Source organism: Wyeomyia smithii, unplaced genomic scaffold, assembly GCF_029784165.1.
Source record: "Wyeomyia smithii strain HCP4-BCI-WySm-NY-G18 unplaced genomic scaffold, ASM2978416v1 HiC_scaffold_8, whole genome shotgun sequence".
NCBI lineage: Eukaryota > Metazoa > Arthropoda > Insecta > Diptera > Culicidae > Wyeomyia > Wyeomyia smithii.
This window is the reverse complement of record NW_026599221.1, coordinates 1-56,686: the sequence shown is the minus strand read 5'-3', so window position 1 is coordinate 56,686 and position 56,686 is coordinate 1. Positions and strand designations below refer to the sequence as shown.

Here is a 56,686-nt window from a genome sequence, read left to right as displayed (position 1 = left end):
TAATCGCGACACTTTTGGAGGATCTCTGCCGCAGCGTTTGCAATTTGGTCCGTTGTCGATTGGGCGATGGGCATATCCACGAAACCGGCTTGATAACTTCCCACAACTACAAACCTTCGTGCTAGCGGCGAGAGACGGCCGGGATGATAATGAGATTTGGGAGAGCACTTTTTTGTAGGCTGCGTTGAGAATCGTGATCGCTCTCGCTCTCGCTCGGTAGTGGTAGTTGTCACATTCCAACTTGTCGCCCCCTTCTTGTTATATTGGGCATATTATATTACTCCCTCCTTCCTGTTCTGTAAAGCCAGATCCTTAAGCGGTAGCTGATGCAGACAGGAAGCCACAACCTATCCGGGCCCAGCTTGATAAGCTCCGCTGCGATGCCAGCCTTTGCAGCTCTGATTTGTTGTTCTTGAGCATCCACACAGCATCACTCTTATTATCGTGGTATGTAGTGCGGTATGTCTCCCTCATCCGCTGTGCTGACGAAGTCGTTCCTCCTACCGCCTTTGTCTTCGGCTTGGTCCTCTGCCTCTGGGCCATTGAAGTAGTGTTCATTGTAGTAGTTGCTGCTTCCACCTGTCGATATCACCTCACACGTTCATCCGTCAAGATTCTTCCATCTTTCATTTCATTTCACAGCTCCATCATCTGATTCATTTCAGCTCGCGGCACAAAGCCTGCGCCGGATGCGTTTTAGTTTCTCGTAGAATCTACGTGTTTCTTGTGAACGATACAGCTGCTCCATTTCCACACACTCCTTATTACGCTCTTCAAGCGCCGCTTTTTGTCCCTTTTCGACCGCTTTCTGGCCGCTTTTTGGCTTCGTTTTTTTAACTCTATATATAATCGATAACGCTCAATATGGATTCTACCGATGTTTATTTTCCTGTATAATTTCCGCATACATAATCCCATCTATATATTAAGTGTATGCTGCTAGAAATGGTTCGATTGAATGAATGTTTAATTATTTCTGTTCAATTTCTGCCTGATCCTGAATATATTTAACAATTCTAGAAGTGGTTCTATCAATATTTTTACTTCTGTTTAATTTCTGTAAGGATACTTTACTTTTACTTTTATGGCCGACAGATCGGTGAGATCGATCCTATGCCGAATCCAGAATACGTCTCTTTTTTTATTATCTTTATTAAAGAGGCTTTCAGCCACCAGGCTGGTTCACCTCTGAGAATACTTCTCTGCCTAATCGTATATATATAGTTAATGGCGCTCAAAATGGTTCTCTCGATGCATAAACACTGGGGAAAAGTGAGAAAAAAAGGTTCAAATACTTACTAATATTCACCACTAACTCCATCTAAATTCGCACTTTAGCAATAAATGTAAGGAAAAAGCCAGAATACTGCCACCTAGAATCGTCGGTGCATGTACAAGCTTAATAAGCTTCTCCGGTGCGCCATCTAAATTCACATAGGCAATCGAAAAAAGTTTTCACAGTGTTGCCACCTACCTTCGTTACCGCCACCTACCGTCGAGGAAGATTCGGGGGTGATTGTATCCGCTAAATTAACTAGACGCCACCTGCGCCACCTGTATACCGTCATGAGCAACTATTTCAGAGTCGCCACCTACATTCGAGGCGCCAAAGCTGTGTCGGTGCCGCCATCTGGTTTTAAAAATGGAAAGCTTCCAAGGGCGCCACCTATGTATCGATACGAACAACTACCTTAGTGGCGCCACCTACATTTGAAGCGCAAAAGCTGGTTCGGTACCGCCATCTAGTTTTGAAAATTGAAAGTTTCCACAGAGCGCCACCTATATGTCGACACGAACAACTATTGAAGTGGCGCCACCTACATGTAAAGTGTAAAAGCTGTATCGGTGCCGCCATCTAGTTTTGACAAATAAAAGTTCCCACAAAGCGCCACCTATATGTCGGCATGAGCAACTATTTTAGTGTCGCCATCTGCATTTAAAGTGTAGAAAGCTGTTTCGGTGTCGCCATCTAACGCAGAATGAAAAGTTTCTACAGTGTATCACCCTACCGGTGTTATCGTAATCTAACTTCGTAAAAGATTCGTAAAATACATAATCAAACTAGCGTTGGGTGAAACGATCGTACATTATTTATTTAAAAACAAAAATTTGCATTTTCAATAATTTGAAAGTCATACATCAATTACATGATTGTCTTCTACCTTCATCAAAATTGGGATTACCTTCTTCATCAAGTTGTTGCAGACGAAAAGTTTTTCCATTATTTTCATCCGAAAGTGCAAGAAAAAGTGTACCGGATCAAACGTTAAGGTGTAAAACAATAAAATGATAATAAAATTGAATAATCGAAATATGTGTTTTAGTTATTATTTTTGGTTAAATTTAAGGGACGTATTACAGAGACTTGTCAAAGCATTGGATTTTCGTTCGTACAGCGAATCTGTCTTAACCATTACCTTACAGCGAAGAATGAAGCTTACATTTACAGCAAGAAAGATGAACACTCTTCAGCTTTACGAATCGTATCGAGAAAATTCTGCAATGCTCTTTTCCGCGCAATTGATATATATTGATTGTAAAAATTCTATAAATGAAAAGCATTGCAAATTAATGGTCGATACAGGAGCAAATATAAGTTTATCGAATGTTGATGCAGTGAAAGATTGTAAAAAATTAACACTTTTGAATACTACTCTTACGTGGAATTACCAATGAATTCGTTACAACATTAGGTACAGTGACAGACTTTATACATTGTTCTTCTAGTAAATCTATTGAAATAAAATTCCATATTGTTGATAGTAATATTAGTTAATAAGATGTAGGCGGAAACATGGGTATTGATTTGTTGAACGCTCTAGAATGCGTGAACGATTTACAAAACAACTTTTTATTGTTTCACTGTAATGGTGAAAAATCCAAATGGTTGATCGAAGATTTATTTAATAAATATACTGATGGAGATATTCAAATGAGTAACAGCGAAGATGAATATGTGAATGAATACCCATCACAGAATGTACGGTGGTAGCGGTGATGGTTCTAATACCTGGCCAGTATTAGCATCTAACACTGTTTGTCAGCCTACCGAATATTTCCGCAATTCTAGTCAAGAAAGGGACCAAATAGTAGAAACTTATCCGCAAAAGTCTTCTGCTCATTTGCAACCGGATAAAATTGAACATACTAATCACAGTGTATCCCTCATTCCTGCAGGTGAAAAGATTTCTGTGAAAGTTTGTACGACTAATAAAGACAAAGGACATCTGAGTTTAATCATACCAGCTAGGTGTGAAAAAAAAAATCTTGTAGAATTGAAGCATGTAATTTAAAGGAGAAAATAGAATACACAAATTGGACCAGGGGTTTATATCGGCAGTACCGTCAGTGAAGTAAGAAATAATTTAATTACAATGTTCTTGATAAATACAAATGAACAGGAAGTAAATTTGAATGAAATTAAATATGAAAGCGAACCTTTAGAATTATAACTTACATTGCGGATTGAGACAAATATTGCGCCGGTAAGAGATAAATTAAGTAATGTAATAAAATTGGATAACAGTTTGGATATTGAAGAGAAAAAGAGCATACAAAAATAATTAAGTGAACATGGAAATATTTTCTTTATCGCAGACGATAAGTTGAGTCCTATGGATGAAATAAAACATGCGATAAATATGACTTCTGGTGAACTAATAAATGTAAAACAGTATAGATTACCTCAAACGTATCGAGAGGAAGTCAACAAGCAGTTTAATGAAATGATGAAAGATGGTATCATTGAGCCTGGTATATGTCCATATAACAGTCCTTCGTTAGTGGTTCCGAAAAAGAGTACTGATGGTAACAAAAGATTTAGAGTTGTAGTAGATTTTAGAAAATTTAATGAAAAACCAATCTTGATATACATCATTTACCAAATATAATTGATATAATTAAGCAATCACAAAATTCCGTGTATTTTTCAACTTTGGACATGGCATCAGGTTATCATAAAATTCTAATGAATATAGATGACAAAGATAGAACAAGTTGTAGTACATCATCTGGCAAATATCAATATGTTCGTATGCCTTTTGGGTTGATGAATGCATCTAGCACATTCATGCAACTCATGAACCCAATCTCTACTGGACTCCAATGAATACATTGGTTATATATTGTTTGAACATAACGAACAATTGAAAAGCCTGTTGGAAACTTTGCGAAAATTTAAATTCAAACTCCACTCGAATGAATGCAGTTTCCTAAGAAAAGAATTGAACTATATAAGTCACACGATTTCCGCGAATGGATTTCTGCCAAATACTGTTAATATTGAATCTTTTTCTGAATTTCCAGTATCTAAAAATATTGTTGAGTAAAGGTCATTTTTGGGAATTGCAAATTATTATCGTCAGTTTGTATCTAACTTCGCAAAGATACCATTACCTTCGCATAATTTGCAGAAAAAAGACGTTAAATTTGTATGGAATTCAAGATGTTGCGATGCATTCGATACTTTGAAAATGAAATTAGCCAAACCACCAGTTTTGCAACATCCTGATGATAGGAAAAAACAAAAAAAATAATTCATTAATAATTACAACAGACGCTTCAAAATAGGTGCAGTTTTGTCTCAGGGCGAAGATTTGGACTTACCAATAGCTTTCGCGAGTACAACATTCAGTAAAGCTGAAATAAATCATTCTACGATCGAAAAGGAATTATTGGCAATCATATTCGGCGTGAGAAAATTTAGGACACACGTTTTCGGTCGAACATTTGTTATTGGTACTGACGATAAGCCGTTACTATACCTTTTCAACCTCGGGGATCCATGTTCTAGGTTAATGAGATGGAGACTTGAACTCATGGAGTACGATAACGAAATGTGTTGCTAAGCGAAGTAGCAGATTGTTTAGGCAGGATACCATATCCGGATACTGGATAGACGCAGGAATTCATATTTCTAAAAGATCAGAAACAAATCTTTTGCAAGACATATCTGCCAACAACGCGATATAACAACGCGAAGTTCAATTAAAAGCAAACACTGGAGAAAACTTACCAAAGTGTTAACAGAAGTGACTGATGTCCTCAAAATGTTCTTGCTATGCAAGTTGACCAAAATTGGCAATACTACGAACAATACGAATGTAAATGTAAAAGATATGATAGATGATAATTTTGTCAATACTACAATAGACAAAAGTTTTCAACATCGTCCGAAGAAACTTTATAAAAGGTTCGAGGATGTTTTAGCAATATGTTTGAAGTTCGAAAATTACTAAACAGAACGTATTGAAACATTTTTTAATACTAAAACAAGTGAAATTCGTTTTCCAAGATAGTCGTTTCGTGTTGTTATTATTAAACGAGACGGAAGAAATTCTTCCCATGATTATGATGCCGATACTAGTTCCAAAGAAAATCAAGATGAGTTTTTATTTATTTGCCATTACAAAGCGCATTAGATTTTGATAATTTTCTGACAAAAAGAAGTTGTGAAAATTTTATTACATTTAAAAATCAATATGATGTTCACTTATTGCGATCACAAGTTTTTGACATTTTAGATTCAATTGAACATGCTCCCAAAAAACTATTGAAAGTGTTTTTTATTTTGTACAGAAGAGATAAAGTGAAAATTTAAATTTACTGCCTAGAATCCAAACAAATATTACTTGATAAAAAGCACTTATCAATTGTCAATAGCTGAAAGTTTCAATGCTTTTGTGGAAATTAAATCATTTTGTTTGAAAAATCATTTCAAGAAATGTGCAATTGACCACATCACAACCAATTCAATGAGTCATTCTTCAATGTTATCCAAATTAATGATGAAATATGATTTTGCAAATTGTCCAGTTACTGTTTAAATACACCAAGGTACACTAGAACGGTCAACCAATCATAACGAAATAAGAAGAGTTCTTCATGTTTATCACAAATCTTTGTTTGGTGCTCATAGAGAGATGCAAGTCGATATCGATGGCGAAACATGAAACGAGATATTAGACAATTTGTTAAGGATTCAAAAATCATCATTAGTTCCTATAATCCAGAATCTAATAGGGCGTTAGGGCGTTGTCATCGTACTCTCGAAAAATTGTTGAGAGCTGAAATTGAAAATAAACAAAACGATTGGTGTTAGTAACTCCTTTTGGTTGTTTTGCTTACACCGCTCTCAAGTACCAATTTCATTTCATACGAATTGATATTCGGTCAAGTATGTGCATTCCCGCAAGATTTAACCAAAGAACCTAATATTGTGTATGATTATGTTATGAATTTGAAACATACTCTTTGACAGACCCAAAGAGTGCTTAGAAAAAAAAATCACAAAAAATTAAAGAAGTTTCAAAAGTTTATTTTAATGGAAATATGAACCCAATAAATCTAACCATAGGTGACAATGTATTTTTGGAAAATATAACCACTGGTGCGGGTCAAAAACTAAAACCACTTAGAAAGGAACCATATGAAGTTGTAAATATTAGGTCTTCTGAAACAGTGACAATTTTAATTGGGGGAAAGAAACATAGAGCTCACAGAAGCAGATTGTTCAAATTATAAAACAATCCTATTCTTGTTTCATTCACTAGGTTGTGTTTCTTTTTTGTTTGTTTACCTATTTTCTTTTCAGAAGTAATCATGCTTAGATTCATACGGTGTAACTACCAGTAATCATGGGGCTGGAATACGAAATGACGCCTTCGGATGAGTCCGGATTTGTCACATGGCGGAAGACTTAATCTTTAAAAAATCATGCATGGAAGAAGAACTAAATTTTTCTAACCGGAGGCCTCAAATTGTATATAACTGCACGGAAATCATCGTGAATATGTTTTTACAAAGTTGGAAACAAGTAACAATGTAAACCGGTTCGATCGAATAGCAATAGCAGCAGCATGATGGAGAATGTTTCAGAGAAAGACAGAATTCCGTTTAATCCAACACGTCATCAGATTATTCTACTGAGCATGAGCATGAGCATGATTGACCGCCCGCGGTTGCTACTCCGTTATTGCCAGATCAGCTGTAATTACACAAAGAACCAACAGATGATGTTTGGGACCAACATGCATCCTCAATGTGTAAAAACAGGTGACCTAAATCTTTATATTAGGCAATACCAGCGCCGGCCGCATCCGAATGCAGGTCAAAGAAGGAGTTTGTATAGGAATATGTTGACATGATACTCGCTTTATTGGAAGCCGAGAACACCTCTGCACTTCCACGAGAAATCACTGGGATGTTGGATAAAGGGGAAGGTATACAGCAGGGTTCGTTTTGGTAAACGATGCGCTAATGTCGGGTTTTTCAGAACAAGTGCCGCGTCTAAAAGTTTATTACATCCGCCACGATATTCATAATGTGATTCGAACTTATTTAGTTTGACAATGTAACACCGCAACAATAAAACGTACGCGAGGATACAGGATTTTTTACTAAACCGAGACAACTTAAAATTACCGTATATCTCCTCGTGAGGTGATGCTCTTTATACCTAAAACAATTGCGCGTTGTTGATCCATCTGAAGATAATACGACCTCATGGAAGGTACCGACGCGGGGGTTGAAATGATATTTATCGACTCAACGAAATCTACTTCGATTTCCGATGTAATAATTTAGATGCAACGCGCGAGCAGTCTCCGACTTAACGTTGATGAAGATAAGAAAGATATGATGAAATATCTGGGTTCACTTCGCGAAATCACCACACGCCAGAAGTCCATATATCAGCGAAACTCGCACGGGCTGAATACGCGTTTACACCGAAGCGTTACGAGCAACCGCTTAAATCCCCCCGGCCGACACATACGCGCAGGAACTCGGCGTTTACGTCGATTATCTCTTAACAATGTACGCCTAATACGCCTAATAAATATGAAAATTGGCAATGTTCCATGCATCCAAAGCCTCAACAATTTAATAAAAGCAAATATACATATAAGCCTGAACATATTTTTAAATTTATTGACAAAGTGCCGAACTAGTCATAAATATAACAAATTATGTAAAACAACTGGTCAAAAGCTAGAACAATAAAAAAATCAAAGCATATGATTCCTGAGAAACACATACTCCAAACTCCACAAACCACACTAACACTTTGTGGACAAAAATAAAACTTGTTACTGAAACCCTGCGGAAAAAAAATACCGCGCACACAATTTCAACGATGAAATCAAAAGCTCTCTGTATCTGTTTTCTCACATAAAGTAAAACTAGAAACAAGCATCAAAATATCACTTTACAATACAGACAAGACAAAACGTATACTTAGCTTTCAGTTGCCAGAGAAAGTTTCTGAAGCCAAAAAAAAACTGATTCAAATTGGGCTCAGGATCGCCGGACACCGTTTCTGAAGTCCAGAATTGTCTTAAATTTAGTTCAGAATAGCTGCAAAACGTTTCTGAAGTCCAAAACGTTACCGAAGGCCAAAAATGCCAAACAATAGCGATCTCAAGCCAAGCTCAGAACCGCCGAATAATGTTTCTGAAGGCCAGGAAGGAAAATGATCCCCAATTCGAAGTCCAGAAACGCCGAAAATTGTTTCAGAATGCCAAAAAGGCCAGAACAAAAAGCGATCTCAAATTGAATACAGAAAATTAGAAGAGGCCAATAAAGAAAATGATACCAAAATAAGCTTAAAATCGCCGGAAACGTTTTTAAATACCAGAAAATGCTAATTTCAAATCTAGTCTAGTCTAGTCTACACTAACACAGCCAGTACTTGAAAGGATCCTGGAAAATGATATCCATCATTTGAAAAAATGATTTCCATACATTTTTCTTGTCAACGGCCAGGCCTACTGTGTAGCGCAATATAATACAATATAATCTAAGATCGGGGACAATCCGTACCAACCGATCCGTATGTAAGAAGTAATATACCTAATTCGTTGGGAGTGATAAAGCTAAGAAAGTACACTCCTTTGTTGACCAATCTCCTGGGATGGAACATAGGTATTTCCTCCTTATGTTCGGGTTTCAAAACCAAGGATATAGCGCCTTTACTCGCTTCAACTGTTACGGTTGGAACTTGAGTACTAACTCTAGTCCTAGCATTTTTGCTTATGGTTATAGCGCCATTACTCGCTCTCTGAAAGGAATATGAATTAATTCAAATCTCTGAAAGGAATATGAAACAAATTTGAGTTCCATTTATACTGAGAAACGGTTTATATCTCCTGTTTCTTTAACAAAATATCAAAAACATGGTAACATTCATGCATCCAAAGCCCAAATATTAGACAAAAGTGCATTAACACTATTTACAACATAAAATTCTTAATTTATCCTCGAAACGCTAAAGTAATCATGTCTCGTATTATATTTTTTAACTTGAATATATAACATATTTGTCAAAAACTCTGTCTGGGAGCAGAGTAATTATTCAAAAGCTAGAAAAGTCATAAAAAGGTATGGAGTTCAACATCAAGTTCGGCATTATATTGCACACAGATTCATCAACGCGAATGCACACAATTTCATACGATAAATATAATGTACATCTGTTTATTCTTCATTCTCTAATGCAAGAAAGCAAGTGAAAAAAACAGCAACTATGTGACCAAAAATAAAACGAAATTCGCCCGAACTTTCCATAACATCATAACAACTGACTCTCATCAATGACTCACCCAGGTACCGAAAATAAATTACTGCACTTTTCAAGATGAACTCGCGAAGATATCGAAGATCTAGGAAGGAACCCCAAGGAGTTATTTATTTGACCCTGCTTTCAGTCCTTTCCGAACACTGTGCTACGTCCACCTCCATCGCGTGGATCGTCCACCGAAGTTTGAAAAAACTCACACCAGAATAGAAGTATAAAAAAAAAAAACAACTTAGCTGTTCCAAGCACCGAGGCAGACCGATGTGTCTCCTTTACTTTCGGCCTCCCTAATCTCGTTACAGCGAGTATCCACCGGAGCTGGTCTTCTGTAATGCACAGCACTCCAATATCAAAACGATGCGTCAACTGCCAGCGATGAACAGCAACAAAAGATCTTGAGCACAGGTTGTTCGACTCCAGGGCAGCAACAACGGGATCAGTTAACCAATTCCTATGCGTGACTCCAGTTCGTATTCGTATGAGTAATTCCAGTTGTATAAATATTTGTTTTTTTCACAAAACAAAATCGAAACTCTGTAAATTGTGACACGAAAACTTTTCGCGTCCGTTCGCTTTCGTAGCTTACTGCGATCTCCAATCCACGTCATCAGATTATTCTACTAACGCGAAAAACTCGATAGGTTCTGCTTGAAAACAGCAATTGTTGGTCTAGTTTCCGGGAAAACAAACCGCACTCTATTACCGCAGCAGAGTTTTGCTAGAAGAAAAAAATATGACAAAATAAATTTGTTGGTCGTTCCAGAACTAATGATTGATAATGTGCTCAGAATCTGTCACGATAATGGGGGACATATAGGAAAAGAAAAAATAATTCATGAAAATAAAAACTTATGTCGGTTCAGCAGCATAAAATAAATATGTGAAATTTTTTTTCCAAATTGCCTAACTTGTATATTCTCAGCCCGACTTCTAACTGGGAAGAGGGTTTCCTTAAAATTATTGATAAATCACTATGAGCCATTACAAATGGGCCTACTTCAAATAGATTTAGATACATATCGGTTATAGTTGACGTTTTTACAAAATTTACGCAATTGCTCCCCGTTGAAACAACAACTTCAGAAGAAGTAATCAAACATCTTATAAATTATTATAATTTTTATAGCAAACCAGAGAGAATCTTTACTGATAGAGGAGCTTGTTTCGCATCTAAAAAGTTTAGTGATTTAGTAAAGAACATTACAATGAACCTGTAAAAAGAGCATCTAGAACACCTAGAGCGAATGGGCCAGCAAAACGAATAAAAAAACACTAACTCTTACGCTTGCAAAAGTGTCTAATGAGCCAGGTGTATGGGATGAACTGCTGCCAAACATTACATACATTTTAATAATACATATAACAGGTCAATTGCCAAGTGTTCCCCAGTGTATTATCATTTGGCACACAACAGAATAATTTGTTCAATGAAAATTCGAACATTGAATGTTTTGTTAGAAATAACCAAAGGGCTAGTGAAAATATAAATTTACAAGAAATTTACAAGACAGAGCACAGATACTTGATAGTGATGTTTGAGGATATCATAATATAATTACAACCGATAAAAAAGACTCGCAAATACACAACACTTGGAAGGAGATTTTGTGGTAATAAAAATAAATGACACAAATAAACTATCGGCAAAAGTTATTAAAGGACCGAATAAAATGAAGAAAGTATTGCCAAATGATAGGTACGTTATCACTGATATTAAAGGATTTCAGGTTTCTCATGTTTCATTTAATTCGGTTTATACAGCGCAAAATTAGAGAAAATGGATGCATAATGACATATCGGACAACGGGGAAGGAAGGAAAAGGTGAGGGAAGACTAGCAGCAGCTTAATATGATATGTAATTGATTTATTAGCAATAGCACTCCTACGAGTGAACCTACTAGGTGAGAGTGTATGTATTTCTATGAGTTTGTTTGGTTGCGTTAACATATAAAGAGTTACAAGTGATTTCATCTTCTTTGGTTCTATTTTGCTTTCAGGTTGAGCACATTGGTGGCGTTAGTGACTGAACTTACTTACCTTCCTGGCGAAACAGGAGAGCTCAGTCACAACTACTGGGGTCTGGTCATCAATGCATCGAAGACGAAGCACATGAAAGGAAGGGGTTCACGAGAAGACAGTGCTAACCTCCCACCTCGAGTACAAGTTGGTGGTGATGAAATCAAGGTGGTCGTCGATGAGTTCGTGTATCTGGGCTCACTGCTAACTGCCGACAACGATACCAGCAGAGAAATTCAACGGCGCATTATGGCAGGATATCGTGCATACTTGGGTCTCCGGAGGACGCTCCGATCGAGTAGCATATGCCGCCGAACCAAGCTAACCATCTACAAGACGCTGATCAGACCGGTAGTCCTCTACGGGCATGAAACATGGACTATGCTTGTCGAGGACCAACGCGCCCTTGCCTGTTTCCTAGCGGAAGGTATTGCGTACCATCTTCGGTGGACTGCAGAAGGAGAACGGAGTGCGGAGAAGGCGAATGAACCACGAACGAACACTGTAGGAGCTGCTTGGGGAGCCATCCATCTATCGTCCACACCGCTAAGATTGGCAGGTTGCGGTGGGCTAGGGAGTGGGACGAGACGGAGAGGTGCACAGCTGGCAAGGTAGATCGATCAGGTGAAAGACGACCGGCGGACCCTACGCAGACTGCAGAGCTGGCGAACTGCAGCCATCGATCGTGTGGAATGGAGACGACTCTTACGTGTACAGCAAAGGCCACACCACGGCTTGGGATTGTGTGGTAAGAGGTAAGCAGTCACAATGTTACGCCAACGCACTCGCGGTCCATGGCAGGCAGCTTGTCTCTCGAGAGCGTCCTACATTTCCGAGATCTTGCTCCACTTGGTCCAACCACCTAGCTCTCCTAGTCGGATTCGAGACGAACAACACCACGGCATTCTTACCGCCCATTGTACCCTTCCTACTGGGCTTAGAAGTACAGGAGAGTTGCGCCAGCTCATGGTTCATTCATAGTCCTAAGCACACGTCGTTCGAAAACGGCTAGTCCTCGAGTCTCGTGCCCCTACTCGGACTACCGGTCTTATTATTTTGCTAGACCTCAACTTGTGTCTTGTGGCGTCCGTAGTAGGCACGACTTCCAGTCTGCGCTGCTGCGCGTCTCTGCTGCAGTTGTTGTCTGACTCGTTAGTCAGATCCGATCCGAACAAACATCCGAAACTCGTCAACCACCTCGAACTCATCTCTACTCATATGCTCATGCGATAGGGCGCGCTCGGTTCCCCCTGCTAGCAGATACTTGGTCTTCGACGTATTCACCTTCAATCCTGCACATGCTTTTCAGCTTGGTTTACACACTGTTGAGCAACCGCTTGGACGCCTGGTCCTTTCAGATGAACTGGCTGGATTTATTGATTTATTTGTTGTGCCCCGCATGTTAAAGGCCGCACACGCACGTGTGTTCATAACACACACCTTCACTTCAAGAGGCAGGAGAACACAGGAACAGGAGGCCTTGTCTTCGGCCCCTTGCGTGTCTCAAACGGGTGCGGTGATATCTTCACACAGCACTTGTATATCCATATCCTCTAATCAGTCTTGTTAGTTTCGCAGGGAAGTCCATAACTTTCCATAGCCTTCACACGGTCGATAGTGTCGTAATAGGTGGTTGTTGGTAATCGCGACACTTTTGGAGGATCTCTGCCGCAGCGTTTGCAATTTGGTCCGTTGTCGATTGGGCGATGGGCATATCCACGAAACCGGCTTGATAACTTCCCACAACTACAAACCTTCGTGCTAGCGGCGAGAGACGGCCGGGATGATAATGAGATTTGGGAGAGCACTTTTTTGTAGGCTGCGTTGAGAATCGTGATCGCTCTCGCTCTCGCTCGGTAGTGGTAGTTGTCACATTCCAACTTGTCGCCCCCTTCTTGTTATATTGGGCATATTATATTACTCCCTCCTTCCTGTTCTGTAAAGCCAGATCCTTAAGCGGTAGCTGATGCAGACAGGAAGCCACAACCTATCCGGGCCCAGCTTGATAAGCTCCGCTGCGATGCCAGCCTTTGCAGCTCTGATTTGTTGTTCTTGAGCATCCACACAGCATCACTCTTATTATCGTGGTATGTAGTGCGGTATGTCTCCCTCATCCGCTGTGCTGACGAAGTCGTTCCTCCTACCGCCTTTGTCTTCGGCTTGGTCCTCTGCCTCTGGGCCATTGAAGTAGTGTTCATTGTAGTAGTTGCTGCTTCCACCTGTCGATATCACCTCACACGTTCATCCGTCAAGATTCTTCCATCTTTCATTTCATTTCACAGCTCCATCATCTGATTCATTTCAGCTCGCGGCACAAAGCCTGCGCCGGATGCGTTTTAGTTTCTCGTAGAATCTACGTGTTTCTTGTGAACGATACAGCTGCTCCATTTCCACACACTCCTTATTACGCTCTTCAAGCGCCGCTTTTTGTCCCTTTTCGACCGCTTTCTGGCCGCTTTTTGGCTTCGTTTTTTTAACTCTATATATAATCGATAACGCTCAATATGGATTCTACCGATGTTTATTTTCCTGTATAATTTCCGCATACATAATCCCATCTATATATTAAGTGTATGCTGCTAGAAATGGTTCGATTGAATGAATGTTTAATTATTTCTGTTCAATTTCTGCCTGATCCTGAATATATTTAACAATTCTAGAAGTGGTTCTATCAATATTTTTACTTCTGTTTAATTTCTGTAAGGATACTTTACTTTTACTTTTATGGCCGACAGATCGGTGAGATCGATCCTATGCCGAATCCAGAATACGTCTCTTTTTTTATTATCTTTATTAAAGAGGCTTTCAGCCACCAGGCTGGTTCACCTCTGAGAATACTTCTCTGCCTAATCGTATATATATAGTTAATGGCGCTCAAAATGGTTCTCTCGATGCATAAACACTGGGGAAAAGTGAGAAAAAAAGGTTCAAATACTTACTAATATTCACCACTAACTCCATCTAAATTCGCACTTTAGCAATAAATGTAAGGAAAAAGCCAGAATACTGCCACCTAGAATCGTCGGTGCATGTACAAGCTTAATAAGCTTCTCCGGTGCGCCATCTAAATTCACATAGGCAATCGAAAAAAGTTTTCACAGTGTTGCCACCTACCTTCGTTACCGCCACCTACCGTCGAGGAAGATTCGGGGGTGATTGTATCCGCTAAATTAACTAGACGCCACCTGCGCCACCTGTATACCGTCATGAGCAACTATTTCAGAGTCGCCACCTACATTCGAGGCGCCAAAGCTGTGTCGGTGCCGCCATCTGGTTTTAAAAATGGAAAGCTTCCAAGGGCGCCACCTATGTATCGATACGAACAACTACCTTAGTGGCGCCACCTACATTTGAAGCGCAAAAGCTGGTTCGGTACCGCCATCTAGTTTTGAAAATTGAAAGTTTCCACAGAGCGCCACCTATATGTCGACACGAACAACTATTGAAGTGGCGCCACCTACATGTAAAGTGTAAAAGCTGTATCGGTGCCGCCATCTAGTTTTGACAAATAAAAGTTCCCACAAAGCGCCACCTATATGTCGGCATGAGCAACTATTTTAGTGTCGCCATCTGCATTTAAAGTGTAGAAAGCTGTTTCGGTGTCGCCATCTAACGCAGAATGAAAAGTTTCTACAGTGTATCACCCTACCGGTGTTATCGTAATCTAACTTCGTAAAAGATTCGTAAAATACATAATCAAACTAGCGTTGGGTGAAACGATCGTACATTATTTATTTAAAAACAAAAATTTGCATTTTCAATAATTTGAAAGTCATACATCAATTACATGATTGTCTTCTACCTTCATCAAAATTGGGATTACCTTCTTCATCAAGTTGTTGCAGACGAAAAGTTTTTCCATTATTTTCATCCGAAAGTGCAAGAAAAAGTGTACCGGATCAAACGTTAAGGTGTAAAACAATAAAATGATAATAAAATTGAATAATCGAAATATGTGTTTTAGTTATTATTTTTGGTTAAATTTAAGGGACGTATTACAGAGACTTGTCAAAGCATTGGATTTTCGTTCGTACAGCGAATCTGTCTTAACCATTACCTTACAGCGAAGAATGAAGCTTACATTTACAGCAAGAAAGATGAACACTCTTCAGCTTTACGAATCGTATCGAGAAAATTCTGCAATGCTCTTTTCCGCGCAATTGATATATATTGATTGTAAAAATTCTATAAATGAAAAGCATTGCAAATTAATGGTCGATACAGGAGCAAATATAAGTTTATCGAATGTTGATGCAGTGAAAGATTGTAAAAAATTAACACTTTTGAATACTACTCTTACGTGGAATTACCAATGAATTCGTTACAACATTAGGTACAGTGACAGACTTTATACATTGTTCTTCTAGTAAATCTATTGAAATAAAATTCCATATTGTTGATAGTAATATTAGTTAATAAGATGTAGGCGGAAACATGGGTATTGATTTGTTGAACGCTCTAGAATGCGTGAACGATTTACAAAACAACTTTTTATTGTTTCACTGTAATGGTGAAAAATCCAAATGGTTGATCGAAGATTTATTTAATAAATATACTGATGGAGATATTCAAATGAGTAACAGCGAAGATGAATATGTGAATGAATACCCATCACAGAATGTACGGTGGTAGCGGTGATGGTTCTAATACCTGGCCAGTATTAGCATCTAACACTGTTTGTCAGCCTACCGAATATTTCCGCAATTCTAGTCAAGAAAGGGACCAAATAGTAGAAACTTATCCGCAAAAGTCTTCTGCTCATTTGCAACCGGATAAAATTGAACATACTAATCACAGTGTATCCCTCATTCCTGCAGGTGAAAAGATTTCTGTGAAAGTTTGTACGACTAATAAAGACAAAGGACATCTGAGTTTAATCATACCAGCTAGGTGTGAAAAAAAAAATCTTGTAGAATTGAAGCATGTAATTTAAAGGAGAAAATAGAATACACAAATTGGACCAGGGGTTTATATCGGCAGTACCGTCAGTGAAGTAAGAAATAATTTAATTACAATGTTCTTGATAAATACAAATGAACAGGAAGTAAATTTGAATGAAATTAAATATGAAAGCGAACCTTTAGAATTATAACTTACATTGCGGATTGAGACAAATATTGCGCCGGTAAGAGATAAATTAAGTAATGTAATAAAATTGGATAACAGTTTGGATATTGAAGAGAAAAAGAGCATACAAAAATAATTAAGTGAACATGGAAATATTTTCTTTATCGCAGACGATAAGTTGAGTCCTATGGATGAAATAAAACATGCGATAAATATGACTTCTGGTGAACTAATAAATGTAAAACAGTATAGATTACCTCAAACGTATCGAGAGGAAGTCAACAAGCAGTTTAATGAAATGATGAAAGATGGTATCATTGAGCCTGGTATATGTCCATATAACAGTCCTTCGTTAGTGGTTCCGAAAAAGAGTACTGATGGTAACAAAAGATTTAGAGTTGTAGTAGATTTTAGAAAATTTAATGAAAAACCAATCTTGATATACATCATTTACCAAATATAATTGATATAATTAAGCAATCACAAAATTCCGTGTATTTTTCAACTTTGGACATGGCATCAGGTTATCATAAAATTCTAATGAATATAGATGACAAAGATAGAACAAGTTGTAGTACATCATCTGGCAAATATCAATATGTTCGTATGCCTTTTGGGTTGATGAATGCATCTAGCACATTCATGCAACTCATGAACCCAATCTCTACTGGACTCCAATGAATACATTGGTTATATATTGTTTGAACATAACGAACAATTGAAAAGCCTGTTGGAAACTTTGCGAAAATTTAAATTCAAACTCCACTCGAATGAATGCAGTTTCCTAAGAAAAGAATTGAACTATATAAGTCACACGATTTCCGCGAATGGATTTCTGCCAAATACTGTTAATATTGAATCTTTTTCTGAATTTCCAGTATCTAAAAATATTGTTGAGTAAAGGTCATTTTTGGGAATTGCAAATTATTATCGTCAGTTTGTATCTAACTTCGCAAAGATACCATTACCTTCGCATAATTTGCAGAAAAAAGACGTTAAATTTGTATGGAATTCAAGATGTTGCGATGCATTCGATACTTTGAAAATGAAATTAGCCAAACCACCAGTTTTGCAACATCCTGATGATAGGAAAAAACAAAAAAAATAATTCATTAATAATTACAACAGACGCTTCAAAATAGGTGCAGTTTTGTCTCAGGGCGAAGATTTGGACTTACCAATAGCTTTCGCGAGTACAACATTCAGTAAAGCTGAAATAAATCATTCTACGATCGAAAAGGAATTATTGGCAATCATATTCGGCGTGAGAAAATTTAGGACACACGTTTTCGGTCGAACATTTGTTATTGGTACTGACGATAAGCCGTTACTATACCTTTTCAACCTCGGGGATCCATGTTCTAGGTTAATGAGATGGAGACTTGAACTCATGGAGTACGATAACGAAATGTGTTGCTAAGCGAAGTAGCAGATTGTTTAGGCAGGATACCATATCCGGATACTGGATAGACGCAGGAATTCATATTTCTAAAAGATCAGAAACAAATCTTTTGCAAGACATATCTGCCAACAACGCGATATAACAACGCGAAGTTCAATTAAAAGCAAACACTGGAGAAAACTTACCAAAGTGTTAACAGAAGTGACTGATGTCCTCAAAATGTTCTTGCTATGCAAGTTGACCAAAATTGGCAATACTACGAACAATACGAATGTAAATGTAAAAGATATGATAGATGATAATTTTGTCAATACTACAATAGACAAAAGTTTTCAACATCGTCCGAAGAAACTTTATAAAAGGTTCGAGGATGTTTTAGCAATATGTTTGAAGTTCGAAAATTACTAAACAGAACGTATTGAAACATTTTTTAATACTAAAACAAGTGAAATTCGTTTTCCAAGATAGTCGTTTCGTGTTGTTATTATTAAACGAGACGGAAGAAATTCTTCCCATGATTATGATGCCGATACTAGTTCCAAAGAAAATCAAGATGAGTTTTTATTTATTTGCCATTACAAAGCGCATTAGATTTTGATAATTTTCTGACAAAAAGAAGTTGTGAAAATTTTATTACATTTAAAAATCAATATGATGTTCACTTATTGCGATCACAAGTTTTTGACATTTTAGATTCAATTGAACATGCTCCCAAAAAACTATTGAAAGTGTTTTTTATTTTGTACAGAAGAGATAAAGTGAAAATTTAAATTTACTGCCTAGAATCCAAACAAATATTACTTGATAAAAAGCACTTATCAATTGTCAATAGCTGAAAGTTTCAATGCTTTTGTGGAAATTAAATCATTTTGTTTGAAAAATCATTTCAAGAAATGTGCAATTGACCACATCACAACCAATTCAATGAGTCATTCTTCAATGTTATCCAAATTAATGATGAAATATGATTTTGCAAATTGTCCAGTTACTGTTTAAATACACCAAGGTACACTAGAACGGTCAACCAATCATAACGAAATAAGAAGAGTTCTTCATGTTTATCACAAATCTTTGTTTGGTGCTCATAGAGAGATGCAAGTCGATATCGATGGCGAAACATGAAACGAGATATTAGACAATTTGTTAAGGATTCAAAAATCATCATTAGTTCCTATAATCCAGAATCTAATAGGGCGTTAGGGCGTTGTCATCGTACTCTCGAAAAATTGTTGAGAGCTGAAATTGAAAATAAACAAAACGATTGGTGTTAGTAACTCCTTTTGGTTGTTTTGCTTACACCGCTCTCAAGTACCAATTTCATTTCATACGAATTGATATTCGGTCAAGTATGTGCATTCCCGCAAGATTTAACCAAAGAACCTAATATTGTGTATGATTATGTTATGAATTTGAAACATACTCTTTGACAGACCCAAAGAGTGCTTAGAAAAAAAAATCACAAAAAATTAAAGAAGTTTCAAAAGTTTATTTTAATGGAAATATGAACCCAATAAATCTAACCATAGGTGACAATGTATTTTTGGAAAATATAACCACTGGTGCGGGTCAAAAACTAAAACCACTTAGAAAGGAACCATATGAAGTTGTAAATATTAGGTCTTCTGAAACAGTGACAATTTTAATTGGGGGAAAGAAACATAGAGCTCACAGAAGCAGATTGTTCAAATTATAAAACAATCCTATTCTTGTTTCATTCACTAGGTTGTGTTTCTTTTTTGTTTGTTTACCTATTTTCTTTTCAGAAGTAATCATGCTTAGATTCATACGGTGTAACTACCAGTAATCATGGGGCTGGAATACGAAATGACGCCTTCGGATGAGTCCGGATTTGTCACATGGCGGAAGACTTAATCTTTAAAAAATCATGCATGGAAGAAGAACTAAATTTTTCTAACCGGAGGCCTCAAATTGTATATAACTGCACGGAAATCATCGTGAATATGTTTTTACAAAGTTGGAAACAAGTAACAATGTAAACCGGTTCGATCGAATAGCAATAGCAGCAGCATGATGGAGAATGTTTCAGAGAAAGACAGAATTCCGTTTAATCCAACACGTCATCAGATTATTCTACTGAGCATGAGCATGAGCATGATTGACCGCCCGCGGTTGCTACTCCGTTATTGCCAGATCAGCTGTAATTACACAAAGAACCAACAGATGATGTTTGGGACCAACATGCATCCTCAATGTGTAAAAACAGGTGACCTAAATCTTTATATTAGGCAATACCAGCGCCGGCCGCATCCGAATGCAGGTCAAAGAAGGAGTTTGTATAGGAATATGTTGACATGATACTCGCTTTATTGGAAGCCGAGAACACCTCTGCACTTCCACGAGAAATCACTGGGATGTTGGATAAAGGGGAAGGTATACAGCAGGGTTCGTTTTGGTAAACGATGCGCTAATGTCGGGTTTTTCAGAACAAGTGCCGCGTCTAAAAGTTTATTACATCCGCCACGATATTCATAATGTGATTCGAACTTATTTAGTTTGACAATGTAACACCGCAACAATAAAACGTACGCGAGGATACAGGATTTTTTACTAAACCGAGACAACTTAAAATTACCGTATATCTCCTCGTGAGGTGATGCTCTTTATACCTAAAACAATTGCGCGTTGTTGATCCATCTGAAGATAATACGACCTCATGGAAGGTACCGACGCGGGGGTTGAAATGATATTTATCGACTCAACGAAATCTACTTCGATTTCCGATGTAATAATTTAGATGCAACGCGCGAGCAGTCTCCGACTTAACGTTGATGAAGATAAGAAAGATATGATGAAATATCTGGGTTCACTTCGCGAAATCACCACACGCCAGAAGTCCATATATCAGCGAAACTCGCACGGGCTGAATACGCGTTTACACCGAAGCGTTACGAGCAACCGCTTAAATCCCCCCGGCCGACACATACGCGCAGGAACTCGGCGTTTACGTCGATTATCTCTTAACAATGTACGCCTAATACGCCTAATAAATATGAAAATTGGCAATGTTCCATGCATCCAAAGCCTCAACAATTTAATAAAAGCAAATATACATATAAGCCTGAACATATTTTTAAATTTATTGACAAAGTGCCGAACTAGTCATAAATATAACAAATTATGTAAAACAACTGGTCAAAAGCTAGAACAATAAAAAAATCAAAGCATATGATTCCTGAGAAACACATACTCCAAACTCCACAAACCACACTAACACTTTGTGGACAAAAATAAAACTTGTTACTGAAACCCTGCGGAAAAAAAATACCGCGCACACAATTTCAACGATGAAATCAAAAGCTCTCTGTATCTGTTTTCTCACATAAAGTAAAACTAGAAACAAGCATCAAAATATCACTTTACAATACAGACAAGACAAAACGTATACTTAGCTTTCAGTTGCCAGAGAAAGTTTCTGAAGCCAAAAAAAAACTGATTCAAATTGGGCTCAGGATCGCCGGACACCGTTTCTGAAGTCCAGAATTGTCTTAAATTTAGTTCAGAATAGCTGCAAAACGTTTCTGAAGTCCAAAACGTTACCGAAGGCCAAAAATGCCAAACAATAGCGATCTCAAGCCAAGCTCAGAACCGCCGAATAATGTTTCTGAAGGCCAGGAAGGAAAATGATCCCCAATTCGAAGTCCAGAAACGCCGAAAATTGTTTCAGAATGCCAAAAAGGCCAGAACAAAAAGCGATCTCAAATTGAATACAGAAAATTAGAAGAGGCCAATAAAGAAAATGATACCAAAATAAGCTTAAAATCGCCGGAAACGTTTTTAAATACCAGAAAATGCTAATTTCAAATCTAGTCTAGTCTAGTCTACACTAACACAGCCAGTACTTGAAAGGATCCTGGAAAATGATATCCATCATTTGAAAAAATGATTTCCATACATTTTTCTTGTCAACGGCCAGGCCTACTGTGTAGCGCAATATAATACAATATAATCTAAGATCGGGGACAATCCGTACCAACCGATCCGTATGTAAGAAGTAATATACCTAATTCGTTGGGAGTGATAAAGCTAAGAAAGTACACTCCTTTGTTGACCAATCTCCTGGGATGGAACATAGGTATTTCCTCCTTATGTTCGGGTTTCAAAACCAAGGATATAGCGCCTTTACTCGCTTCAACTGTTACGGTTGGAACTTGAGTACTAACTCTAGTCCTAGCATTTTTGCTTATGGTTATAGCGCCATTACTCGCTCTCTGAAAGGAATATGAATTAATTCAAATCTCTGAAAGGAATATGAAACAAATTTGAGTTCCATTTATACTGAGAAACGGTTTATATCTCCTGTTTCTTTAACAAAATATCAAAAACATGGTAACATTCATGCATCCAAAGCCCAAATATTAGACAAAAGTGCATTAACACTATTTACAACATAAAATTCTTAATTTATCCTCGAAACGCTAAAGTAATCATGTCTCGTATTATATTTTTTAACTTGAATATATAACATATTTGTCAAAAACTCTGTCTGGGAGCAGAGTAATTATTCAAAAGCTAGAAAAGTCATAAAAAGGTATGGAGTTCAACATCAAGTTCGGCATTATATTGCACACAGATTCATCAACGCGAATGCACACAATTTCATACGATAAATATAATGTACATCTGTTTATTCTTCATTCTCTAATGCAAGAAAGCAAGTGAAAAAAACAGCAACTATGTGACCAAAAATAAAACGAAATTCGCCCGAACTTTCCATAACATCATAACAACTGACTCTCATCAATGACTCACCCAGGTACCGAAAATAAATTACTGCACTTTTCAAGATGAACTCGCGAAGATATCGAAGATCTAGGAAGGAACCCCAAGGAGTTATTTATTTGACCCTGCTTTCAGTCCTTTCCGAACACTGTGCTACGTCCACCTCCATCGCGTGGATCGTCCACCGAAGTTTGAAAAAACTCACACCAGAATAGAAGTATAAAAAAAAAAAACAACTTAGCTGTTCCAAGCACCGAGGCAGACCGATGTGTCTCCTTTACTTTCGGCCTCCCTAATCTCGTTACAGCGAGTATCCACCGGAGCTGGTCTTCTGTAATGCACAGCACTCCAATATCAAAACGATGCGTCAACTGCCAGCGATGAACAGCAACAAAAGATCTTGAGCACAGGTTGTTCGACTCCAGGGCAGCAACAACGGGATCAGTTAACCAATTCCTATGCGTGACTCCAGTTCGTATTCGTATGAGTAATTCCAGTTGTATAAATATTTGTTTTTTTCACAAAACAAAATCGAAACTCTGTAAATTGTGACACGAAAACTTTTCGCGTCCGTTCGCTTTCGTAGCTTACTGCGATCTCCAATCCACGTCATCAGATTATTCTACTAACGCGAAAAACTCGATAGGTTCTGCTTGAAAACAGCAATTGTTGGTCTAGTTTCCGGGAAAACAAACCGCACTCTATTACCGCAGCAGAGTTTTGCTAGAAGAAAAAAATATGACAAAATAAATTTGTTGGTCGTTCCAGAACTAATGATTGATAATGTGCTCAGAATCTGTCACGATAATGGGGGACATATAGGAAAAGAAAAAATAATTCATGAAAATAAAAACTTATGTCGGTTCAGCAGCATAAAATAAATATGTGAAATTTTTTTTCCAAATTGCCTAACTTGTATATTCTCAGCCCGACTTCTAACTGGGAAGAGGGTTTCCTTAAAATTATTGATAAATCACTATGAGCCATTACAAATGGGCCTACTTCAAATAGATTTAGATACATATCGGTTATAGTTGACGTTTTTACAAAATTTACGCAATTGCTCCCCGTTGAAACAACAACTTCAGAAGAAGTAATCAAACATCTTATAAATTATTATAATTTTTATAGCAAACCAGAGAGAATCTTTACTGATAGAGGAGCTTGTTTCGCATCTAAAAAGTTTAGTGATTTAGTAAAGAACATTACAATGAACCTGTAAAAAGAGCATCTAGAACACCTAGAGCGAATGGGCCAGCAAAACGAATAAAAAAACACTAACTCTTACGCTTGCAAAAGTGTCTAATGAGCCAGGTGTATGGGATGAACTGCTGCCAAACATTACATACATTTTAATAATACATATAACAGGTCAATTGCCAAGTGTTCCCCAGTGTATTATCATTTGGCACACAACAGAATAATTTGTTCAATGAAAATTCGAACATTGAATGTTTTGTTAGAAATAACCAAAGGGCTAGTGAAAATATAAATTTACAAGAAATTTACAAGACAGAGCACAGATACTTGATAGTGATGTTTGAGGATATCATAATATAATTACAACCGATAAAAAAGACTCGCAAATACACAACACTTGGAAGGAGATTTTGTGGTAATAAAAATAAATGACACAAATAAACTATCGGCAAAAGTTATTAAAGGACCGAATAAAATGAAGAAAGTATTGCCAAATGATAGGTACGTTATCACTGATATTAAAGGATTTCAGGTTTCTCATGTTTCATTTAATTCGGTTTATACAGCGCAAAATTAGAGAAAATGGATGCATAATGACATATCGGACAACGGGGAAGGAAGGAAAAGGTGAGGGAAGACTAGCAGCAGCTTAATATGATATGTAATTGATTTATTAGCAATAGCACTCCTACGAGTGAACCTACTAGGTGAGAGTGTATGTATTTCTATGAGTTTGTTTGGTTGCGTTAACATATAAAGAGTTACAAGTGATTTCATCTTCTTTGGTTCTATTTTGCTTTCAGGTTGAGCACATTGGTGGCGTTAGTGACTGAACTTACTTACCTTCCTGGCGAAACAGGAGAGCTCAGTCACAACTACTGGGGTCTGGTCATCAATGCATCGAAGACGAAGCACATGAAAGGAAGGGGTTCACGAGAAGACAGTGCTAACCTCCCACCTCGAGTACAAGTTGGTGGTGATGAAATCAAGGTGGTCGTCGATGAGTTCGTGTATCTGGGCTCACTGCTAACTGCCGACAACGATACCAGCAGAGAAATTCAACGGCGCATTATGGCAGGATATCGTGCATACTTGGGTCTCCGGAGGACGCTCCGATCGAGTAGCATATGCCGCCGAACCAAGCTAACCATCTACAAGACGCTGATCAGACCGGTAGTCCTCTACGGGCATGAAACATGGACTATGCTTGTCGAGGACCAACGCGCCCTTGCCTGTTTCCTAGCGGAAGGTATTGCGTACCATCTTCGGTGGACTGCAGAAGGAGAACGGAGTGCGGAGAAGGCGAATGAACCACGAACGAACACTGTAGGAGCTGCTTGGGGAGCCATCCATCTATCGTCCACACCGCTAAGATTGGCAGGTTGCGGTGGGCTAGGGAGTGGGACGAGACGGAGAGGTGCACAGCTGGCAAGGTAGATCGATCAGGTGAAAGACGACCGGCGGACCCTACGCAGACTGCAGAGCTGGCGAACTGCAGCCATCGATCGTGTGGAATGGAGACGACTCTTACGTGTACAGCAAAGGCCACACCACGGCTTGGGATTGTGTGGTAAGAGGTAAGCAGTCACAATGTTACGCCAACGCACTCGCGGTCCATGGCAGGCAGCTTGTCTCTCGAGAGCGTCCTACATTTCCGAGATCTTGCTCCACTTGGTCCAACCACCTAGCTCTCCTAGTCGGATTCGAGACGAACAACACCACGGCATTCTTACCGCCCATTGTACCCTTCCTACTGGGCTTAGAAGTACAGGAGAGTTGCGCCAGCTCATGGTTCATTCATAGTCCTAAGCACACGTCGTTCGAAAACGGCTAGTCCTCGAGTCTCGTGCCCCTACTCGGACTACCGGTCTTATTATTTTGCTAGACCTCAACTTGTGTCTTGTGGCGTCCGTAGTAGGCACGACTTCCAGTCTGCGCTGCTGCGCGTCTCTGCTGCAGTTGTTGTCTGACTCGTTAGTCAGATCCGATCCGAACAAACATCCGAAACTCGTCAACCACCTCGAACTCATCTCTACTCATATGCTCATGCGATAGGGCGCGCTCGGTTCCCCCTGCTAGCAGATACTTGGTCTTCGACGTATTCACCTTCAATCCTGCACATGCTTTTCAGCTTGGTTTACACACTGTTGAGCAACCGCTTGGACGCCTGGTCCTTTCAGATGAACTGGCTGGATTTATTGATTTATTTGTTGTGCCCCGCATGTTAAAGGCCGCACACGCACGTGTGTTCATAACACACACCTTCACTTCAAGAGGCAGGAGAACACAGGAACAGGAGGCCTTGTCTTCGGCCCCTTGCGTGTCTCAAACGGGTGCGGTGATATCTTCACACAGCACTTGTATATCCATATCCTCTAATCAGTCTTGTTAGTTTCGCAGGGAAGTCCATAACTTTCCATAGCCTTCACACGGTCGATAGTGTCGTAATAGGTGGTTGTTGGTAATCGCGACACTTTTGGAGGATCTCTGCCGCAGCGTTTGCAATTTGGTCCGTTGTCGATTGGGCGATGGGCATATCCACGAAACCGGCTTGATAACTTCCCACAACTACAAACCTTCGTGCTAGCGGCGAGAGACGGCCGGGATGATAATGAGATTTGGGAGAGCACTTTTTTGTAGGCTGCGTTGAGAATCGTGATCGCTCTCGCTCTCGCTCGGTAGTGGTAGTTGTCACATTCCAACTTGTCGCCCCCTTCTTGTTATATTGGGCATATTATATTACTCCCTCCTTCCTGTTCTGTAAAGCCAGATCCTTAAGCGGTAGCTGATGCAGACAGGAAGCCACAACCTATCCGGGCCCAGCTTGATAAGCTCCGCTGCGATGCCAGCCTTTGCAGCTCTGATTTGTTGTTCTTGAGCATCCACACAGCATCACTCTTATTATCGTGGTATGTAGTGCGGTATGTCTCCCTCATCCGCTGTGCTGACGAAGTCGTTCCTCCTACCGCCTTTGTCTTCGGCTTGGTCCTCTGCCTCTGGGCCATTGAAGTAGTGTTCATTGTAGTAGTTGCTGCTTCCACCTGTCGATATCACCTCACACGTTCATCCGTCAAGATTCTTCCATCTTTCATTTCATTTCACAGCTCCATCATCTGATTCATTTCAGCTCGCGGCACAAAGCCTGCGCCGGATGCGTTTTAGTTTCTCGTAGAATCTACGTGTTTCTTGTGAACGATACAGCTGCTCCATTTCCACACACTCCTTATTACGCTCTTCAAGCGCCGCTTTTTGTCCCTTTTCGACCGCTTTCTGGCCGCTTTTTGGCTTCGTTTTTTTAACTCTATATATAATCGATAACGCTCAATATGGATTCTACCGATGTTTATTTTCCTGTATAATTTCCGCATACATAATCCCATCTATATATTAAGTGTATGCTGCTAGAAATGGTTCGATTGAATGAATGTTTAATTATTTCTGTTCAATTTCTGCCTGATCCTGAATATATTTAACAATTCTAGAAGTGGTTCTATCAATATTTTTACTTCTGTTTAATTTCTGTAAGGATACTTTACTTTTACTTTTATGGCCGACAGATCGGTGAGATCGATCCTATGCCGAATCCAGAATACGTCTCTTTTTTTATTATCTTTATTAAAGAGGCTTTCAGCCACCAGGCTGGTTCACCTCTGAGAATACGTCTCTGCCTAATCGTATATATATAGTTAATGGCGCTCAAAATGGTTCTCTCGATGCATAAACACTGGGGAAAAGTGAGAAAAAAAGGTTCAAATACTTACTAATATTCACCACTAACTCCATCTAAATTCGCACTTTAGCAATAAATGTAAGGAAAAAGCCAGAATACTGCCACCTAGAATCGTCGGTGCATGTACAAGCTTAATAAGCTTCTCCGGTGCGCCATCTAAATTCACATAGGCAATCGAAAAAAGTTTTCACAGTGTTGCCACCTACCTTCGTTACCGCCACCTACCGTCGAGGAAGATTCGGGGGTGATTGTATCCACTAAATTAACTAGACGCCACCTGCGCCACCTGTATACCGTCATGAGCAACTATTTCAGAGTCGCCACCTACATTCGAGGCGCCAAAGCTGTGTCGGTGCCGCCATCTGGTTTTAAAAATGGAAAGCTTCCAAGGGCGCCACCTATGTATCGATACGAACAACTACCTTAGTGGCGACACCTACATTTGAAGCGCAAAAGCTGGTTCGGTACCGCCATCTAGTTTTGAAAATTGAAAGTTTCCACAGAGCGCCACCTATATGTCGACACGAACAACTATTGAAGTGGCGCCACCTACATGTAAAGTGTAAAAGCTGTATCGGTGCCGCCATCTAGTTTTGACAAATAAAAGTTCCCACAAAGCGCCACCTATATGTCGGCATGAGCAACTATTTTAGTGTCGCCATCTGCATTTAAAGTGTAGAAAGCTGTTTCGGTGTCGCCATCTAACGCAGAATGAAAAGTTTCTACAGTGTATCACCCTACCGGTGTTATCGTAATCTAACTTCGTAAAAGATTCGTAAAATACATAATCAAACTAGCGTTGGGTGAAACGATCGTACATTATTTATTTAAAAACAAAAATTTGCATTTTCAATAATTTGAAAGTCATACATCAATTACATGATTGTCTTCTACCTTCATCAAAATTGGGATTACCTTCTTCATCAAGTTGTTGCAGACGAAAAGTTTTTCCATTATTTTCATCCGAAAGTGCAAGAAAAAGTGTACCGGATCAAACGTTAAGGTGTAAAACAATAAAATGATAATAAAATTGAATAATCGAAATATGTGTTTTAGTTATTATTTTTGGTTAAATTTAAGGGACGTATTACAGAGACTTGTCAAAGCATTGGATTTTCGTTCGTACAGCGAATCTGTCTTAACCATTACCTTACAGCGAAGAATGAAGCTTACATTTACAGCAAGAAAGATGAACACTCTTCAGCTTTACGAATCGTATCGAGAAAATTCTGCAATGCTCTTTTCCGCGCAATTGATATATATTGATTGTAAAAATTCTATAAATGAAAAGCATTGCAAATTAATGGTCGATACAGGAGCAAATATAAGTTTATCGAATGTTGATGCAGTGAAAGATTGTAAAAAATTAACACTTTTGAATACTACTCTTACGTGGAATTACCAATGAATTCGTTACAACATTAGGTACAGTGACAGACTTTATACATTGTTCTTCTAGTAAATCTATTGAAATAAAATTCCATATTGTTGATAGTAATATTAGTTAATAAGATGTAGGCGGAAACATGGGTATTGATTTGTTGAACGCTCTAGAATGCGTGAACGATTTACAAAACAACTTTTTATTGTTTCACTGTAATGGTGAAAAATCCAAATGGTTGATCGAAGATTTATTTAATAAATATACTGATGGAGATATTCAAATGAGTAACAGCGAAGATGAATATGTGAATGAATACCCATCACAGAATGTACGGTGGTAGCGGTGATGGTTCTAATACCTGGCCAGTATTAGCATCTAACACTGTTTGTCAGCCTACCGAATATTTCCGCAATTCTAGTCAAGAAAGGGACCAAATAGTAGAAACTTATCCGCAAAAGTCTTCTGCTCATTTGCAACCGGATAAAATTGAACATACTAATCACAGTGTATCCCTCATTCCTGCAGGTGAAAAGATTTCTGTGAAAGTTTGTACGACTAATAAAGACAAAGGACATCTGAGTTTAATCATACCAGCTAGGTGTGAAAAAAAAAATCTTGTAGAATTGAAGCATGTAATTTAAAGGAGAAAATAGAATACACAAATTGGACCAGGGGTTTATATCGGCAGTACCGTCAGTGAAGTAAGAAATAATTTAATTACAATGTTCTTGATAAATACAAATGAACAGGAAGTAAATTTGAATGAAATTAAATATGAAAGCGAACCTTTAGAATTATAACTTACATTGCGGATTGAGACAAATATTGCGCCGGTAAGAGATAAATTAAGTAATGTAATAAAATTGGATAACAGTTTGGATATTGAAGAGAAAAAGAGCATACAAAAATAATTAAGTGAACATGGAAATATTTTCTTTATCGCAGACGATAAGTTGAGTCCTATGGATGAAATAAAACATGCGATAAATATGACTTCTGGTGAACTAATAAATGTAAAACAGTATAGATTACCTCAAACGTATCGAGAGGAAGTCAACAAGCAGTTTAATGAAATGATGAAAGATGGTATCATTGAGCCTGGTATATGTCCATATAACAGTCCTTCGTTAGTGGTTCCGAAAAAGAGTACTGATGGTAACAAAAGATTTAGAGTTGTAGTAGATTTTAGAAAATTTAATGAAAAACCAATCTTGATATACATCATTTACCAAATATAATTGATATAATTAAGCAATCACAAAATTCCGTGTATTTTTCAACTTTGGACATGGCATCAGGTTATCATAAAATTCTAATGAATATAGATGACAAAGATAGAACAAGTTGTAGTACATCATCTGGCAAATATCAATATGTTCGTATGCCTTTTGGGTTGATGAATGCATCTAGCACATTCATGCAACTCATGAACCCAATCTCTACTGGACTCCAATGAATACATTGGTTATATATTGTTTGAACATAACGAACAATTGAAAAGCCTGTTGGAAACTTTGCGAAAATTTAAATTCAAACTCCACTCGAATGAATGCAGTTTCCTAAGAAAAGAATTGAACTATATAAGTCACACGATTTCCGCGAATGGATTTCTGCCAAATACTGTTAATATTGAATCTTTTTCTGAATTTCCAGTATCTAAAAATATTGTTGAGTAAAGGTCATTTTTGGGAATTGCAAATTATTATCGTCAGTTTGTATCTAACTTCGCAAAGATACCATTACCTTCGCATAATTTGCAGAAAAAAGACGTTAAATTTGTATGGAATTCAAGATGTTGCGATGCATTCGATACTTTGAAAATGAAATTAGCCAAACCACCAGTTTTGCAACATCCTGATGATAGGAAAAAACAAAAAAAATAATTCATTAATAATTACAACAGACGCTTCAAAATAGGTGCAGTTTTGTCTCAGGGCGAAGATTTGGACTTACCAATAGCTTTCGCGAGTACAACATTCAGTAAAGCTGAAATAAATCATTCTACGATCGAAAAGGAATTATTGGCAATCATATTCGGCGTGAGAAAATTTAGGACACACGTTTTCGGTCGAACATTTGTTATTGGTACTGACGATAAGCCGTTACTATACCTTTTCAACCTCGGGGATCCATGTTCTAGGTTAATGAGATGGAGACTTGAACTCATGGAGTACGATAACGAAATGTGTTGCTAAGCGAAGTAGCAGATTGTTTAGGCAGGATACCATATCCGGATACTGGATAGACGCAGGAATTCATATTTCTAAAAGATCAGAAACAAATCTTTTGCAAGACATATCTGCCAACAACGCGATATAACAACGCGAAGTTCAATTAAAAGCAAACACTGGAGAAAACTTACCAAAGTGTTAACAGAAGTGACTGATGTCCTCAAAATGTTCTTGCTATGCAAGTTGACCAAAATTGGCAATACTACGAACAATACGAATGTAAATGTAAAAGATATGATAGATGATAATTTTGTCAATACTACAATAGACAAAAGTTTTCAACATCGTCCGAAGAAACTTTATAAAAGGTTCGAGGATGTTTTAGCAATATGTTTGAAGTTCGAAAATTACTAAACAGAACGTATTGAAACATTTTTTAATACTAAAACAAGTGAAATTCGTTTTCCAAGATAGTCGTTTCGTGTTGTTATTATTAAACGAGACGGAAGAAATTCTTCCCATGATTATGATGCCGATACTAGTTCCAAAGAAAATCAAGATGAGTTTTTATTTATTTGCCATTACAAAGCGCATTAGATTTTGATAATTTTCTGACAAAAAGAAGTTGTGAAAATTTTATTACATTTAAAAATCAATATGATGTTCACTTATTGCGATCACAAGTTTTTGACATTTTAGATTCAATTGAACATGCTCCCAAAAAACTATTGAAAGTGTTTTTTATTTTGTACAGAAGAGATAAAGTGAAAATTTAAATTTACTGCCTAGAATCCAAACAAATATTACTTGATAAAAAGCACTTATCAATTGTCAATAGCTGAAAGTTTCAATGCTTTTGTGGAAATTAAATCATTTTGTTTGAAAAATCATTTCAAGAAATGTGCAATTGACCACATCACAACCAATTCAATGAGTCATTCTTCAATGTTATCCAAATTAATGATGAAATATGATTTTGCAAATTGTCCAGTTACTGTTTAAATACACCAAGGTACACTAGAACGGTCAACCAATCATAACGAAATAAGAAGAGTTCTTCATGTTTATCACAAATCTTTGTTTGGTGCTCATAGAGAGATGCAAGTCGATATCGATGGCGAAACATGAAACGAGATATTAGACAATTTGTTAAGGATTCAAAAATCATCATTAGTTCCTATAATCCAGAATCTAATAGGGCGTTAGGGCGTTGTCATCGTACTCTCGAAAAATTGTTGAGAGCTGAAATTGAAAATAAACAAAACGATTGGTGTTAGTAACTCCTTTTGGTTGTTTTGCTTACACCGCTCTCAAGTACCAATTTCATTTCATACGAATTGATATTCGGTCAAGTATGTGCATTCCCGCAAGATTTAACCAAAGAACCTAATATTGTGTATGATTATGTTATGAATTTGAAACATACTCTTTGACAGACCCAAAGAGTGCTTAGAAAAAAAAATCACAAAAAATTAAAGAAGTTTCAAAAGTTTATTTTAATGGAAATATGAACCCAATAAATCTAACCATAGGTGACAATGTATTTTTGGAAAATATAACCACTGGTGCGGGTCAAAAACTAAAACCACTTAGAAAGGAACCATATGAAGTTGTAAATATTAGGTCTTCTGAAACAGTGACAATTTTAATTGGGGGAAAGAAACATAGAGCTCACAGAAGCAGATTGTTCAAATTATAAAACAATCCTATTCTTGTTTCATTCACTAGGTTGTGTTTCTTTTTTGTTTGTTTACCTATTTTCTTTTCAGAAGTAATCATGCTTAGATTCATACGGTGTAACTACCAGTAATCATGGGGCTGGAATACGAAATGACGCCTTCGGATGAGTCCGGATTTGTCACATGGCGGAAGACTTAATCTTTAAAAAATCATGCATGGAAGAAGAACTAAATTTTTCTAACCGGAGGCCTCAAATTGTATATAACTGCACGGAAATCATCGTGAATATGTTTTTACAAAGTTGGAAACAAGTAACAATGTAAACCGGTTCGATCGAATAGCAATAGCAGCAGCATGATGGAGAATGTTTCAGAGAAAGACAGAATTCCGTTTAATCCAACACGTCATCAGATTATTCTACTGAGCATGAGCATGAGCATGATTGACCGCCCGCGGTTGCTACTCCGTTATTGCCAGATCAGCTGTAATTACACAAAGAACCAACAGATGATGTTTGGGACCAACATGCATCCTCAATGTGTAAAAACAGGTGACCTAAATCTTTATATTAGGCAATACCAGCGCCGGCCGCATCCGAATGCAGGTCAAAGAAGGAGTTTGTATAGGAATATGTTGACATGATACTCGCTTTATTGGAAGCCGAGAACACCTCTGCACTTCCACGAGAAATCACTGGGATGTTGGATAAAGGGGAAGGTATACAGCAGGGTTCGTTTTGGTAAACGATGCGCTAATGTCGGGTTTTTCAGAACAAGTGCCGCGTCTAAAAGTTTATTACATCCGCCACGATATTCATAATGTGATTCGAACTTATTTAGTTTGACAATGTAACACCGCAACAATAAAACGTACGCGAGGATACAGGATTTTTTACTAAACCGAGACAACTTAAAATTACCGTATATCTCCTCGTGAGGTGATGCTCTTTATACCTAAAACAATTGCGCGTTGTTGATCCATCTGAAGATAATACGACCTCATGGAAGGTACCGACGCGGGGGTTGAAATGATATTTATCGACTCAACGAAATCTACTTCGATTTCCGATGTAATAATTTAGATGCAACGCGCGAGCAGTCTCCGACTTAACGTTGATGAAGATAAGAAAGATATGATGAAATATCTGGGTTCACTTCGCGAAATCACCACACGCCAGAAGTCCATATATCAGCGAAACTCGCACGGGCTGAATACGCGTTTACACCGAAGCGTTACGAGCAACCGCTTAAATCCCCCCGGCCGACACATACGCGCAGGAACTCGGCGTTTACGTCGATTATCTCTTAACAATGTACGCCTAATACGCCTAATAAATATGAAAATTGGCAATGTTCCATGCATCCAAAGCCTCAACAATTTAATAAAAGCAAATATACATATAAGCCTGAACATATTTTTAAATTTATTGACAAAGTGCCGAACTAGTCATAAATATAACAAATTATGTAAAACAACTGGTCAAAAGCTAGAACAATAAAAAAATCAAAGCATATGATTCCTGAGAAACACATACTCCAAACTCCACAAACCACACTAACACTTTGTGGACAAAAATAAAACTTGTTACTGAAACCCTGCGGAAAAAAAATACCGCGCACACAATTTCAACGATGAAATCAAAAGCTCTCTGTATCTGTTTTCTCACATAAAGTAAAACTAGAAACAAGCATCAAAATATCACTTTACAATACAGACAAGACAAAACGTATACTTAGCTTTCAGTTGCCAGAGAAAGTTTCTGAAGCCAAAAAAAAACTGATTCAAATTGGGCTCAGGATCGCCGGACACCGTTTCTGAAGTCCAGAATTGTCTTAAATTTAGTTCAGAATAGCTGCAAAACGTTTCTGAAGTCCAAAACGTTACCGAAGGCCAAAAATGCCAAACAATAGCGATCTCAAGCCAAGCTCAGAACCGCCGAATAATGTTTCTGAAGGCCAGGAAGGAAAATGATCCCCAATTCGAAGTCCAGAAACGCCGAAAATTGTTTCAGAATGCCAAAAAGGCCAGAACAAAAAGCGATCTCAAATTGAATACAGAAAATTAGAAGAGGCCAATAAAGAAAATGATACCAAAATAAGCTTAAAATCGCCGGAAACGTTTTTAAATACCAGAAAATGCTAATTTCAAATCTAGTCTAGTCTAGTCTACACTAACACAGCCAGTACTTGAAAGGATCCTGGAAAATGATATCCATCATTTGAAAAAATGATTTCCATACATTTTTCTTGTCAACGGCCAGGCCTACTGTGTAGCGCAATATAATACAATATAATCTAAGATCGGGGACAATCCGTACCAACCGATCCGTATGTAAGAAGTAATATACCTAATTCGTTGGGAGTGATAAAGCTAAGAAAGTACACTCCTTTGTTGACCAATCTCCTGGGATGGAACATAGGTATTTCCTCCTTATGTTCGGGTTTCAAAACCAAGGATATAGCGCCTTTACTCGCTTCAACTGTTACGGTTGGAACTTGAGTACTAACTCTAGTCCTAGCATTTTTGCTTATGGTTATAGCGCCATTACTCGCTCTCTGAAAGGAATATGAATTAATTCAAATCTCTGAAAGGAATATGAAACAAATTTGAGTTCCATTTATACTGAGAAACGGTTTATATCTCCTGTTTCTTTAACAAAATATCAAAAACATGGTAACATTCATGCATCCAAAGCCCAAATATTAGACAAAAGTGCATTAACACTATTTACAACATAAAATTCTTAATTTATCCTCGAAACGCTAAAGTAATCATGTCTCGTATTATATTTTTTAACTTGAATATATAACATATTTGTCAAAAACTCTGTCTGGGAGCAGAGTAATTATTCAAAAGCTAGAAAAGTCATAAAAAGGTATGGAGTTCAACATCAAGTTCGGCATTATATTGCACACAGATTCATCAACGCGAATGCACACAATTTCATACGATAAATATAATGTACATCTGTTTATTCTTCATTCTCTAATGCAAGAAAGCAAGTGAAAAAAACAGCAACTATGTGACCAAAAATAAAACGAAATTCGCCCGAACTTTCCATAACATCATAACAACTGACTCTCATCAATGACTCACCCAGGTACCGAAAATAAATTACTGCACTTTTCAAGATGAACTCGCGAAGATATCGAAGATCTAGGAAGGAACCCCAAGGAGTTATTTATTTGACCCTGCTTTCAGTCCTTTCCGAACACTGTGCTACGTCCACCTCCATCGCGTGGATCGTCCACCGAAGTTTGAAAAAACTCACACCAGAATAGAAGTATAAAAAAAAAAAACAACTTAGCTGTTCCAAGCACCGAGGCAGACCGATGTGTCTCCTTTACTTTCGGCCTCCCTAATCTCGTTACAGCGAGTATCCACCGGAGCTGGTCTTCTGTAATGCACAGCACTCCAATATCAAAACGATGCGTCAACTGCCAGCGATGAACAGCAACAAAAGATCTTGAGCACAGGTTGTTCGACTCCAGGGCAGCAACAACGGGATCAGTTAACCAATTCCTATGCGTGACTCCAGTTCGTATTCGTATGAGTAATTCCAGTTGTATAAATATTTGTTTTTTTCACAAAACAAAATCGAAACTCTGTAAATTGTGACACGAAAACTTTTCGCGTCCGTTCGCTTTCGTAGCTTACTGCGATCTCCAATCCACGTCATCAGATTATTCTACTAACGCGAAAAACTCGATAGGTTCTGCTTGAAAACAGCAATTGTTGGTCTAGTTTCCGGGAAAACAAACCGCACTCTATTACCGCAGCAGAGTTTTGCTAGAAGAAAAAAATATGACAAAATAAATTTGTTGGTCGTTCCAGAACTAATGATTGATAATGTGCTCAGAATCTGTCACGATAATGGGGGACATATAGGAAAAGAAAAAATAATTCATGAAAATAAAAACTTATGTCGGTTCAGCAGCATAAAATAAATATGTGAAATTTTTTTTCCAAATTGCCTAACTTGTATATTCTCAGCCCGACTTCTAACTGGGAAGAGGGTTTCCTTAAAATTATTGATAAATCACTATGAGCCATTACAAATGGGCCTACTTCAAATAGATTTAGATACATATCGGTTATAGTTGACGTTTTTACAAAATTTACGCAATTGCTCCCCGTTGAAACAACAACTTCAGAAGAAGTAATCAAACATCTTATAAATTATTATAATTTTTATAGCAAACCAGAGAGAATCTTTACTGATAGAGGAGCTTGTTTCGCATCTAAAAAGTTTAGTGATTTAGTAAAGAACATTACAATGAACCTGTAAAAAGAGCATCTAGAACACCTAGAGCGAATGGGCCAGCAAAACGAATAAAAAAACACTAACTCTTACGCTTGCAAAAGTGTCTAATGAGCCAGGTGTATGGGATGAACTGCTGCCAAACATTACATACATTTTAATAATACATATAACAGGTCAATTGCCAAGTGTTCCCCAGTGTATTATCATTTGGCACACAACAGAATAATTTGTTCAATGAAAATTCGAACATTGAATGTTTTGTTAGAAATAACCAAAGGGCTAGTGAAAATATAAATTTACAAGAAATTTACAAGACAGAGCACAGATACTTGATAGTGATGTTTGAGGATATCATAATATAATTACAACCGATAAAAAAGACTCGCAAATACACAACACTTGGAAGGAGATTTTGTGGTAATAAAAATAAATGACACAAATAAACTATCGGCAAAAGTTATTAAAGGACCGAATAAAATGAAGAAAGTATTGCCAAATGATAGGTACGTTATCACTGATATTAAAGGATTTCAGGTTTCTCATGTTTCATTTAATTCGGTTTATACAGCGCAAAATTAGAGAAAATGGATGCATAATGACATATCGGACAACGGGGAAGGAAGGAAAAGGTGAGGGAAGACTAGCAGCAGCTTAATATGATATGTAATTGATTTATTAGCAATAGCACTCCTACGAGTGAACCTACTAGGTGAGAGTGTATGTATTTCTATGAGTTTGTTTGGTTGCGTTAACATATAAAGAGTTACAAGTGATTTCATCTTCTTTGGTTCTATTTTGCTTTCAGGTTGAGCACATTGGTGGCGTTAGTGACTGAACTTACTTACCTTCCTGGCGAAACAGGAGAGCTCAGTCACAACTACTGGGGTCTGGTCATCAATGCATCGAAGACGAAGCACATGAAAGGAAGGGGTTCACGAGAAGACAGTGCTAACCTCCCACCTCGAGTACAAGTTGGTGGTGATGAAATCAAGGTGGTCGTCGATGAGTTCGTGTATCTGGGCTCACTGCTAACTGCCGACAACGATACCAGCAGAGAAATTCAACGGCGCATTATGGCAGGATATCGTGCATACTTGGGTCTCCGGAGGACGCTCCGATCGAGTAGCATATGCCGCCGAACCAAGCTAACCATCTACAAGACGCTGATCAGACCGGTAGTCCTCTACGGGCATGAAACATGGACTATGCTTGTCGAGGACCAACGCGCCCTTGCCTGTTTCCTAGCGGAAGGTATTGCGTACCATCTTCGGTGGACTGCAGAAGGAGAACGGAGTGCGGAGAAGGCGAATGAACCACGAACGAACACTGTAGGAGCTGCTTGGGGAGCCATCCATCTATCGTCCACACCGCTAAGATTGGCAGGTTGCGGTGGGCTAGGGAGTGGGACGAGACGGAGAGGTGCACAGCTGGCAAGGTAGATCGATCAGGTGAAAGACGACCGGCGGACCCTACGCAGACTGCAGAGCTGGCGAACTGCAGCCATCGATCGTGTGGAATGGAGACGACTCTTACGTGTACAGCAAAGGCCACACCACGGCTTGGGATTGTGTGGTAAGAGGTAAGCAGTCACAATGTTACGCCAACGCACTCGCGGTCCATGGCAGGCAGCTTGTCTCTCGAGAGCGTCCTACATTTCCGAGATCTTGCTCCACTTGGTCCAACCACCTAGCTCTCCTAGTCGGATTCGAGACGAACAACACCACGGCATTCTTACCGCCCATTGTACCCTTCCTACTGGGCTTAGAAGTACAGGAGAGTTGCGCCAGCTCATGGTTCATTCATAGTCCTAAGCACACGTCGTTCGAAAACGGCTAGTCCTCGAGTCTCGTGCCCCTACTCGGACTACCGGTCTTATTATTTTGCTAGACCTCAACTTGTGTCTTGTGGCGTCCGTAGTAGGCACGACTTCCAGTCTGCGCTGCTGCGCGTCTCTGCTGCAGTTGTTGTCTGACTCGTTAGTCAGATCCGATCCGAACAAACATCCGAAACTCGTCAACCACCTCGAACTCATCTCTACTCATATGCTCATGCGATAGGGCGCGCTCGGTTCCCCCTGCTAGCAGATACTTGGTCTTCGACGTATTCACCTTCAATCCTGCACATGCTTTTCAGCTTGGTTTACACACTGTTGAGCAACCGCTTGGACGCCTGGTCCTTTCAGATGAACTGGCTGGATTTATTGATTTATTTGTTGTGCCCCGCATGTTAAAGGCCGCACACGCACGTGTGTTCATAACACACACCTTCACTTCAAGAGGCAGGAGAACACAGGAACAGGAGGCCTTGTCTTCGGCCCCTTGCGTGTCTCAAACGGGTGCGGTGATATCTTCACACAGCACTTGTATATCCATATCCTCTAATCAGTCTTGTTAGTTTCGCAGGGAAGTCCATAACTTTCCATAGCCTTCACACGGTCGATAGTGTCGTAATAGGTGGTTGTTGGTAATCGCGACACTTTTGGAGGATCTCTGCCGCAGCGTTTGCAATTTGGTCCGTTGTCGATTGGGCGATGGGCATATCCACGAAACCGGCTTGATAACTTCCCACAACTACAAACCTTCGTGCTAGCGGCGAGAGACGGCCGGGATGATAATGAGATTTGGGAGAGCACTTTTTTGTAGGCTGCGTTGAGAATCGTGATCGCTCTCGCTCTCGCTCGGTAGTGGTAGTTGTCACATTCCAACTTGTCGCCCCCTTCTTGTTATATTGGGCATATTATATTACTCCCTCCTTCCTGTTCTGTAAAGCCAGATCCTTAAGCGGTAGCTGATGCAGACAGGAAGCCACAACCTATCCGGGCCCAGCTTGATAAGCTCCGCTGCGATGCCAGCCTTTGCAGCTCTGATTTGTTGTTCTTGAGCATCCACACAGCATCACTCTTATTATCGTGGTATGTAGTGCGGTATGTCTCCCTCATCCGCTGTGCTGACGAAGTCGTTCCTCCTACCGCCTTTGTCTTCGGCTTGGTCCTCTGCCTCTGGGCCATTGAAGTAGTGTTCATTGTAGTAGTTGCTGCTTCCACCTGTCGATATCACCTCACACGTTCATCCGTCAAGATTCTTCCATCTTTCATTTCATTTCACAGCTCCATCATCTGATTCATTTCAGCTCGCGGCACAAAGCCTGCGCCGGATGCGTTTTAGTTTCTCGTAGAATCTACGTGTTTCTTGTGAACGATACAGCTGCTCCATTTCCACACACTCCTTATTACGCTCTTCAAGCGCCGCTTTTTGTCCCTTTTCGACCGCTTTCTGGCCGCTTTTTGGCTTCGTTTTTTTAACTCTATATATAATCGATAACGCTCAATATGGATTCTACCGATGTTTATTTTCCTGTATAATTTCCGCATACATAATCCCATCTATATATTAAGTGTATGCTGCTAGAAATGGTTCGATTGAATGAATGTTTAATTATTTCTGTTCAATTTCTGCCTGATCCTGAATATATTTAACAATTCTAGAAGTGGTTCTATCAATATTTTTACTTCTGTTTAATTTCTGTAAGGATACTTTACTTTTACTTTTATGGCCGACAGATCGGTGAGATCGATCCTATGCCGAATCCAGAATACGTCTCTTTTTTTATTATCTTTATTAAAGAGGCTTTCAGCCACCAGGCTGGTTCACCTCTGAGAATACGTCTCTGCCTAATCGTATATATATAGTTAATGGCGCTCAAAATGGTTCTCTCGATGCATAAACACTGGGGAAAAGTGAGAAAAAAAGGTTCAAATACTTACTAATATTCACCACTAACTCCATCTAAATTCGCACTTTAGCAATAAATGTAAGGAAAAAGCCAGAATACTGCCACCTAGAATCGTCGGTGCATGTACAAGCTTAATAAGCTTCTCCGGTGCGCCATCTAAATTCACATAGGCAATCGAAAAAAGTTTTCACAGTGTTGCCACCTACCTTCGTTACCGCCACCTACCGTCGAGGAAGATTCGGGGGTGATTGTATCCACTAAATTAACTAGACGCCACCTGCGCCACCTGTATACCGTCATGAGCAACTATTTCAGAGTCGCCACCTACATTCGAGGCGCCAAAGCTGTGTCGGTGCCGCCATCTGGTTTTAAAAATGGAAAGCTTCCAAGGGCGCCACCTATGTATCGATACGAACAACTACCTTAGTGGCGACACCTACATTTGAAGCGCAAAAGCTGGTTCGGTACCGCCATCTAGTTTTGAAAATTGAAAGTTTCCACAGAGCGCCACCTATATGTCGACACGAACAACTATTGAAGTGGCGCCACCTACATGTAAAGTGTAAAAGCTGTATCGGTGCCGCCATCTAGTTTTGACAAATAAAAGTTCCCACAAAGCGCCACCTATATGTCGGCATGAGCAACTATTTTAGTGTCGCCATCTGCATTTAAAGTGTAGAAAGCTGTTTCGGTGTCGCCATCTAACGCAGAATGAAAAGTTTCTACAGTGTATCACCCTACCGGTGTTATCGTAATCTAACTTCGTAAAAGATTCGTAAAATACATAATCAAACTAGCGTTGGGTGAAACGATCGTACATTATTTATTTAAAAACAAAAATTTGCATTTTCAATAATTTGAAAGTCATACATCAATTACATGATTGTCTTCTACCTTCATCAAAATTGGGATTACCTTCTTCATCAAGTTGTTGCAGACGAAAAGTTTTTCCATTATTTTCATCCGAAAGTGCAAGAAAAAGTGTACCGGATCAAACGTTAAGGTGTAAAACAATAAAATGATAATAAAATTGAATAATCGAAATATGTGTTTTAGTTATTATTTTTGGTTAAATTTAAGGGACGTATTACAGAGACTTGTCAAAGCATTGGATTTTCGTTCGTACAGCGAATCTGTCTTAACCATTACCTTACAGCGAAGAATGAAGCTTACATTTACAGCAAGAAAGATGAACACTCTTCAGCTTTACGAATCGTATCGAGAAAATTCTGCAATGCTCTTTTCCGCGCAATTGATATATATTGATTGTAAAAATTCTATAAATGAAAAGCATTGCAAATTAATGGTCGATACAGGAGCAAATATAAGTTTATCGAATGTTGATGCAGTGAAAGATTGTAAAAAATTAACACTTTTGAATACTACTCTTACGTGGAATTACCAATGAATTCGTTACAACATTAGGTACAGTGACAGACTTTATACATTGTTCTTCTAGTAAATCTATTGAAATAAAATTCCATATTGTTGATAGTAATATTAGTTAATAAGATGTAGGCGGAAACATGGGTATTGATTTGTTGAACGCTCTAGAATGCGTGAACGATTTACAAAACAACTTTTTATTGTTTCACTGTAATGGTGAAAAATCCAAATGGTTGATCGAAGATTTATTTAATAAATATACTGATGGAGATATTCAAATGAGTAACAGCGAAGATGAATATGTGAATGAATACCCATCACAGAATGTACGGTGGTAGCGGTGATGGTTCTAATACCTGGCCAGTATTAGCATCTAACACTGTTTGTCAGCCTACCGAATATTTCCGCAATTCTAGTCAAGAAAGGGACCAAATAGTAGAAACTTATCCGCAAAAGTCTTCTGCTCATTTGCAACCGGATAAAATTGAACATACTAATCACAGTGTATCCCTCATTCCTGCAGGTGAAAAGATTTCTGTGAAAGTTTGTACGACTAATAAAGACAAAGGACATCTGAGTTTAATCATACCAGCTAGGTGTGAAAAAAAAAATCTTGTAGAATTGAAGCATGTAATTTAAAGGAGAAAATAGAATACACAAATTGGACCAGGGGTTTATATCGGCAGTACCGTCAGTGAAGTAAGAAATAATTTAATTACAATGTTCTTGATAAATACAAATGAACAGGAAGTAAATTTGAATGAAATTAAATATGAAAGCGAACCTTTAGAATTATAACTTACATTGCGGATTGAGACAAATATTGCGCCGGTAAGAGATAAATTAAGTAATGTAATAAAATTGGATAACAGTTTGGATATTGAAGAGAAAAAGAGCATACAAAAATAATTAAGTGAACATGGAAATATTTTCTTTATCGCAGACGATAAGTTGAGTCCTATGGATGAAATAAAACATGCGATAAATATGACTTCTGGTGAACTAATAAATGTAAAACAGTATAGATTACCTCAAACGTATCGAGAGGAAGTCAACAAGCAGTTTAATGAAATGATGAAAGATGGTATCATTGAGCCTGGTATATGTCCATATAACAGTCCTTCGTTAGTGGTTCCGAAAAAGAGTACTGATGGTAACAAAAGATTTAGAGTTGTAGTAGATTTTAGAAAATTTAATGAAAAACCAATCTTGATATACATCATTTACCAAATATAATTGATATAATTAAGCAATCACAAAATTCCGTGTATTTTTCAACTTTGGACATGGCATCAGGTTATCATAAAATTCTAATGAATATAGATGACAAAGATAGAACAAGTTGTAGTACATCATCTGGCAAATATCAATATGTTCGTATGCCTTTTGGGTTGATGAATGCATCTAGCACATTCATGCAACTCATGAACCCAATCTCTACTGGACTCCAATGAATACATTGGTTATATATTGTTTGAACATAACGAACAATTGAAAAGCCTGTTGGAAACTTTGCGAAAATTTAAATTCAAACTCCACTCGAATGAATGCAGTTTCCTAAGAAAAGAATTGAACTATATAAGTCACACGATTTCCGCGAATGGATTTCTGCCAAATACTGTTAATATTGAATCTTTTTCTGAATTTCCAGTATCTAAAAATATTGTTGAGTAAAGGTCATTTTTGGGAATTGCAAATTATTATCGTCAGTTTGTATCTAACTTCGCAAAGATACCATTACCTTCGCATAATTTGCAGAAAAAAGACGTTAAATTTGTATGGAATTCAAGATGTTGCGATGCATTCGATACTTTGAAAATGAAATTAGCCAAACCACCAGTTTTGCAACATCCTGATGATAGGAAAAAACAAAAAAAATAATTCATTAATAATTACAACAGACGCTTCAAAATAGGTGCAGTTTTGTCTCAGGGCGAAGATTTGGACTTACCAATAGCTTTCGCGAGTACAACATTCAGTAAAGCTGAAATAAATCATTCTACGATCGAAAAGGAATTATTGGCAATCATATTCGGCGTGAGAAAATTTAGGACACACGTTTTCGGTCGAACATTTGTTATTGGTACTGACGATAAGCCGTTACTATACCTTTTCAACCTCGGGGATCCATGTTCTAGGTTAATGAGATGGAGACTTGAACTCATGGAGTACGATAACGAAATGTGTTGCTAAGCGAAGTAGCAGATTGTTTAGGCAGGATACCATATCCGGATACTGGATAGACGCAGGAATTCATATTTCTAAAAGATCAGAAACAAATCTTTTGCAAGACATATCTGCCAACAACGCGATATAACAACGCGAAGTTCAATTAAAAGCAAACACTGGAGAAAACTTACCAAAGTGTTAACAGAAGTGACTGATGTCCTCAAAATGTTCTTGCTATGCAAGTTGACCAAAATTGGCAATACTACGAACAATACGAATGTAAATGTAAAAGATATGATAGATGATAATTTTGTCAATACTACAATAGACAAAAGTTTTCAACATCGTCCGAAGAAACTTTATAAAAGGTTCGAGGATGTTTTAGCAATATGTTTGAAGTTCGAAAATTACTAAACAGAACGTATTGAAACATTTTTTAATACTAAAACAAGTGAAATTCGTTTTCCAAGATAGTCGTTTCGTGTTGTTATTATTAAACGAGACGGAAGAAATTCTTCCCATGATTATGATGCCGATACTAGTTCCAAAGAAAATCAAGATGAGTTTTTATTTATTTGCCATTACAAAGCGCATTAGATTTTGATAATTTTCTGACAAAAAGAAGTTGTGAAAATTTTATTACATTTAAAAATCAATATGATGTTCACTTATTGCGATCACAAGTTTTTGACATTTTAGATTCAATTGAACATGCTCCCAAAAAACTATTGAAAGTGTTTTTTATTTTGTACAGAAGAGATAAAGTGAAAATTAAAATTTACTGCCTAGAATCCAAACAAATATTACTTGATAAAAAGCACTTATCAATTGTCAATAGCTGAAAGTTTCAATGCTTTTGTGGAAATTAAATCATTTTGTTTGAAAAATCATTTCAAGAAATGTGCAATTGACCACATCACAACCAATTCAATGAGTCATTCTTCAATGTTATCCAAATTAATGATGAAATATGATTTTGCAAATTGTCCAGTTACTGTTTAAATACACCAAGGTACACTAGAACGGTCAACCAATCATAACGAAATAAGAAGAGTTCTTCATGTTTATCACAAATCTTTGTTTGGTGCTCATAGAGAGATGCAAGTCGATATCGATGGCGAAACATGAAACGAGATATTAGACAATTTGTTAAGGATTCAAAAATCATCATTAGTTCCTATAATCCAGAATCTAATAGGGCGTTAGGGCGTTGTCATCGTACTCTCGAAAAATTGTTGAGAGCTGAAATTGAAAATAAACAAAACGATTGGTGTTAGTAACTCCTTTTGGTTGTTTTGCTTACACCGCTCTCAAGTACCAATTTCATTTCATACGAATTGATATTCGGTCAAGTATGTGCATTCCCGCAAGATTTAACCAAAGAACCTAATATTGTGTATGATTATGTTATGAATTTGAAACATACTCTTTGACAGACCCAAAGAGTGCTTAGAAAAAAAAATCACAAAAAATTAAAGAAGTTTCAAAAGTTTATTTTAATGGAAATATGAACCCAATAAATCTAACCATAGGTGACAATGTATTTTTGGAAAATATAACCACTGGTGCGGGTCAAAAACTAAAACCACTTAGAAAGGAACCATATGAAGTTGTAAATATTAGGTCTTCTGAAACAGTGACAATTTTAATTGGGGGAAAGAAACATAGAGCTCACAGAAGCAGATTGTTCAAATTATAAAACAATCCTATTCTTGTTTCATTCACTAGGTTGTGTTTCTTTTTTGTTTGTTTACCTATTTTCTTTTCAGAAGTAATCATGCTTAGATTCATACGGTGTAACTACCAGTAATCATGGGGCTGGAATACGAAATGACGCCTTCGGATGAGTCCGGATTTGTCACATGGCGGAAGACTTAATCTTTAAAAAATCATGCATGGAAGAAGAACTAAATTTTTCTAACCGGAGGCCTCAAATTGTATATAACTGCACGGAAATCATCGTGAATATGTTTTTACAAAGTTGGAAACAAGTAACAATGTAAACCGGTTCGATCGAATAGCAATAGCAGCAGCATGATGGAGAATGTTTCAGAGAAAGACAGAATTCCGTTTAATCCAACACGTCATCAGATTATTCTACTGAGCATGAGCATGAGCATGATTGACCGCCCGCGGTTGCTACTCCGTTATTGCCAGATCAGCTGTAATTACACAAAGAACCAACAGATGATGTTTGGGACCAACATGCATCCTCAATGTGTAAAAACAGGTGACCTAAATCTTTATATTAGGCAATACCAGCGCCGGCCGCATCCGAATGCAGGTCAAAGAAGGAGTTTGTATAGGAATATGTTGACATGATACTCGCTTTATTGGAAGCCGAGAACACCTCTGCACTTCCACGAGAAATCACTGGGATGTTGGATAAAGGGGAAGGTATACAGCAGGGTTCGTTTTGGTAAACGATGCGCTAATGTCGGGTTTTTCAGAACAAGTGCCGCGTCTAAAAGTTTATTACATCCGCCACGATATTCATAATGTGATTCGAACTTATTTAGTTTGACAATGTAACACCGCAACAATAAAACGTACGCGAGGATACAGGATTTTTTACTAAACCGAGACAACTTAAAATTACCGTATATCTCCTCGTGAGGTGATGCTCTTTATACCTAAAACAATTGCGCGTTGTTGATCCATCTGAAGATAATACGACCTCATGGAAGGTACCGACGCGGGGGTTGAAATGATATTTATCGACTCAACGAAATCTACTTCGATTTCCGATGTAATAATTTAGATGCAACGCGCGAGCAGTCTCCGACTTAACGTTGATGAAGATAAGAAAGATATGATGAAATATCTGGGTTCACTTCGCGAAATCACCACACGCCAGAAGTCCATATATCAGCGAAACTCGCACGGGCTGAATACGCGTTTACACCGAAGCGTTACGAGCAACCGCTTAAATCCCCCCGGCCGACACATACGCGCAGGAACTCGGCGTTTACGTCGATTATCTCTTAACAATGTACGCCTAATACGCCTAATAAATATGAAAATTGGCAATGTTCCATGCATCCAAAGCCTCAACAATTTAATAAAAGCAAATATACATATAAGCCTGAACATATTTTTAAATTTATTGACAAAGTGCCGAACTAGTCATAAATATAACAAATTATGTAAAACAACTGGTCAAAAGCTAGAACAATAAAAAAATCAAAGCATATGATTCCTGAGAAACACATACTCCAAACTCCACAAACCACACTAACACTTTGTGGACAAAAATAAAACTTGTTACTGAAACCCTGCGGAAAAAAAATACCGCGCACACAATTTCAACGATGAAATCAAAAGCTCTCTGTATCTGTTTTCTCACATAAAGTAAAACTAGAAACAAGCATCAAAATATCACTTTACAATACAGACAAGACAAAACGTATACTTAGCTTTCAGTTGCCAGAGAAAGTTTCTGAAGCCAAAAAAAAACTGATTCAAATTGGGCTCAGGATCGCCGGACACCGTTTCTGAAGTCCAGAATTGTCTTAAATTTAGTTCAGAATAGCTGCAAAACGTTTCTGAAGTCCAAAACGTTACCGAAGGCCAAAAATGCCAAACAATAGCGATCTCAAGCCAAGCTCAGAACCGCCGAATAATGTTTCTGAAGGCCAGGAAGGAAAATGATCCCCAATTCGAAGTCCAGAAACGCCGAAAATTGTTTCAGAATGCCAAAAAGGCCAGAACAAAAAGCGATCTCAAATTGAATACAGAAAATTAGAAGAGGCCAATAAAGAAAATGATACCAAAATAAGCTTAAAATCGCCGGAAACGTTTTTAAATACCAGAAAATGCTAATTTCAAATCTAGTCTAGTCTAGTCTACACTAACACAGCCAGTACTTGAAAGGATCCTGGAAAATGATATCCATCATTTGAAAAAATGATTTCCATACATTTTTCTTGTCAACGGCCAGGCCTACTGTGTAGCGCAATATAATACAATATAATCTAAGATCGGGGACAATCCGTACCAACCGATCCGTATGTAAGAAGTAATATACCTAATTCGTTGGGAGTGATAAAGCTAAGAAAGTACACTCCTTTGTTGACCAATCTCCTGGGATGGAACATAGGTATTTCCTCCTTATGTTCGGGTTTCAAAACCAAGGATATAGCGCCTTTACTCGCTTCAACTGTTACGGTTGGAACTTGAGTACTAACTCTAGTCCTAGCATTTTTGCTTATGGTTATAGCGCCATTACTCGCTCTCTGAAAGGAATATGAATTAATTCAAATCTCTGAAAGGAATATGAAACAAATTTGAGTTCCATTTATACTGAGAAACGGTTTATATCTCCTGTTTCTTTAACAAAATATCAAAAACATGGTAACATTCATGCATCCAAAGCCCAAATATTAGACAAAAGTGCATTAACACTATTTACAACATAAAATTCTTAATTTATCCTCGAAACGCTAAAGTAATCATGTCTCGTATTATATTTTTTAACTTGAATATATAACATATTTGTCAAAAACTCTGTCTGGGAGCAGAGTAATTATTCAAAAGCTAGAAAAGTCATAAAAAGGTATGGAGTTCAACATCAAGTTCGGCATTATATTGCACACAGATTCATCAACGCGAATGCACACAATTTCATACGATAAATATAATGTACATCTGTTTATTCTTCATTCTCTAATGCAAGAAAGCAAGTGAAAAAAACAGCAACTATGTGACCAAAAATAAAACGAAATTCGCCCGAACTTTCCATAACATCATAACAACTGACTCTCATCAATGACTCACCCAGGTACCGAAAATAAATTACTGCACTTTTCAAGATGAACTCGCGAAGATATCGAAGATCTAGGAAGGAACCCCAAGGAGTTATTTATTTGACCCTGCTTTCAGTCCTTTCCGAACACTGTGCTACGTCCACCTCCATCGCGTGGATCGTCCACCGAAGTTTGAAAAAACTCACACCAGAATAGAAGTATAAAAAAAAAAAACAACTTAGCTGTTCCAAGCACCGAGGCAGACCGATGTGTCTCCTTTACTTTCGGCCTCCCTAATCTCGTTACAGCGAGTATCCACCGGAGCTGGTCTTCTGTAATGCACAGCACTCCAATATCAAAACGATGCGTCAACTGCCAGCGATGAACAGCAACAAAAGATCTTGAGCACAGGTTGTTCGACTCCAGGGCAGCAACAACGGGATCAGTTAACCAATTCCTATGCGTGACTCCAGTTCGTATTCGTATGAGTAATTCCAGTTGTATAAATATTTGTTTTTTTCACAAAACAAAATCGAAACTCTGTAAATTGTGACACGAAAACTTTTCGCGTCCGTTCGCTTTCGTAGCTTACTGCGATCTCCAATCCACGTCATCAGATTATTCTACTAACGCGAAAAACTCGATAGGTTCTGCTTGAAAACAGCAATTGTTGGTCTAGTTTCCGGGAAAACAAACCGCACTCTATTACCGCAGCAGAGTTTTGCTAGAAGAAAAAAATATGACAAAATAAATTTGTTGGTCGTTCCAGAACTAATGATTGATAATGTGCTCAGAATCTGTCACGATAATGGGGGACATATAGGAAAAGAAAAAATAATTCATGAAAATAAAAACTTATGTCGGTTCAGCAGCATAAAATAAATATGTGAAATTTTTTTTCCAAATTGCCTAACTTGTATATTCTCAGCCCGACTTCTAACTGGGAAGAGGGTTTCCTTAAAATTATTGATAAATCACTATGAGCCATTACAAATGGGCCTACTTCAAATAGATTTAGATACATATCGGTTATAGTTGACGTTTTTACAAAATTTACGCAATTGCTCCCCGTTGAAACAACAACTTCAGAAGAAGTAATCAAACATCTTATAAATTATTATAATTTTTATAGCAAACCAGAGAGAATCTTTACTGATAGAGGAGCTTGTTTCGCATCTAAAAAGTTTAGTGATTTAGTAAAGAACATTACAATGAACCTGTAAAAAGAGCATCTAGAACACCTAGAGCGAATGGGCCAGCAAAACGAATAAAAAAACACTAACTCTTACGCTTGCAAAAGTGTCTAATGAGCCAGGTGTATGGGATGAACTGCTGCCAAACATTACATACATTTTAATAATACATATAACAGGTCAATTGCCAAGTGTTCCCCAGTGTATTATCATTTGGCACACAACAGAATAATTTGTTCAATGAAAATTCGAACATTGAATGTTTTGTTAGAAATAACCAAAGGGCTAGTGAAAATATAAATTTACAAGAAATTTACAAGACAGAGCACAGATACTTGATAGTGATGTTTGAGGATATCATAATATAATTACAACCGATAAAAAAGACTCGCAAATACACAACACTTGGAAGGAGATTTTGTGGTAATAAAAATAAATGACACAAATAAACTATCGGCAAAAGTTATTAAAGGACCGAATAAAATGAAGAAAGTATTGCCAAATGATAGGTACGTTATCACTGATATTAAAGGATTTCAGGTTTCTCATGTTTCATTTAATTCGGTTTATACAGCGCAAAATTAGAGAAAATGGATGCATAATGACATATCGGACAACGGGGAAGGAAGGAAAAGGTGAGGGAAGACTAGCAGCAGCTTAATATGATATGTAATTGATTTATTAGCAATAGCACTCCTACGAGTGAACCTACTAGGTGAGAGTGTATGTATTTCTATGAGTTTGTTTGGTTGCGTTAACATATAAAGAGTTACAAGTGATTTCATCTTCTTTGGTTCTATTTTGCTTTCAGGTTGAGCACATTGGTGGCGTTAGTGACTGAACTTACTTACCTTCCTGGCGAAACAGGAGAGCTCAGTCACAACTACTGGGGTCTGGTCATCAATGCATCGAAGACGAAGCACATGAAAGGAAGGGGTTCACGAGAAGACAGTGCTAACCTCCCACCTCGAGTACAAGTTGGTGGTGATGAAATCAAGGTGGTCGTCGATGAGTTCGTGTATCTGGGCTCACTGCTAACTGCCGACAACGATACCAGCAGAGAAATTCAACGGCGCATTATGGCAGGATATCGTGCATACTTGGGTCTCCGGAGGACGCTCCGATCGAGTAGCATATGCCGCCGAACCAAGCTAACCATCTACAAGACGCTGATCAGACCGGTAGTCCTCTACGGGCATGAAACATGGACTATGCTTGTCGAGGACCAACGCGCCCTTGCCTGTTTCCTAGCGGAAGGTATTGCGTACCATCTTCGGTGGACTGCAGAAGGAGAACGGAGTGCGGAGAAGGCGAATGAACCACGAACGAACACTGTAGGAGCTGCTTGGGGAGCCATCCATCTATCGTCCACACCGCTAAGATTGGCAGGTTGCGGTGGGCTAGGGAGTGGGACGAGACGGAGAGGTGCACAGCTGGCAAGGTAGATCGATCAGGTGAAAGACGACCGGCGGACCCTACGCAGACTGCAGAGCTGGCGAACTGCAGCCATCGATCGTGTGGAATGGAGACGACTCTTACGTGTACAGCAAAGGCCACACCACGGCTTGGGATTGTGTGGTAAGAGGTAAGCAGTCACAATGTTACGCCAACGCACTCGCGGTCCATGGCAGGCAGCTTGTCTCTCGAGAGCGTCCTACATTTCCGAGATCTTGCTCCACTTGGTCCAACCACCTAGCTCTCCTAGTCGGATTCGAGACGAACAACACCACGGCATTCTTACCGCCCATTGTACCCTTCCTACTGGGCTTAGAAGTACAGGAGAGTTGCGCCAGCTCATGGTTCATTCATAGTCCTAAGCACACGTCGTTCGAAAACGGCTAGTCCTCGAGTCTCGTGCCCCTACTCGGACTACCGGTCTTATTATTTTGCTAGACCTCAACTTGTGTCTTGTGGCGTCCGTAGTAGGCACGACTTCCAGTCTGCGCTGCTGCGCGTCTCTGCTGCAGTTGTTGTCTGACTCGTTAGTCAGATCCGATCCGAACAAACATCCGAAACTCGTCAACCACCTCGAACTCATCTCTACTCATATGCTCATGCGATAGGGCGCGCTCGGTTCCCCCTGCTAGCAGATACTTGGTCTTCGACGTATTCACCTTCAATCCTGCACATGCTTTTCAGCTTGGTTTACACACTGTTGAGCAACCGCTTGGACGCCTGGTCCTTTCAGATGAACTGGCTGGATTTATTGATTTATTTGTTGTGCCCCGCATGTTAAAGGCCGCACACGCACGTGTGTTCATAACACACACCTTCACTTCAAGAGGCAGGAGAACACAGGAACAGGAGGCCTTGTCTTCGGCCCCTTGCGTGTCTCAAACGGGTGCGGTGATATCTTCACACAGCACTTGTATATCCATATCCTCTAATCAGTCTTGTTAGTTTCGCAGGGAAGTCCATAACTTTCCATAGCCTTCACACGGTCGATAGTGTCGTAATAGGTGGTTGTTGGTAATCGCGACACTTTTGGAGGATCTCTGCCGCAGCGTTTGCAATTTGGTCCGTTGTCGATTGGGCGATGGGCATATCCACGAAACCGGCTTGATAACTTCCCACAACTACAAACCTTCGTGCTAGCGGCGAGAGACGGCCGGGATGATAATGAGATTTGGGAGAGCACTTTTTTGTAGGCTGCGTTGAGAATCGTGATCGCTCTCGCTCTCGCTCGGTAGTGGTAGTTGTCACATTCCAACTTGTCGCCCCCTTCTTGTTATATTGGGCATATTATATTACTCCCTCCTTCCTGTTCTGTAAAGCCAGATCCTTAAGCGGTAGCTGATGCAGACAGGAAGCCACAACCTATCCGGGCCCAGCTTGATAAGCTCCGCTGCGATGCCAGCCTTTGCAGCTCTGATTTGTTGTTCTTGAGCATCCACACAGCATCACTCTTATTATCGTGGTATGTAGTGCGGTATGTCTCCCTCATCCGCTGTGCTGACGAAGTCGTTCCTCCTACCGCCTTTGTCTTCGGCTTGGTCCTCTGCCTCTGGGCCATTGAAGTAGTGTTCATTGTAGTAGTTGCTGCTTCCACCTGTCGATATCACCTCACACGTTCATCCGTCAAGATTCTTCCATCTTTCATTTCATTTCACAGCTCCATCATCTGATTCATTTCAGCTCGCGGCACAAAGCCTGCGCCGGATGCGTTTTAGTTTCTCGTAGAATCTACGTGTTTCTTGTGAACGATACAGCTGCTCCATTTCCACACACTCCTTATTACGCTCTTCAAGCGCCGCTTTTTGTCCCTTTTCGACCGCTTTCTGGCCGCTTTTTGGCTTCGTTTTTTTAACTCTATATATAATCGATAACGCTCAATATGGATTCTACCGATGTTTATTTTCCTGTATAATTTCCGCATACATAATCCCATCTATATATTAAGTGTATGCTGCTAGAAATGGTTCGATTGAATGAATGTTTAATTATTTCTGTTCAATTTCTGCCTGATCCTGAATATATTTAACAATTCTAGAAGTGGTTCTATCAATATTTTTACTTCTGTTTAATTTCTGTAAGGATACTTTACTTTTACTTTTATGGCCGACAGATCGGTGAGATCGATCCTATGCCGAATCCAGAATACGTCTCTTTTTTTATTATCTTTATTAAAGAGGCTTTCAGCCACCAGGCTGGTTCACCTCTGAGAATACGTCTCTGCCTAATCGTATATATATAGTTAATGGCGCTCAAAATGGTTCTCTCGATGCATAAACACTGGGGAAAAGTGAGAAAAAAAGGTTCAAATACTTACTAATATTCACCACTAACTCCATCTAAATTCGCACTTTAGCAATAAATGTAAGGAAAAAGCCAGAATACTGCCACCTAGAATCGTCGGTGCATGTACAAGCTTAATAAGCTTCTCCGGTGCGCCATCTAAATTCACATAGGCAATCGAAAAAAGTTTTCACAGTGTTGCCACCTACCTTCGTTACCGCCACCTACCGTCGAGGAAGATTCGGGGGTGATTGTATCCACTAAATTAACTAGACGCCACCTGCGCCACCTGTATACCGTCATGAGCAACTATTTCAGAGTCGCCACCTACATTCGAGGCGCCAAAGCTGTGTCGGTGCCGCCATCTGGTTTTAAAAATGGAAAGCTTCCAAGGGCGCCACCTATGTATCGATACGAACAACTACCTTAGTGGCGACACCTACATTTGAAGCGCAAAAGCTGGTTCGGTACCGCCATCTAGTTTTGAAAATTGAAAGTTTCCACAGAGCGCCACCTATATGTCGACACGAACAACTATTGAAGTGGCGCCACCTACATGTAAAGTGTAAAAGCTGTATCGGTGCCGCCATCTAGTTTTGACAAATAAAAGTTCCCACAAAGCGCCACCTATATGTCGGCATGAGCAACTATTTTAGTGTCGCCATCTGCATTTAAAGTGTAGAAAGCTGTTTCGGTGTCGCCATCTAACGCAGAATGAAAAGTTTCTACAGTGTATCACCCTACCGGTGTTATCGTAATCTAACTTCGTAAAAGATTCGTAAAATACATAATCAAACTAGCGTTGGGTGAAACGATCGTACATTATTTATTTAAAAACAAAAATTTGCATTTTCAATAATTTGAAAGTCATACATCAATTACATGATTGTCTTCTACCTTCATCAAAATTGGGATTACCTTCTTCATCAAGTTGTTGCAGACGAAAAGTTTTTCCATTATTTTCATCCGAAAGTGCAAGAAAAAGTGTACCGGATCAAACGTTAAGGTGTAAAACAATAAAATGATAATAAAATTGAATAATCGAAATATGTGTTTTAGTTATTATTTTTGGTTAAATTTAAGGGACGTATTACAGAGACTTGTCAAAGCATTGGATTTTCGTTCGTACAGCGAATCTGTCTTAACCATTACCTTACAGCGAAGAATGAAGCTTACATTTACAGCAAGAAAGATGAACACTCTTCAGCTTTACGAATCGTATCGAGAAAATTCTGCAATGCTCTTTTCCGCGCAATTGATATATATTGATTGTAAAAATTCTATAAATGAAAAGCATTGCAAATTAATGGTCGATACAGGAGCAAATATAAGTTTATCGAATGTTGATGCAGTGAAAGATTGTAAAAAATTAACACTTTTGAATACTACTCTTACGTGGAATTACCAATGAATTCGTTACAACATTAGGTACAGTGACAGACTTTATACATTGTTCTTCTAGTAAATCTATTGAAATAAAATTCCATATTGTTGATAGTAATATTAGTTAATAAGATGTAGGCGGAAACATGGGTATTGATTTGTTGAACGCTCTAGAATGCGTGAACGATTTACAAAACAACTTTTTATTGTTTCACTGTAATGGTGAAAAATCCAAATGGTTGATCGAAGATTTATTTAATAAATATACTGATGGAGATATTCAAATGAGTAACAGCGAAGATGAATATGTGAATGAATACCCATCACAGAATGTACGGTGGTAGCGGTGATGGTTCTAATACCTGGCCAGTATTAGCATCTAACACTGTTTGTCAGCCTACCGAATATTTCCGCAATTCTAGTCAAGAAAGGGACCAAATAGTAGAAACTTATCCGCAAAAGTCTTCTGCTCATTTGCAACCGGATAAAATTGAACATACTAATCACAGTGTATCCCTCATTCCTGCAGGTGAAAAGATTTCTGTGAAAGTTTGTACGACTAATAAAGACAAAGGACATCTGAGTTTAATCATACCAGCTAGGTGTGAAAAAAAAAATCTTGTAGAATTGAAGCATGTAATTTAAAGGAGAAAATAGAATACACAAATTGGACCAGGGGTTTATATCGGCAGTACCGTCAGTGAAGTAAGAAATAATTTAATTACAATGTTCTTGATAAATACAAATGAACAGGAAGTAAATTTGAATGAAATTAAATATGAAAGCGAACCTTTAGAATTATAACTTACATTGCGGATTGAGACAAATATTGCGCCGGTAAGAGATAAATTAAGTAATGTAATAAAATTGGATAACAGTTTGGATATTGAAGAGAAAAAGAGCATACAAAAATAATTAAGTGAACATGGAAATATTTTCTTTATCGCAGACGATAAGTTGAGTCCTATGGATGAAATAAAACATGCGATAAATATGACTTCTGGTGAACTAATAAATGTAAAACAGTATAGATTACCTCAAACGTATCGAGAGGAAGTCAACAAGCAGTTTAATGAAATGATGAAAGATGGTATCATTGAGCCTGGTATATGTC

General features: G+C 38.5%; 1 protein-coding gene and 7 long non-coding RNA genes across 13 annotated transcripts; all 8 read left to right on the top strand.

Annotated features, from left to right (window-relative positions):
- The first annotated feature begins 6,101 nt into the window (after positions 1 to 6,101).
- LOC129733801 (uncharacterized) lies at positions 6,102 to 6,925 on the top strand. The gene is made up of 2 exons (XR_008729719.1): positions 6,102 to 6,435; positions 6,593 to 6,925. It is a non-coding gene; the product is annotated as an uncharacterized LOC129733801 (long non-coding RNA).
- Positions 6,926 to 10,180: 3,255 nt separating this feature from the next.
- Positions 10,181 to 14,396, top strand: LOC129733796 (uncharacterized). Of its 3 annotated transcripts, none has more exons than XR_008729714.1 (3): positions 10,181 to 11,270; positions 11,336 to 11,476; positions 11,573 to 14,396. XR_008729714.1 is itself a non-coding variant. In XM_055695311.1 (3 exons), the coding sequence occupies exons 2-3, from the start codon at positions 11,356 to 11,358 to the stop codon at positions 12,204 to 12,206; spliced, it is 675 nt and encodes a 224-aa protein (XP_055551286.1). In that variant the 5' UTR covers positions 10,181 to 11,270; positions 11,336 to 11,355; the 3' UTR covers positions 12,207 to 14,396. The 3 variants fall into 3 exon arrangements, 1 of the variants encoding a protein (XP_055551286.1); XR_008729715.1 differs by having other exon boundaries at positions 11,336 to 11,484; XM_055695311.1 differs by having other exon boundaries at positions 11,336 to 11,396.
- Positions 14,397 to 19,332: 4,936 nt separating this feature from the next.
- On the top strand, positions 19,333 to 20,156 carry LOC129733799 (uncharacterized). Its single transcript, XR_008729718.1, has 2 exons — positions 19,333 to 19,666; positions 19,824 to 20,156. It is a non-coding gene; the product is annotated as an uncharacterized LOC129733799 (long non-coding RNA).
- Positions 20,157 to 23,411: 3,255 nt separating this feature from the next.
- On the top strand, positions 23,412 to 28,913 carry LOC129733794 (uncharacterized). Of its 2 annotated transcripts, none has more exons than XR_008729710.1 (3): positions 23,412 to 24,501; positions 24,567 to 24,707; positions 24,804 to 28,913. It is a non-coding gene; the product is annotated as an uncharacterized LOC129733794 (long non-coding RNA). The 2 variants fall into 2 exon arrangements; XR_008729711.1 differs by having other exon boundaries at positions 24,567 to 24,715.
- Positions 28,914 to 32,563: 3,650 nt separating this feature from the next.
- LOC129733798 (uncharacterized) lies at positions 32,564 to 33,387 on the top strand. Its single transcript, XR_008729717.1, has 2 exons — positions 32,564 to 32,897; positions 33,055 to 33,387. It is a non-coding gene; the product is annotated as an uncharacterized LOC129733798 (long non-coding RNA).
- A 3,255-nt stretch (positions 33,388 to 36,642) lies between these two features.
- On the top strand, positions 36,643 to 42,144 carry LOC129733793 (uncharacterized). Of its 2 annotated transcripts, none has more exons than XR_008729708.1 (3): positions 36,643 to 37,732; positions 37,798 to 37,938; positions 38,035 to 42,144. It is a non-coding gene; the product is annotated as an uncharacterized LOC129733793 (long non-coding RNA). The 2 variants fall into 2 exon arrangements; XR_008729709.1 differs by having other exon boundaries at positions 37,798 to 37,946.
- Positions 42,145 to 45,794: 3,650 nt separating this feature from the next.
- LOC129733797 (uncharacterized) lies at positions 45,795 to 46,618 on the top strand. The gene is made up of 2 exons (XR_008729716.1): positions 45,795 to 46,128; positions 46,286 to 46,618. It is a non-coding gene; the product is annotated as an uncharacterized LOC129733797 (long non-coding RNA).
- A 3,255-nt stretch (positions 46,619 to 49,873) lies between these two features.
- LOC129733795 (uncharacterized) lies at positions 49,874 to 55,375 on the top strand. 2 transcript variants are annotated; one of them, XR_008729712.1, is made up of 3 exons: positions 49,874 to 50,963; positions 51,029 to 51,169; positions 51,266 to 55,375. It is a non-coding gene; the product is annotated as an uncharacterized LOC129733795 (long non-coding RNA). The 2 variants fall into 2 exon arrangements; XR_008729713.1 differs by having other exon boundaries at positions 51,029 to 51,177.
- The last annotated feature ends 1,311 nt before the right edge of the window (positions 55,376 to 56,686 follow it).

Excerpts from the sequence above, each read along its gene's own strand:
- LOC129733796 (XM_055695311.1), top strand. The coding sequence starts at position 11,356 with ATGCATAATGACATATCGGACAACGGGGAAGGAAGGAAAAG. Across the intron at positions 11,397-11,572 it reads AACGGGGAAGGAAGGAAAAG|GTTGAGCACATTGGTGGCGT; the intron begins GTGAGGGAAGAC and ends TTTTGCTTTCAG.